The sequence below is a fragment of the Nicotiana tabacum genome, chromosome 1 (assembly GCF_000715075.1).
Source record: "Nicotiana tabacum cultivar K326 chromosome 1, ASM71507v2, whole genome shotgun sequence".
In the NCBI taxonomy this organism is placed as follows: domain Eukaryota; kingdom Viridiplantae; phylum Streptophyta; class Magnoliopsida; order Solanales; family Solanaceae; genus Nicotiana; species Nicotiana tabacum.
The window spans coordinates 219,734,169-219,802,844 of NC_134080.1; the positions used below are offsets into that span (position 1 = coordinate 219,734,169).

A 68,676-nucleotide genomic window follows, 5' to 3' on the forward strand; every position below is an offset into this window, starting at 1 on the left:
CTGGAAAGTTTGGTCTAATTTCATCAAGTCGCGATTGGGTTTTTGACACGAAACATGAGTTAATTGTTTAACGAGTGAAATGGGTATTGAATTGAGAAAATGAGCTCCGAATTGAGTTTCGATTGAAGGTCTATGTTCGTATTATTATTTGACTCATAGGACCAAGAATCATCGAATTCCGAGTTCGTATGATGGAGTTAGAGCCTTTTTAGTGAAAACAAAAGTTGCTGCAATTTTCTAGGCAATTTCTGCAATTTTCTCACGTGTGAACAGTAATCGCACCTGCGTGAACAGTATCCGTGTACAGTACCATGTACAGTAAACATGAACAGTATCCATGCACAGTACATATGAACAGTACCCCATATACAGTACTCATGAACAGTACCGTGAACAATACCCATGAACAGTAAAATGCGTGAACAGTAACCACGGAAATTCTCGACAGAATGTTGAGTTCTGTTTTCCATTTTTACCAAATTGGAGCCCGGGGAGAGGCGATTTTCGGGAGATTTTAAGAGAAAACAATGGGGTAAGTGCTCTTAACTTAATTTTGGTTAGATTACCCGAATCTATTACTAGTTTTGCCATTTAATTGGTGATTTTAGTTGGAAAAATCTTGAAAACCCTCTTGGTTTAATTTGAAGATTTGAGGGTCGAGTTGATGTCGGATTTTAGTAAAATTGGTATCGTTGGACTCGTGATTGGATGAGGTTTCATATTCCGTAATTTTTGTCTGGTTCCGAGATGTGGGCCCCACGGGCAAATTTTGAGTGCAATTTCGGATATTTTATGGAAAATGTAGAATTTCATATGGAATTAATTCCTATAATTTTTATTAACTAAATCGAATTATTGTGGCTATATTCGAGGCATTCGGAGGTCGATTTGAGAGACAAAAGCATCGCGAGCTAGAGGATTAGCCGGTTCGAGGTGAGTAATAATTGTAAATGATGTCCTGAGGGTTTGAAACCCCGGATTTGCACATCATGGTGCTATATTGAGGTGAGACACGCGTTGGATGATCAACGCGGGGTCTTTTACTACCATGGATTGTGACTTGATCCATCCCGATTGATGATTTTACCGTATATTTGATTAAAACTTATTTGTTATCATCATGATTTGGGCTGATTGCCATACTTGGGCTTCGTGCCAATTATTTGAATTCTTTGGGAATTTTTATCACTATTTCCTCACTGTTTTGACTTATATTTAAACTCAGTCCTGTTGATAATTATTGTTTTACAAACTCAGCCGCCTTTATGCAGATTTGAAAACTCAAATGATATTTCTAAATGGTATTTTGGGCTGAGACCTACTGTTTTACAAATGCCCGAGGGGCTTATGATGATTTCCGGACTGAGTGAAGCCGAGGTCCATGTGTGAGGATATGCTGAGTGATATGAGGCTGAGGGCCTGAGTTACTATTTATGCCACGCGGTGGCTTGAGTGATGTGAGGATATGCTGAGTGATGATGCCATGAGGTGGCTTGATATAGCGCTTGGGCCATAAGGGGCCCCTTCGGAGTCTGCACACCCACAGTGAGCGCGGGTACCCATTGTTCTGAGTGATTGATACTATGCCCGAAGGGCTGATATGAGTGATTGTGAGGTAGCCCGAGGGGGCTGATACTATTCTGAGAGTGAGCCCGAGGGGCTGTTACTGTTCTGATATTGAGCCCGAGGGGCTGGCACTTTTCTGATATTGAGCCCGAGGGCTGGTTCTGTTGATATTATGCCCGAGGGGCGGTTTGTTGTACATGTTTTGCCCAAGGGGCTGTTTACATTTCTGTCATTTTTGTTACTTACTTGTAAACTACTTGCTTTACTTGTTGGAAAAAAGGGGATTTTCACTTGATTTCTCACTACTTTACTGTTTAAAGTGATTTTACTGCTTCAGTATGGAATACATTGTGTTTTTGCGTGATTTCTTGCCTTCAGTCTTTATTTATTATTATTACTCACTGAGTCGGAGTACTCACATTACTCCCTGTATCTTGTGTGCAGATTCAGGTATGTTTTGGCTGATCGGAGGCAGAATCATCAGGGTTTAGCAAGATAGCTGCCGGCGTTCGCAACACTGCTTTTCTCTCTCCTCATTTCATTAGTCTGTATTTGTACACTCCAGGCTTTCAGTTGTATTTATACCCTAGTAGATGCTCGTGACTTGTGACACCCCGGTTAGGGCTGTGTCGGGTTGTGCTTCCGTTAATTATATCATTAAATCATATTTAAATTGTTTATTAATGTTTAACTATTTTTGAAAAGGCGATATGGGTTTGTTGGCTGGCCTTGTCTTCACGAGATGCGTCATCACAACCGGAGCGGGGTTTGGGTTGTGATAATATTGCATATATGAATAATATACTGGTCTTATTAAAGGAAACATATCATTGTATCAACAAGTAATGTCGCTCAGATGTCACTGCAGTGTATAATAGTTTTGTGTCTATGCTTCATATAATAATCTAATGCATCTGATTTTTTTCCTTCATGTCTATCCTAACCTGTAGACTAAAAGTGGTTGGCCAAAATTTGCATTTGTCTAGTTCTAATATCACATAAGGTCGCCAAATTTTAGTGGAGAATTGCGTCTTCATTTTTAATAGAGGTATCTAATGCTTTGTAAAGTGGTTTGGACCATATGCGATTCTAAATCTATTTCATTGGATGTGGAGCTTTCGTATAATGTTTGTACTTGCTCGAACTTGCTTCTTTCTAAGATACATAATTCTCGTATCCCATTGTTTGACTACTAAGTTAGACATCTATTGGTTTTTATGCTACTTGTCATGCTCCTTTGAATTTGTATACAATCCTTGTTCCCCTATTCCTTTTGGACCTTTCTACTTCTTTAAAAGTCTTTCAGAATATGGATATGCTAAGAATATATCTTTCCTTATACTCAAGAATCTGAACTAAATGTAGATGATGTAGAGACTTTTTCTTTTTTGAAATTTTTGAAGACAGGATTAAAAAAAGATGTATACTTAGAATTGTCTTGAATGCTACCTCACAAGTAACCTTAAGAAGATGTATACTTAAAATTCACTTCCCAAGAACAAAGATAAGTAATTTGCAATGTGTTAAATCTACTTACACTTTTTAGGAATGAACACACATCTCCATCACAATAGCATTACCCTAATCTGGTGAAAATCCTTATACACTTACACAGCATGCATCAGAAATATGTCTACTTAAATACAAGTTAAAACGTTGTGCATAAATTTGTTACAAGAAGGGTCTAGAGACTACAACTCATTTACTCAAAGTTATATTGCCTGTCCACTTGTTCATAAACATCCCAAGTGCAGCTCATTCCTTTGGGGAACTCAACCAAGTCGCCTGCGCCTATCTCAACGACCTCATCACACCCGTCAGGGTAAACCTTCACTTTTCCCTTCGGCAAGTAACATGTCCCTTTGGCAGAGTATGTCCATGGGAATTTTCTAGGAGGACAGCCCCACCTAAGAATGCCTATAATTAGGTACCGCATAGAGTTGGGAGTAAACAAATATGTAAAACAACAGTTAGATTAAGCACATATTTAAGATTCTGGATGAAATGATGTGCTACTAGGAGACAATTCCAGGATCGAAGGAGCAACAGAAGATAGACCACCTCTTTAAACATGGTGCATCAGAGTGAATCAGCTAGTGAAGGTTAAATAAGGATCCCCATTTTAACATGGTGCAATCTGTTTCTAAGCATTGTAAAGTACCATCTACCTCCAAAAGTTTACCCCTTTTTATCCTAGGTGCAGAAACATGTTCTACACTATAGATGCATCTACCTCTATCTTGAAAGTGTTGAGCAATAAACAAAAGCATACTTTACTAAACAACCAAAATAGTACTACCAAAATATTTGAATAACATAATCTCTCCTGTTTTAACTGTTTTCACTTTCCAATTATGAAAGCTAAGCATAACTAAACAAGAAAGTTCACTCACAAAATTTCTCCTTCACCCATCTCCCCCCTCCCCCCCCCCACCCTCACCCCCCACCCCCCCAAAAAAGAAGCAATCTCCCTCTATCTCTCATTCTGAGTTGCATGGTAAGAAGAAATTCATTCTTGCACGAATGTATATACCCACTACAAAACTAGCTGAAAAAACTACTATACTGATTAAAAGTTTTGGTTGTCCATTAAAATATGCAAGTGATATCTGTTTGTATACACATGAAAAAGAGTAGAATAAATTTTGTTTTCAACTTCAAAGCTATTCCCATGGAAAATAGACAATTGGGTAGTCAAAAAATATTATGCCACCACATTCAACCTCGTTTCAAACCAGATAATATTTGAACTCAGTTCCCAAAGCTAAGGAACCTGAGCAGAAAAAAAAATTCAACTTTCAAATCCATTTGAAAAATCACTTGTATTAAGATGCCAACCACAGAGCTAACTCAAGACAAAAGAAAATATATGTTAAACCCATACATACCGTACACTGTAAACCTGATCTTCCCTTCTTTCTAAATCACTCTCCTAATAGTCTATGAAAAGCCAATATTCAAGTAGACATAAGTCAAAATACCACTAAGATGAAAACTAATTTCAAGGATGAACTAGGTTCTACATTTAACCCATCCCCATTTTCCTAGATAAACCTATGTTACTAGTATTACGATCAGATCAAACATAACATTATTTAAATGGAAAGGACAATATTAATTTAAATACTAACTGCATTGGTCATTAATAAGTAAGTGAAATCCTAGCCGAGCGAGTAAACTGAAAGGTAAAAGACATTATTTGCCTATACAGGTACTCCAACTGGATGTTACTTCTGATAGAATAACTTGTTTACTTGGATTATAGGCCAGTGGGAATGTTGGGTATGAGAAATTTTTTAAATGGACTCTAAAAATATTCTTGAGAACTGGATTGACTAATATTCATAGGCAGAGGTGATTAATGTGTTTTTGTTTGCTTATGTTTGTTTCTTTCTGCATTTGCATTGCTATACTAATAAATTTTGGTTGTATATATGTGTGTGTGTATATATATATATATATATATGTGTGTGTGTATGTGTATATATATATATTAAACTGTTCTATGCACCGGATTATGACACCTGATAAGCAATGGATGGAACTTGTTCATGATCGATTAGATGATGCTTACATACTTGGGGTAGAGAAATTTTTGAATTATGCTTTTACAAGATTGGAAGAAACGCATGAAATACGTTGTCCATGCATCAAATGTTGTAATGCAATTTCAGGAACACGTGAGCTGGTTAGATCACATTTAATAGAACATGGGATAATCCCAAATTATACTTTTTGGTATCACCATGGGGAAAGGTTAGGTGAGGCGCAGTCAGATTCTGAATTTGTAGATGATAATGACATTGAATATGGTGATCGTGAGGATGAAATACATGACATTTTAAGAGATCTTTATCCCAAATTTGATGGAGACAATATGAACAATGATGGTGATGAGTTTCTCATGGAGGAACCAAATCCTGAAGCAAAAAGATTCTATAGGGTCTTAAAGGATTTTGAGCAACCCTTGTACCAAAGTTCAAAAAATTCTAAACTTTCTACTTTGGTTAAATTGCTTCATATTAAAACTGTTGGTAATTGAAGTAACGAGTCATTTACAATGTTGTTGAAGATGTTGAAGGAAGATTTATTGTCTGACGGATCTAATTTTCCAGATTCATATTATGAGGCAAAGAAGATTATTCGGGACCTTGGGCTTTCTTACAAAAAGATTGATACATGTAAGAATGATTATATGTTATATTGGAAGGATGATAAGTTTCTTGAATCTTGCAAAGTTTGTGGCGTATCTAGATGGAACGAGGATAAACATAGTGGAGAAACCAAATTTAAAAGTGGGAAAAAGATACCAAACAAGATTTTACGTTATTTTCCTCTAAAGCCAAGACTTCAAAGATTGTTTATGTCCTCAAAGAAATCTTATTTAATGACATGGCATCATGACAAAAGAGTTGATGATGGAATAATGAGGCACCCAGCTGATTCAATAGCATGGAAAAAATTTGATGAACTTCACCAATATTTTGCAGCTGAGCCTCGTAATGTTCGACTTGGACTTGCTAGTGATGGTTTTCAACCATTTAGAAATTCCAAAATTACATATAGTATTTGGCCTGTGGTACTTATTCCTATTTTATTTTGTCAATGATTATTCCTGGTCCTGAGAGTCCTGGAGATGCTATCGATGTTTATCTTCAACCTTTGATAGAGGAATTAAAAGAATTGTGGGAATCTGGAGTGGAAACCTTTGATGCATCAACTAGACAAAATTTTATGTTACATGCATTGTTATGGACCATTAATGACTTTCCAGCATATGTGCATTTATCTGGATGGAGTACAAAGGGTAAAATGGCTTGTCCATGTTGTAATAAAGAAACTGTTTCAATTAGGTTAGAAAATTGTAAAAAATAATGTTATATGGGTCATAGACGCTTTCTTCCTCTTAATCACAAATGGAGGAATGATAAAGAGTCATTTGATGGCACTAAAGAGCGAAAATTACCACCAAAAATGTTATCCAGTGATGATATACTTGATCAAGTGGCTGATTTAGATGGTTTACAATTAACAAAGGATCCAAAGAAAAAGGTTAAAATATCACATGAGAGTAGGGGTGATAATTGGAATAAGAAGAGTATTTTCTTTTATCTTCCTTATTGGAGAACTCTATTGTTGCGGCATAACTTAGATGTGATACATATTGAGAAGAACATATGTGATAATATTCTGGGGACAATCTTCAATGTTAAAGGGAAAACCAAAGACACCATAAACACTCGGTTGGATTTGCAAGCAATAAACATAAGAAAAGAATTGCATCCAGTAAAAAATGGGGATAAGTATGACTTACCAACAGCATGTTTTACACTATCTCCTAAAGAGAAGTATAAGTTTTTCAATTTTCTGAAGAACTTAAAGGTCCCGGATGGATTTTCATCAAATATTTCTCAGTGTGTCAACCTTAAAGATCGCAAAATTTCAGGTTTAAGAAGTCATGATTGCCATGTCCTTCTACAATATTTACTCCCACTTGCAATACGTGGTATGCTTAGCAAATCTGTACGGGAACCACTTATTGAGTTGTCATTATTTTTCAATGTGCTTGGAGGAAAACGTTTAAGAATGAATGAATTAGAGCAGATAGATGGCCAGATCCCTAAAACTGAGTGCAAGTTAGAAAAGGTGTTCCCTCCTATATTTTTTGATGTCATGGAGCACTTGCCTATTCATTTAGCTAATGAAGTTAAGATTGCTGGACCTATTCAATGTCGATGGATGTACCCAATGGAGCGATATATATACTTTTTGAAGCCTTTTATTCGTAATAGGGCATGCGCAGAAGGTTCTATTGCAGAGGGATATTTAGCAGCTCAATGTATGACCTTATGTTCAAGGTATTTGCACACAATGGAAACAAAGTTTAATCGTCTTGAATGGAATTATGATGGTGGTGTTACAGAATCTGATGGAGGTTTAGCAATTTTTTATCAATCTGGAAGAGCTTTAAGAGGTGGGAAAATAGACAAACTTGATTCAAATGATCTGGAGCAAGCACATTTTTATATTTTGAAAAACAACGATGAAGTTCAACCATTTCTTGAGTAAGTAACGACTTGTTATAACAATTTAATACCTTCTCTATTTTTTAATTTAAGCTGACATATTTTTACACTACAATTTTTTGTAGAGAGTTTTCACAAACTCCAGTTGATACCTCTCAAGAAAATTCTGATAGACAATTTATAAGTTAGTTAAAAGAAAAGGTGAGTACCAGCTAATAATAATATTTTTCAAACTATGTAATTATTATTTTCTAAACTATATATTTGATTTGATAGGTCGCAAGATTGCAAAAATACGATGACAGTAAGAAAATGGCAGATTTGTTGTCATTGTCACGTGGTCCCACGCCATATGTGATAAGTTTTCGTGGCTATATTATCAATGGATATAGGTTTCACGTGCTGGACTATGATAAAGGTTTGAGAACTCAAAATTGCGGGGTAGTTGTAGTTGGAGAGACCGATGAAGAGAATAAAAATATCAATTTCTATGGTGAACTAACAGAGATTCTAGAATTACAATTTGTTCCGGGAAGAAGGGTGGTTTTATTTCGATGTACATGGTTTGATGTGTATGACCAAGAAAAAAGAGTTAAAATAGATGAATATGACTTTGTAAGTGTTAACCGCCAACAATTTCTGAAAACAAATGAGCCTTTTGTATTAGCCAATCAAGCATCGCAAGTTTTTTATGCTGAGGATCTTTCTAATAAAGGCTGGCATGTTGTACAAAAAGTACAACTTCATGATTCTTTTGACATTCTGCAAAAGAATATTGATGATTTAGAGGAGTTAGATAATTCTTCACAACTAAAAAGGAAAAGAACTCAAGAAGGTTTGGAGTTCTATCACACCTGCTTTTAATTTGTTAACTCCTTTATTATAATAAAAGTTCCATACTAAAACCCATTTGATTTACAGGTTAAGTTGCAGGAAAGGAAAAAGGTTTCTAAAACTCCACCAGTGGATTTCTTCTTAGTTGATTGTATGTTCATATATAATGGATTGACTCACTAAACATTTGTTATCTTTAAGTTTTCATGTGTTATGTTTCTGTCAATTTTATTCATTACTGTTGTCTATTGCCATCTAACTTTTTAGTTTGTTTCATACAACTTCACATGTTCATATATGATGAAATTGACATGAATATCTATTAATCAACTATTTTTATTTCTATCAGGCTGACATGAATCCATCAAAATCTCAGAAGTTTGAAATGGTATCAACTTCGAAGACTTTTAAGCATGCATACGTTCCACCTGGTGCCTTAGCAAGGGGACGAGGGAAAAGCTTCAGAGCTTTTGGTTCTGTAAGAGTAAACGCTGAACAAAGAAGCGAAATAAGTATATTATTGTCTTAAGTTGTAATTTTTTGTTATTGTCATTGTATTGGATTTTTTTGACTTAATTGTGACTTACAGGTCCATATGAATCTGAAAAGGCCAAACAAGTAAGAGCAAACGCTGAACAGAGAACTTTGATGGGCAAAAATAAAAACTATAATGCAGTAGCTTCTAATCAGAATAAGCTAGCTCAGAAGGATAGTCTTGGGCCTCTTGGTTTTGATCCAATGTTGGAATATGATGCTTCCTTTTCTGATGAAGAAGCGATGCAAGGCACTCAGAGAAGCAAAATAAGTATATTATTTTCCTAAGTTGTAATCTTTGTTGTTGTTGTTATTGTATTGATTTTTTTTACTTAATTGTGATTTACAGGTCCATATGAATATGAAAAGGCCAAAAAAGTAAGAGTAAGCGTTGAACAGAGAACTTCGATTAGCAAAAATAAAAACTATAATGTAGTAGCTTCTAATCAGAATAAGCTAGCTCAGAAGGATAGTCTTGGGCCTCCTGGTTTTGATCCAATATTGGAATGTGATGCTTCCCTCCCTGATGAAGAAGCGATGCAAGGCACTCAGAGAAGCAAAATAAGTATATTATTTTCTTAAGTTGTAATCTTTGTTGTTGTTATTGTACTGATTATTTTTTACTTAATTGTGATTTACAGGACCATATGAATATGAAAAGGCCAAAAAGTAAGAGTAAGCGTTGAACAGAGAACTTCGATTAGCAAAAATAAAAACTATAATGCAGTAGCTTCTAATCAGAATAAGCAAGCTCAGAAGGATAGTCTTTGGCCTCCTGGTTTTGATCCAATATTGGAATGTGATTCTTCCTTCCCTGATGAAGAAGCGACGTGGCACAAAAAGAAGCGAAATAAGTATATTATTGTCTTAAGTTGTAATTTTTTGTTGTTGTTATTGTACTGAATTTTTTTATATGTTTGACTTAATTGATATTACAGGGCCACATGAATCTGAAAAGGCCAAAAAAGTGAGGAAAAAACAAATGTAAAAAAGTTGCAGGACTCAAAGCTGGAGAAAAGTTGAGAGTCACTTTTTACCACAATCGAGTTGTTGAGAAGAATCATGCCTTATTTACGAGACACTTAGGTGTATTAGTTCGTGACCGTAATATGTGCCCATTATGCATACAGTCATGGACGGAAATCGAAGAATATAAGCTGGAGCACATGTGGCAAGTTGTTATTGTAAGAATTTAAAGTATTACTATCTTGATTTGCCTTCTCTATTTTTTCTTCACAAATGAAAAGGAAATACTGTGAGCTTACATCATCCATTGAATGGCTGGTTTTACCATATTGAAAGTTCAATTGCAATTTTACAGTCAAGACAGAGATTGGCACTTGTTACTGTTGTAGGCATGTATATATTGATGACTTTTCTCTTCTTCTTTTTTTGTGACTAAAACCATGACTCTTCTTGAAGTTATTTTCATTTATATTATGAGTTTAATTCTAAGCGAATGAAATGCTTCACAAAACTGGAAACTAAAAAATTTAAGTGATTTGTGACTTTATACTAGTCTGTAATTCGTGAATGAATAATACAACACAGAGGTTACAAATATGTTAAGATTTTTGTACTAGTCTGCAGTTTCAGAATGTAGTGAACTTGTCGAAACTTTTTTTTATTTCTGAAAAAGAACTACTCCAGCGTAAATAATTAGAGGTGTCAATTCCAAATGTAAATAAAATTCATCATGTTTTAGCCTATGCAGGAGTAAAAGTAGATATTGTAAAAGACCAATATCTACTTAGTTCTTGGATCAGGTATTATCTTTGTAAAATTGTGTGTATTATTTATCATTATCAAATAGGGAGAAGTACTATATGTGAAGCACTTAAAAAGTTTGGTTGCTCCATATATCATGATTTGTTAATGCTTTAGCAAATGACTAAGTAACACTGTGCTTTTACTTTTCCTTTATTCTATCCTACAACATATTGGGTACTAGTTTTATGTTTGCGCTTCTCGCCGTAATTTTGATACACAGATTATGTATTCGAACCATGTTTGTTAGTCAACAGCTAAAGAAGTGCCTGTGCTTTTTTGTCGAGCAAATCTTCAGGAAATGTCACAATCTTTAATTTATCAGTACCTTATTCTTATTCATGTTACTATGTTGAGTTCACTATGAAGAGGTGTATTGGTTATTATATTTTAACTTAATCTAATAATGTAGTGGTGTCAAAAAAAAAATTTGCACTATATTTGGAGATTTTGATGTAATAGTTGCCAAGTCCTAGAATAAAGTACTTTCAGAACATTTTAGATAAAATCAACCCTCTCACTTTCTTAGATTCTCTAGGTGCACTTATAACTGATTTACTATTTGGTCCTCATTTTAATCTTGGCATATACCTATTCTTCTGTTATTAATATTCACTCATGCATATTTGCTGCTTCAAATTTGGCTGACCTCTCATTTTGATTGTTGCAGGTATATTTGTGCATAAGTATCTTTCTTTTGCCTGTCAAATAGAACCAAATATCAACTGATGCTCGCTTCACTTTTTTCTTTAAGGAATATGCCCTCTTTATAAATTAGAACTCGTATAATCATTATGAGCTTTATAATCTCCTGTGATACACATAGTTGGTTAAAATTTTATTTTTCTAATTTATTTGAAAGTTTTTTGAGTTTCATTATTAATGATAATTGTGAAATAATATAGGAAAAATTTGATAGTCATAACATAAATGATCAACGAGATCATGTCTTGAAACATATGAGAAAGTTATGGAACAATTGGAGAGGATCGATGCACAAGAACATAAAGTCTAAGCCATTCCGCGATGCTTTAAGAGATGTGCCAGAGGGGCTAGACAAGAGTGATTTGGAATGGCTGGTCAAAGAGCATTTTTAACTGAAAAATTTAAGGTAAGGTTTCATAACTCTTTATTAAAATCTTCTTATATTAAGTGGCTAATCATAATTTTGGTGGCGTATTGTCAATTTAGGAAACAAGTATAAGAGACTCGATCAATAGATCTAACTTGACAATGCCTCATCGTACGGGTAGTAAGCCTATTCGAGAGATCATTTATGAATTGGTGAGTAAATATTGCAATTTTATTGAGAAACTTTATCTTTGTTAAAAAAATTCTGTGACTTTTTAGTTAAATATGAAGGGAGGCAAAGATGGAAACCCCCCAGATATGGCAACTATCTTTTTTGAGACTCGTAAGAAGGACGACAAGCTTGTCGAACCTGAAACCAATGAAAAATATGTAAGTTTATTGTCAAATTTATTTTACATCATTTTATTTTATGTGTTGTATTATTTCCAATAGTCTTGTAGTTTATAGGCTAAAATCCAAGAACTGGTGCAATCTGAATCGTCTCTTACAAACACTGAGGTCGTAGAAAGGTCACAAGAGTCATGTAGTTGGATTTGGTGGTGAAATTACTGCTAAGGAGTTAAAAGGTGGTAACTCCTCCAAGGCTGCATTGTTGGAAAAGCTGAGTGCTACTGAAAAAGAAAATGAATCACTAAAAGGGCGCATAGAAGGGCTAGAGAGTAAATGCGATGTTCTAGAGAGTAAATATGCACAACTTGCAAGTGCAGTGTTTAACCAGGCTTCATCCTCATCTTCAAGTGAACAATAGATTGAAGCATTTAACAGGTTAGTAGATTAAAAATCCTATTAATCACCTTTCAAAAAATACTTTATCTAAAACTTAAAAATAATACAATTTTACATTAATCACCTCTTCTTGTACTTTTCCTTGCCTGTGAAAAAGATAGAGCTCAAACAAAAAAAAACTTGGTGGAGGGCCATTTAATACTGAGTTGATTTTAATCCCATTGTTGTATGTATTACTTGGAACCTTCCTCAATGGAGGTTTTTGATATTGACCTATAGATATAAAGGAAGATGATTTATGGGAATGTTGTCTATGATTCACCCTTAGTTTCTTTTATCAAGAACCAACATATTCATACCGAATAGTTTATAAATGTACTTGAGAGTTGAGATAATCAGTACCGATTAGAATGATGAGAATATTCTACCACTCTTGTGCTGATATTTTTTGCACTATGTAAAAATATTTTTACAAATCCTGCTAACTTATTTAACTACAACCCCAAATGGATAAGCTGCTAGCAGTTTGATCCCATGTTATGCCCAATTGTCAAGCATTTGATTTCTTCTGAACTATGGTCTTGAGAATTTTAATATTCCATTTATGCATAAGTAAAAGAAGATAAGTCTATCGTTATCTGTTTGAGAAAAAACAGTTTTGAAAAATAAAACTGCAAGTGCAATGAAAATGAGCTTTCTGTCTTAATACCATTTATTTTTTAATTATGTTTCATCTCCTTCCTTTGATTGCCTGGCATGAGATAGAGTTAGCAAATAACACTAGTATTTCAATTTTCAACAGCTTTAATGGTGACTTTGTTCTTAATAAATGTAACATCTGGTTTTTAACAGTAGTTGAAGGTGACTTCCCCCAAGTTAGCTATTTCATCTTACCAGTGCTAGTTCATATTATGTAGAAGAAGGAATAAAATAAATTGAATTACTTAGAGTAATATGTTTTTACGCTACAGCTTCTTTCAAAGAATGATACCAAATAGCATTCTTTGAAACCAAATAGCATACATATAGTTTTGGGTTGATATTTTTTGGACTCCAGGTAATGCGAAGAGCTTATAATTATCAAAAGTGAATTTTCTCACATAATTAATTGGAAAGGTGATCTATTATACTGTGTGCTTCTACACATCTGGCATGTTCTAGAAGTTGCATATCGATGTGTGCCAGATGCCATTAATATTATACTCTATGATGAAAGTGTTACAATGCTCATGTGAATGTTTTTCCATTACATTAAGGTTTATGAATTTAAATAAAAATATAGTCATCAAGACAAGTAAATTTATAAGCAAGAATGAAGTTCCATACCCAATATCACCTAGAGTTGTCATAATCTAGCTCAATGAACAGAGAATTGATGAAATAATATACCTCAAAGCAGAACCAAAAGGTGAGTTGTAAAGGGAAGTTTGGTATATGAACAATCATCGGTTCTTCATAGAGACTTGATTTGAAGTCATAAACGACTCTTTCTCAAAAGTTTCTATATGCATTTTGTATCTCAATCGCTTTTCCTCCTTATGTGTAGAATCGCATGAAGCTCTATATAGAATGTGCTTGCCAGAATAAGACAATTTGCTATGTAGGTTTTAGTATGACTAGGATGTGTGATTTAGAACTTCATCAGTCTTCTGATCATTGTCCGTGAACGTAGGAAATATAATGCGACGTTTTTCTGCTCAATATTGCCTACTGTTATGTCAACTGATAATTGTATTATTTCACTAGGGCGATCAGTGTAGTCTTTGATGAATCTAGTCTTCTTCTTTAATTTTTTATTCTTTGTTACAAAGTGACATAAACTTTTTACTTCAACAAATCAAAAGCTTGGAAGTCTGAAGAACCTATTGTTGAAGAAAGCGCACATCAAGCTTAAGAACAAGAGAATTTTGTTATGTTAGGGATGGTTTGAAGGCACTATCTTATGTACATATGCTGCAATTTTATTTTCTCTTTTTAGGAATTGTTAAAAATGATGTCATACTATTTGGATTGCTTTCTGATAATGTGATGGTGTTATACTATTTGAATTTCTTTCTGGTAATGTGATGCTTAGATCTTTGTATTAACAGAATATCAATCATTTGGTTCATTTTCAAATGTGTGTGGTGTGTGTATGAAAGCATATGTACTATTAGTGAAACATATATTTTTGTCATTGTATTTATCAAAATTTTCCAGTAGCGAAGGGAATGTGGTCATAGTAACTATTGAATAACAGGTTTCTCAAATATTTTATTAGGCATTAGCGATTAAATGTAATTATACAATTAACGAAGGGACTTTCGGTCGCTAAAAGCACTTGTAAGGACCAAATTAGTTGTTGGCATTGAATACTTTTAACGACAGGATAACACATTAACGAGGAAAAAATCCTGTCGCTAAAAACGATATATAACGACCGGAAATCATGTCGTCGCTAAAGGGTCTATAACGACCGGATTGAAAATCGGTCGTTAACTTTTAACGTCGGAGCTTTTAACGACCGGTGACGACCGGATTTTTATCGGTCGTTATTGACTTATAGCTACTGGATCTGGACTTTTAACGACCAAATTTCCCCTTGCTAAAGGCCTATTTTCTTGTAGTGATAGGATTAGGCCATTGGGTCTTTGGCTGGACAACATGGGCATATGCCCAACATTTTTTGAGAGAATATTTCCCTCAAAAAATGATTCAGAAAAGAGCATTAAAAATTAAATTGTTGAACAATAAATTTGGATAATTAAGAAAACGAATCAATCACTTAGTCTGATATATGAAAGCATTTTAGTTGTTTATTTGTTAATTATATATGTTACAAAATAGTAGAATTCCAACTTAGAATGGCCAATGAGTTACCCTATTTGAATTCAAACTCATGATATCATAGTTCAATATGTGGGTTTTTTCCAAAGAAATACGACCTCTCTGAGATATATATACAATTTAAAACTCATGATACCATAGTTCAACATGCCAGAAAGATACAAAGTTAGACTAATTTGAAAATATTGGGCAATTTACTATGTACATATTATTTCATCTGATCTTTGATTTCTAGTCTTATTTTATTAGTAGACAATAATATTAATTAGTTACGGATACTTGGTGCATGTGCATAAATCGATCTTATCTTCCTGATTAAGAGCTTCTCCTGCATTCAAAGGTGGAGCTAATATTTAAATTTTACGAGTTCTCAATATTAGGATAGCGACCGTTAGTAACTATTTTTATATATATTTAATAATTTTTTAATACATATATAAGGTTTGGACTCATCTACTTAGTTTGCCGATTCTGTACGTAACCTTCTAGCTCCGTCCTGCCTGCGTCCCCATGCATGTGTTAGATATTAGGACTCGTGTGCGTCAAGCAGCAAAAGTCTCATTATATATCCACAAGTTCTTTAAGTCCCAATATCCAATTTCTTGACTATAATTTTCGTACATTTATAAACTTTGACATGCAGAATAACCTTGTAACCCAAGGTATTGTAGTTAAAAGACTTTTTAAATGCAAGTTCATTTTATATTCTTTTTTAAATATACTCATGAGTGTCAACATTTGTCGACTTTCGTATTATTAAAGATCGTTTATGTATTTTTTTTTTTTTTTTGAATCACTTGTACTATGTAATTTGTCGAATTTCCTTGCATTTTTAGAAGCTATAAAAATAAACATCAAATAAAATATATTCAAATTTTAGTAAAAAAATTCAAGGCCTCTTTTTAAGTTTTGATTTTCGGTCACATATTCAATTGAGCCGCTCTTGCTTATTTCCAAACCAAACGAGCCCTAACTGTCTAATAGCATGTTAGGCCAAGCTTTGAGAGATATTTTTTCACAAAAAGACTTTTTGGTGAGAATCAGTTTGTGTTTGGCTAATTAATTAGAAAATCACTTCTGAACAACAATTCGTGTTTGGCCAAACTTTAAAAAAATACTTTTAAGTGTATTTTCTCAAAAGTGCTTTTCAAAAAAATGTTTTTGGAGAGTAACTATTTTTTTCTACTTCTCCACAACTGTTTATGCTTCTACTCAAAAATACTTCTTCTTTTTTTCTAAATGTATGGCCAAACACTCAACTTTGAAAAAAAATACTTTTTTTATTTTAAAAATATTTTTAACTTTGGAGAAGCATGGTACAATGACAAATGTGAGCAATATATAACAACAAAAGCAGCGGAAGATCCAGTAGTAGTGTATTAGGTATAGTTTGCGGTGCAATAAATTCAAGTTGACCAAACAATGCAAGCTAATAAATGAGCCATATGTTACTCAACTTTCTTGCTTTTCACATGTTTTTTAACTTGAACAAAAAAGAGATTTTTTCCTTCATATGTCATATATGAAACCTTATTACTAAAAATGTGTATAATTTCATATTTATCCGTCATGTTCACAGTTATTCTACAAAATATATATCATTCATTAAATACCAATTATGAATGGTATATATTTAAGGTTCTTCTTGAAACTATGTTCTCACCAGCACTTCTCCTTTTAAAGTTGTTTCCCTTGAAGTTTGGGAAGATGATGTCCATGAATAAAAGAATATTGTTTCTGGGAATCCAATTGCAGACCGATGCAGTTGCTTAAATCTCTTCTCCTTGAAATCATATCCTACAACCTACACAGTAGTTGAACAAGTTTATTAAGACTTTGCCACTCCTTTCCTTGCACAGGAACTCACTTAGCATCTCCATTAAAAATACAAATCGAGAGACGGATAAGCAAAAAATTAAAGAATTGCTGATCATTGCCAATTATTAGGAGCTGATTCCTTCCTAATTAGGCACGCTACAAATTTGGAACTAAATATTCTTCCAGATATTCCTATTTAGGCACGCTACAATTATGGAAGTAAATATTCTTCCAGATATTTTCCACCATTGACAGCTATTAAAAAGCTTGAAGCTTTAAATTCAAATTTGGGTTTTCAAAAATTATTATTTGTTTGGATTGGGTGTTGTTGAAAATAATCGGGAATATGGTTTGGAGTTTATATCTCAATTTTGAGGGGTTTTGGTGAAGATTATACTTGGTTTTGACTGAATTTTAGATTGAAACTCGAAGAAGAAGAAGAAGAAGAAGAAGAAGAAGAAGAAGAAGAAGAAGAAGAAGAAGAAGAAGAAGAAGACATATTGCAGAAAGTGTAGATAAATTATAGATTATTTGTATTCTGATTGTAGATGCTTTATTTTCTGTTTTCACAAATAAAAAACGGCTAAAACTTCTACAAATCTTCTCAAAAAACGCAATTATGTCAAAAATCACAATTATGCTACAATTGAATGGGAATTGGATATAAAAATTCAATGTACCCAGTTTGTAGATATTTTGTAAATAAATTGTAGATGATTTGTATTCTAATTGTAGATGCTTTGTTTTCTGTTTTCACAAATCAAAAACGACTAAAACTTCTACAAAATCTTCTGCAAAAAACGCAATTATACCGAAAATACCAATTAAGCTACAATTGAATGGGAATTGGGATATTAAAATTCAATGTACCCAGTTTGTAGATATTTGTAGATAAATTGTAGATTATTTGTATTCTGATTGTAGATGTTTGTTTTCTGTTTTCACAAATCAAAAATGACTAAAACTTCTACAAATCTTCTGCAAAAAATGCAATTATGTCGAAAATACCAATTAAGCTACAATTGAATGAGAAATTATACCAACGTCGAAAATACCAATTAAGCTACAAGCTACAATCGAACCTCAATCCCACACACTAGCAGGTTAGATTTATGCTTTCGTGTCAACAGGCAGAATATATTTGAATGCTAGCGGCAGGTGAATGCATATTAATTTAATTGAATATATTTGCACGATCCAAATATGCTTGACAATCTGTATTAAGTAGATAGCAAAATTTAATTGAATTCAGCTTTTGTTAACTGACAAAATTAAAGTTTTTCACACGCTTTAATTTGACTAGTTCCAACAAGTTGCTCGCCATTTATTCCTAAAACCATGTTAAGTGCAAAAATTTACTCGCCGTTGGTTTTAAATGATTATGATTTTATGCATATTTTTAAACAATCTGTATCATAAAAAAATTTATGAGCTGGACTCAATTAGGTGACATATTTTAATATGTTAACAAAAACTGCTTAAGGTAAGGATGCTAGCTTTTTAGGTTAAAATACACTATGGTATAGAATTGGTAATTTGGTATACTAAGTATAGTCAAACCTTAAATATTGAGGGTAATAAAGTTTCCTATATGGCATAGAAATATAAAAATTCCAACAAAAAATAGCCAACAAGACCTTTTAAAAGATGGCCAAAATAAGGTCAGTTATACAATACTTAAGTATTGTTAAGGTGAAGGAGACAATATATTCCATAGGACTTGCCGAAGTATGTGTAATGTGGCTTTTATTTTGGCCATCCTTTTAAAAGGTCTTGTTGGCTATTTTTTGTTCAAGTTAAAAAACATGTGAAAAGCAAGAAAGTTGAGTAACATGTGGCTCATTTATTAGCTTGCATTGTTTGGTCAACTTGAATTTATTGCACCGCAAACTATACCTAATACACTACTACCGGATATATATATTGTCTCTCCTTCACCTTAACACACTTAACACTAGGAATGTTCGTAAAAATCCAAAAAACTGAACCAAACCGAAAATTAAACCAAATCGATCAAAAAACCTGATACTTTTTGGTTTGGTTTGGTTTTAAATTTTAAAAACCGATCAAATTTGTTTTGAGTTTGGTCTTAATCAGAAAAAACCGAACCAAACTGACTATAGGAATAGCTATTTCAAATTTATTATTACACCTATATATATGTATATTTTTATACAAAGTTTCAAAAATTTTATGGTAAATGTTAATAGTTTGCACTTTTAGTATAGTTCTTTACCTTTACATTCTAGTTTGATTGGTAGTTTTCTTTTGTTAAGTGTAAGAATCCATTTCGTGTTAAAAATAATATACTTTTAGTTGAGTCCTTAAATTATTCATCACTATTGATTCAATTATCATCAATATATTTTGGTAAATAATAGATTTCTCAAAGGGCAATTGATTTGATAGTGTTACGTTGAAAATGTGGTCGTCGGAATATGTGTTTGGTAGTATATGTCTTATATTTAAGAAAAAACCGACAAATAACCGAAAAACCGACAAAACTCGACATCAACCAAATCGAAAAAAAACCGACTTAATTGGTTTGGTTTGGTTCTTAATATTGAAAAAACCGACTTACTTGGTCTGGTTTCTTTTTAGGAAAAAACCGATCCAAACCGAACCATGAACACCCATACTTAATACTATACATATAACATCTATAACAAATTAAAGATTCATATCTAAGCTAAGGGAAATAAAAATGTTTGATTATAATAGCAAAAATGTACACATAGCCATGTTCCCATGGTTTGCATTTGGTCATTTCACCACATTTCTTCACCTTGCAAATGAACTAGCTAAAAGAGGGCATAAAATCTCCTTTTTATTGCCCAAAAAAGCTCAAATCCAATTACAAAACATCAATCTTCATCCAAATCTAATCACATTTCACTCTCTTACTATTCCTCATGTTGAAGACCTTCCTCTAGGCACAGAAACCGCGTCAGACGTGCCCATATTCCTAACATGTCATCTTGCCACGACCTTAAATCAAATGCGCGATCAAATCAAATCTCTACTCGCAAAACTAAAACCCCACAGTATTTTACAATTTTGCTTATTGGATCAGTGGCGAAGGCAGGATCTTCACGAAGAGGGTTCAAAAAAAAAATTTATATCTAGTAGGAGTTAAACTCATGACCTTAAGTAGATTTTGAACCCCCTTGACCACTAAACTACACTTTTGGATTGTGTTAAGGGGGTTCAAAACTTAATATATAGGGGTAAAAAATAAATTTTGTCTTATATATACAGTGTATTTTTTCGGCGAAGGGAGTTCGGGTGAACCCCCTTGCGCCCCTAAATCCGCCCCTGTATTGGATACCTGATTTTGCCCATGAAATTGGCTATAAAACGATATGTCACAATGTCGTTTGTGCTGCATTTATAGCAATTGTGTTAGTCCCCGCGAGGAAATCATGTCCTTGGGTGCACCACCTACTGCTGAAGAAATGATGAAACCGCCAAAAGGGTATCCTTCTTCAGCAATAGTGCTCCACGAGCTCGAATCTCGTGGTCTTTCCTTTATGTTTCAAGAATATGGCCGTGGTGTAACGTTTTATGATCGTGTCACACAGCGTTGAAAAAATTATATTGGGAAAAATTGCAGTTATATATGCAAGTGACATGTTGAGACACGTGGACTGGTTAAATAGTCAAAGAATTATAATTAGTCAAGAGGCACAGACAGCAGTAAAAACGAGCAAAGGCAAAGGAAGAGGCACGGGAGGACATTTGAATGATTCAGCGCCCGTACCTATTTAAATCATTTATCAAAAGGAATGGATCTGACCATAATAAAGAGCGCAGATACGGAATTCGACAGGCATTAAATACTAGATACGTTAGAGAATTTGTATAGATTACAATAATTGTGTAACGTAGCATTCAATGTCTTTAATTATTCATAATAGCCTCGTTATGATTTGGAGGAAACGCATGTCTTCAAGATATCTATAAAAGGGAGGTATTTGGTCACTTGTAAACACAAGACACAATCGGAATATACTTTGATTCACTTGTTTTTCTCCTGATTACACTCTGTTTACTCTAAATTACTTTCTTCTACATATTCTTTTGATTATCAGTAACTCGCGTGAAGTGTTAATATATTTAGGTCTTGGGTTGGTTTCGTCGGGGCTTTATCGAGGTGATACAGCGTTGTTCCACCGTCGCCGGACGGTATATATTTGGATATCTTCGTCGGATCCCTTCATTTCCGATAAAATTCAGAATATCTCTGCTCTTATATTTGGCAATCTCTCATTTTACAATTTGCGAAGCTCAGGTTGTTGCTTCATCTTTTTAACCTTTCTGATTTTGAGTGTGTTTCTTTTTCTTTTGTTGTTTGTGAATTAAGAAATTTAAACTTGTTAGGCATTGGGGGATTCTTTAATCTTCTCAGATTTGCTGCATATATTGGTCTTATCTGAGATTTTGCCAAAGAATTATAACCCTTAGCAGCTAGACACACGCCGACATTAGCAGCTGGGTTTTGGGTTCCTCTTTTAGCTGTACTGACAAAGGTTTTATTAGCATAGATCTAGGAAGTTAGCTCTCTAGAACATTCGCCATTGCCGAAATATTCGAAGCTCTCAACGGCCGGCAACTACTTCAATGTCTGCAAGTATACACATATATACACTTCTTGCATTTTACTTTTCTCAGATTTGAATTTGAACTGACTTACGTTGAATAAGAGGAGAAGGTTAACATTAGCTAACAGGTCTTATAGTAGCTAAACCCAAGTTCTTTTTCCCCTGAAAATCGCTCTTGTTCTGTGATTCTTAGGCTTCCATTTCTTGTTTCTGTTCAAGATTTTTCTGGGTTTTGCTTATCATTACAGTTCGCTTCTGTAAAAGGGATCTGGTTTTCTGGAACCCATAACAGCCACCCGTCGCTATACGTTTTGAAAAAAGCAATCTTTGTTCTCTGTTTTCGTTGAAATTGAAAGAGAGCAACCTTTCTGCAGTGGTGCATCTGTTTCAATTGAAAAAGAGCAATTGTTTTGCTCTGTTTCTTTGCTTACCAGTGGTAGCGGTGATAGCTCCTTCTGGTTTTTGGGTCGTGGTATTTTTTGTGTTTTCAGGAATTCTCGGAGTATTGGAGACAAGGTGGGCGCACGAGCACTGGAAAAGGAGAGCAACATAGGCGAGTGTCAGCAAGGGTGGTAGGAAGTGGGCGGGAGCGTACAACTACATCGAGCACAGCAAATCAGCCACAGGTTTTGTTATCGGGAGTTGGTACCTCCTGTTTTACTGTTTCCCTTTTGGTGTTAGCTAAATTACTGTTACTTTACTTCGCAATAGTTAAACCTTTCAACTAGGATACTAGTTACCACGTGTTTCCTTCTAGTTTGATTTGTGTACGTTGTGCACTAGCGAGTCTTCTCTAGATTGTTGTAGGTGTAGTGGCTGCAGTCTGGGATGATAGAATAAGGGCATGTCCTCGGGTGGGGCAGAGTGTGGGGCGGGGTTCAGGGGGTGGGTCGGGAGGCAGGGGAGGTAGAGGGGCAAGGGAGCCTATAGGTTGAGAATCGGGTCATGGAACATAGATTCACTAATGAGTAAATCCATAGAGCTGGCGAAAATCCTGCAGAAGAGGAAGATTAATATAGCGTGTGTCCAGGAGACTAGGTGGGTCGGATCGAGGGCGAAAAACGTGGATGGGTATAAGTTGTGGTACTCTGGTGTCCTGAGTGGTAAGAATGGAGTGGTTATCCTGGTAGATAGCCATCTTAGGGAGTCCGTGGTTGTATAAGAACAAAGGTGATGTCCAGAGCTGTAACAACTATAGGGGCATCAAATTACTAAGTCATACCATGAAAGTTTGGGAGAGAGTGGTAGAAATGAGAGTGCGAAGGACGGTGTCTATTTCAGACAACCAGTTCGGGTTCATGCCGGGACGATCTACCACAGAAGCTATCCACCTTATTAGGAGGACGGTGGAACAGTACAGAGATAAGAAGAAGGATCTCCACATGGTGTTTATTGATCTGGAGAAAGCGTACGATAAGGTTCCTAGGAAGGTCTTATGGAGCTGCTTAGAGGATAAAGGGGTCCCGAGTAACTATATTAGGGTGATTAAAGACATGTATGATGGAGCTAAGACTCGGGTTAGGACAGTAGGAGGCGACTCTGAACACTTTCCAGTTATTACGGGGTTGCACCAAGGGTCTGCGCTCAGCCCATTCCTATTTGCCCTGGTGATGGATGCACTGACCCATCATATTCAAGGGGAGGTTCCATGGTGCATGCTATTTGCTGATGACATTATTCTAATTGACGAGACAAGAGGCGGCGTCAACGAGAGGCTAGAGATTTGGAGACATGCTCTTGAGTCTAAAGGTTTCAAGTTGAGTAGGACAAAGACGGAATACCTCGAGTGCAAATTTGGAGTTGAGCCGATGGAAGCGGGAGTTGAAGTGAGGCTTGACTCTCAAGTCATTCCCAAGAGAGGTAGTTTCAAGTACCTTGGATCGGTTATTCAGGGGATCGGGGAGATTGACGAGGATGTCACACACCGTATAGGGGTGGGGTGGATGAAGTGGAGGTTAGCGTCGGGAGTCTTGTGTGACAAGAAAGTGCCACCGTTACTAAAAGGTAAGTTTTATAGAGCAGTGGTTAGGCCTGCCATGTTGTATGGAACTGAATGTTGGCCGGTAAAGAACTCACACATCCAGAAGATGAAAGTAGCAGAGATGAGGATGTTGAGGTGGATGTGCGGGCATACAAGGATGGATAAGATTGGGAATGAAGATATTCGAGAGAAGGTGGGTGTGGCCCCCATGGAGGACAAGATGCGGGAAGTAAGACTCAGATGGTTCGGGCACATTCAGAGGAGGAGCACTGATGCACCGGTGAGGAGGTGTGAGCGACTGGCTGTAGTGGGCACGCGGAGAGGTAGAGGAAGACATAAGAAGTATTGGGGAGAGGTGATCAGACAAGACATGGCGCGATTTAGGATTACTGAGGACATGGCCTTGATAGGGAATTATGGAGGTCGAGCATTAAGATTGTAGGTTAGGGGAGAGTGTGAATATTTCTACAGCACAATAGAGTGAGACTATCCAGTTAGGAGTTAGACTAGGAATGTCATTGGTCGTCTATTGATGCAGGGCTTTACCTTCTAGTTGTACTATACCAGCCATCTATTTCGTATTTCGTATTTCATATTCTGTATTTCATATTTCATATCTCTTATATATTGTTGTTATTTTTATTACGCATTTTTATGGTACTAATATATCATCTCCTATTGCTTTTTTGAGCCGAGGGTCTCCTGGAAACAGCCTCTCTACCCTTCGGGGTAGAGGTAAGGTCTGCGTACATATTACCCTCCCCAGACCCCACTTGTGGGATTTTACTGGGTCGTTGTTGTTGTTGTAGTCTACATCATCACATTTTTTTAAATTATAACTTTGACTGAAATTCTATTTTTTGGTTAAACAAAAATGTGATGTTATATCAATTAGGACATGTAGAGAATTAGAAGGACCTTTATGTGACGATTTGTCTAGCCAATATAATATCTCTAATTGATTCTTTCAATTTTTGAATTGCTATCCATGATTTCCTGCACAAATATATTATTTGCATCATTAAAACCAGATCTAATAAAGATTCTCCTTGTGCTTCTTCATTAATAACTGTAATCAGCCGACCAATAAAGATGGAGTCATGATTTGAAGCTTATGAGTACAAAATTTTAAAACTATTTAGCTTGATCGAACTCATAAAAGAAGAGTTAGCTCCGCCCCTGACCGCTAATGCCTAATAGACTAGACAAGAATCTTAATCTAAAGTTAAATCGATCAAGCTTAAATTTTGAGCTTATTTATATTCCCAGGGAGTGAAATCTGGCTCGTGGTGAAATCCTGGAAGTCATGTAGTAGACTAGACGATTTGAATTTGTTTTTGTTTTTTCTTAAACATTTTTTTAATTGTTTATGTCTATAATATGGGTATTGACAAGGAGATTTTATTCTTTATCTTTTATGACGTGGCATGCACATGCTGGAAAAATGATTACATGGCAATGGCATTGCACCAAAATTTGACTTTTTTGTGTGTGTGTGTGTGTTCAAAACCATAACTCTTATCCTCTTCACCATTAACACAGCTCTAAAATTCTTGAAATGTTGCAGACACAATCCTTCATCTCATCCAACTACTTCTTCCCTCTCTCTTTCCCTCCTAACCCCATCACTTCAATTCACAATTTTCCCCACAAACCCAATGCCACGCGCCGTTCAGTCTCAGCCACTAAATCCCACGCGCCGCCGTCACAGTCATGGCTTGCTGAGGCCCCTGATGAAACCGTTACCGTTACAACTGACGCGCCACCGGAGGAGGGACCCATTGAGCTTCCATCTTCAATAACGGATATATTTGCTACTTCTGATGACCCTTCTCCTCTTCAAACTGCCACCAGTCTTCTCCTCACCGGTGCTATTTCCGTTTTCCTCTTTCGCTCCCTCCGCCGCCGCGCTAAACGTGCTAAAGAACTGGTAAAGCTCACGTCTTTACACTCGCCATTGCGTGAATTTTGCATATTTTCACTAACTCAAAAAAAAAATATTTGTGTGACCGTATTTGACTAGACACGGAGTTGAAAGAAATAAAAAAATTTGAAACTTGTAGTTTAGAACATGCTGTAGATATTTGTATGGGTCTATAGTCATGTTGTTTGGTTAATGTAGAGTCCACACTATTTCCATAGCTCTGGACCTTAGTTGCGGGTTATTGTTATTGCATGTCATCTATTTTATGGTTTTTAGGATGCTGTCATTATTTCTATGGTTATGTTGACGATACTGATGAATTGTCTTTTCTTGTTTTATTTCCATCTTCCTGAGCCGAGAGTCTATCGGAAACAGCCTCTCTCTGTCCTATCGGGTAGGGGTAAGGTCTGCACACACACTACCCTCCCAGAACCTACTTTATGGGATTTTACTGGGTCGTCGCTGTTGTTGTTGTTGTTCTATAGTCATGTTGCTAAAAGGTAAAATAAAAAGTTTATAGTTAAATTTGTCAGAGTACTAAATATAAAAAAGTATATTCTTTTTGAGATGGACTAAAAACTAAACTGTGTCACATGAAATGGGAAGAAAGAGTAATATTTATGTGTTTGGTGCTGGATAAAGATATTACAAGTCCCATATTTTATTGTTAAAAATATTCAAAATGTTTGACAAATTAACAAAAATTATTGAATTCTCAAGAAGTAATAGTATCATATAAAATGGAGCAGCACAAGGTTATTAGTCAATGAATTGATTGTACATGTAGTGGCGTAGCCAGAAATCTCGCCAAGGGTGTTCAAACTTTAAAGAAGCCAATAATTTTTTTTTCAATGAATGGGTGCACAAATTTTTTTTAAATCAAACTAAGCTACATTTAGCTTAACAATAAAAACACTTGTAATCAAAACTAACATAAAAAAGATAAGAACAGAAATTTACTGATAAAAGCAAGCATAAAACCAAAGGAAAGAGTGAGTCGAGATGATTTGTAGTATGTAGAGAGCTTTTGTTGAAGAAATTTTTGCAAAGCTTGACTTTTAAATTATAAAATTTATTTAAGAAACAACGTTTAATTTTAAAACTACTTTTAAGATTAGTGTTTTGTTTTACACAAAATTTAAATTTTAAGAGTTGTTTATTAGAAAAAAATTCAGTTTAAAAAGGGGTGAGATAGACCACATACGGTGGTATCCATTTGGTTTGGCAAACAAAATGGGAAAATATATATATATATATTTAGATAGAGATTTGAACTCGTGAATACCCTAGACTACTCGAGTGCCTCACTCAACTATATTAAGGGTGTTCAAAAAGTAATATTTTAACTATTTGAAGTAATATGTGATCTTTCGGCGAAGGGTGTTCGCGTGACCACCCATGCCATAGTGCAGCTACGCCACTGTACATGCTTTCATCTTCATGTTTTTCCTCTGTTTATTTTTAGTTTCATTGATATGATTGTGGAAGTATGAGTAATTATGTCACTCCTTAGCTTCAGTTCTTGTTCAGTTGATTGGATATGCTTAAGTATTTGACATGATAACATGTAATATGAGAAGGATGCATAATCTACTTGTAGGACTTTAATCCCAGTTATGACTTAAGGTATTAGGTGAGAATATATGTTTGTTTTGTGAAGCTTTAATGTAGTAATATGGGGCTTTCTTTTTGGTGGTATTAGAAACTTAGGTCAACAGGGGCGAAGAAAACGTTGAAGGAGGAGGCAATGGAGAGTTTGAAAGCTATGACGCCAACACCAGTTGACGCCAAAGCTCCACCTTCACCTGTTCAAGCACTGTTGGGAGGTTTAACAGCGGGTGTTATTGCACTTCTCCTTTACAAGTTCACTACCACCATTGAAGCTTCTCTCAATCGCCAGGCGCTTTCAGATAGTTTCTCGGTTTGCCTCTCATTTGCCTTTTGAGTTTGCTGTTTCTTTGCTCCCATTTTACCATTGTTACCCCCACTATGCATAGTAAGTTGAGTAAAGATTCAGACAACTCATTCAGAATAGGAAAAAAGGGGAGCGGCAGAAAATCTATACCGTACTTCTATTGGTTACCGTTTGATACTCATTCTTTTGTTGTGTTTGCAACAGGTTCGCCAGATTACAATAACGATTAGGTAGTTTCTAATATCTTTCCTTTATACTAATGCATGCATTACTGGTGAAAGATTATAAAACCTTCTTATTTGCAACTGTTTGCAGAACTATTATTAATGGAATATGCTACCTCGCAACATTTGTCTTTGCCATCAACTCTGTCGGTTTGTTCCTTTATTCGGGTCAACTTGCCTTGAACTCTATCATGGGAGATTCTGCTAGTGAAGAAACTAATAATAAAGGTGAAGCACAATTGAGTTCGAAGGATCCAACATCAGCACGTCCTGTAGATAGCACTGAAGCGAACAGAGACGACGGCAATAAAACATCTGAGGATACAAAATAGTGCAAGAATATGATTTAGAAATGAAGACCAGGTTTAGTACACCACTTTTCCATTATTTTGCAATTTGTACATTACGATTCCATTAATTTTTGCAATTTCCAGTTAGAAAAAAACATAATAATAGGATGAGACAAATTTCTGTGAGTAGATTTGACTATTAGTTTGTGGACATATTACAAAAGTAGAATTACTTGATGCTTTTTCTTGCTGCATGGCAGGAGAAAATAGGAAAACAACATTCTTTTCTTTTATCATCAGAACTAATCGCTTTCGTATATATACCTCCAACGGGGACCAACCATTTTGTGGGAGTTGTGAGCTCTGGGTTACAGTAGGGTTGCTTGATGGAGTAAGAAAATTGACCTGATGTTTTGAAGTTAAGGCAAACAGGCACGTGATTTGAGGCTGAAACGTAAAATTACTGGCCTTGTTGAGGGATTTCTTGTTCAATTTATATGCTTTCCTTCTGTAACACTAAATGATACTATGGGCCCCTAAGGTTTAAACATGCTGCCACCACAGAAACAATAGCCATTGCCAAGATATTCCTACTTGCAGTGGAATACATGCTCCTGTGCGTGCAGGGGCGGCAAATCTGTTCAAAATATAGGCGGCCTTTTTCTTGAAGTACGACGTAAATAAATTGGATTATATGCAATTGTAGTGTCAAAAGTTTCTGATCTCCTATCCAGAGCACATATATAAGGCAGAAATGTCATTCTGATGGACAAAAATTCCTTCTTGCAGCCAGACAGAACAGAAGCAGATACTAGCCAGTTTATGTGCAAGATTCCTGTAGTTGCACAAGGCAGTTCGGATCAGGCTATATAAAGGCCAGCAGTGCAAATCCGGAGGTGTTGGATTGGTTAAGGCCAGAAGACCATATATGTTCGTTCATCTGTCTTCTTTTTGGCGAAGTCAAATGATTTAACGACTACATCCGTCCTCAACCAGTTCATGAAGTATAGTGCGATATGTAAATGCCAAACAGAAGTTGTAGGAGCCACTTGAAAATATTTGTTTCCAAGAAATAGGATCATTAAACAGCAGATAGTGAAGTTGGTGATGATCTTGTATGTTGTACACTTTGTATATTCTTCTAGTTGTGATACTGAAATTTTCTTGTTGCTTTACCATAGTCTAGGGCAGTGGTTACCATTGGACTGTTCTGATTTGGTTCCCTTGTCTCTGAATGTAGTCTGCAGCTTGAATAAAAGTTATCACCTCTTGAATAATTTCCTTCAACTAGTGTTGGAGTTATGTGAAAGCCAAGGCATTTGATTTTGTGTCCAGGGAATGTAGTACTGCAACTAGGGTTAAGCATAATTTGGTAAAAACCGAATTATCGTATCGAAATCGAAAATTTTGCTATTTGGTATGGTATTTGGTTTAAGTTTTTAAAAAAATTGGGGTATTAGGTATGGTATTTGGTATTTAAAAATAAAATACCGAAATATCGACATTGTACCGAAATATATATTAAATTACACAATACATATATTATTGATTCTAGCATAAATATTAAAGTTCTTAATTTAACTTCCTGTTATTTTTGTAGTTTTCTTTAACCTTTACCACCTTTTTTTTTACCACTATACTTGTCTTTCCCCTTTTTTCGGGTTCCTACTAACCTTTCTCCCGTCTAGGTTTAGCATTTGGGTTTCCATCTTTTTCTCATTATATTATAATATTTTTGTTTTCATATTTGTGAGTACCTTACTTAAGAATATTATATTCTATGGCTTTATGCAATTTAATATTTGAGCCTACCGAAGTTGTCAGACCGAATAAACCAAAAACGAACGGAGAAAAGCTGAACCATAACGAATTTAATTAGGTATGGTATTGGTATAGTATTTTAAGAAACCGAATACCGAACCAAAATGACTAAGTAGTGTTCTGTACCAACTGACGAACACCCCTAACTACAACCATAATCAATGAAGTAGAAAAAATTACTATTTGGACCAAAGATCCATAGCAGCAAAGTATAGCCTCCACTCACTACCTTATTGTTGTTGATCACTGACAAAACTCCTCGGTCCTTGGCTTCAACCTGCAGATTTTTCAGTATGACGTTGGTATTCTACATTACATTTTGATTACCAAAAACATGTTCCGGTAAAGAGTCTATCGAATAACTTTTTAAGTCAAGAAATTTACAATTAAGAACAGGAATAATGGCAGTAAAGGAACAAAGGCATATTAAAACTCATGTAGCAAGAAGAATACAGTAGTATCGGCTGATGATGATACAAAAGATAAGAATCAGAGTTCAGGTTACAAGGCAGATCTATATTTTTTACAAGTCTAATTACTGACTGGAGCTACTAGTAAAAGTCCCTTGTGCTATTCGTGCTTTCAACAACATAAGGGAAGGAGGAATCCACAAGAATAAGTTTCTATCCAGCCTCTCTAGGGCTTCTTTTTGCCTAGGCATCCTAACTTAGTAATATGCCTACACTGACAATGTTTATAACTTTTGGCGACAATGATTTGCTTATACAGATGCATCGTCATGATCCATGGAAGTGGTGGTGGCTCCAGCATCAACATGCTCCTCTTCCTTGGGTTGCTCCTCTGGTGCTTCGGCTAGCTTTGATGTTGAATCAGCTTGAGGCTTAAGAGTTGTTTCAGCAGGAGGCTGCTCTGGTTCTTCATCTGGCTTCGACATTGAAGCAGCCGGAGGCTTAAGAGTTGTTTCAGCAGGAGGCTGCTCTGGTTCTTCATCTGGCTTCGACGTTGAAGCAGCTGGAGGCTTAAGAGGTGTTTCAGCAGGAGACTTCTCTGGTTCTTCATCTGGCTTCGACGTTGAAGCAGCCGGAGGCTTAAGAGGTGTTTCAACAGGAGACTTCTCTGGTGCTTCATCTGGCTTCGACGTTGAAGGAGCCAGAGGCTTAAGAGTAGTTTCTGCAGGAGGCTGCTCTGGTGCTTCATCTGGCTTCGTTGTTGAAGCAGCCGCAGGCTTAAGAGTTGTTTCAGTAGGAGGCTCCTCTGGTGCTTCATCTGACTTCGACGTTGAAGCAGCCGGAGGCTTAAGAGTTGTTTCAGCAGGAGACTTTTCTGCTGTTTCAGCTGGTGCTTCGTTCATTCTTTCTGTTTCAGCTGGTGCTTCGTTCATTCTTTCTGCCAGCGGCATCTCTCTTTTTTCTTCCCGAGGCACCTCAGTTGTTCCTGCTACAGGCTTCTCTTTCATTTCTTCCATATGCTGGGGTGTTGTTTCTGCCAAAGTATTTCCTATTAGAGAATCAGTACTGGATTTCTGCAGCTGCATAGGAACAACATTGGGTACTGCATTGGTGGTGTCCTCCGGAGCAGGCTGCTTTTGTGTTGGTTCCGCTGGCTTTATCCTTGATTCAGTTTGTGCTTTCTGAGTTGTTTCAGATGGAGGGTAGACCTTTGTAGTGTTGCCCCTTGTGATGTCGTTACCTATTTTCTGCTGCTTCAGAGATTCAGCATTAAGTTGCTGCAACCTATAGTCAGTTTCAGGCCGACGACAAACCTTTCTCAGAGGAACAATCTCCTGGATAGGAAAAGACTAAGTCAATTAGATGTCTCAAATTCTATAAAACTACTAACACCCATGGATGAAAACTAGATGTCTCAAATATAAATGACCAACATTAAAGGTAGATAGTGTACCCCACTGCGCAGCACAAGGTCTATAAAAAACCGACTTACATGCGACAAGCATCAGATATTACACCTAAACATTGTGAAGTCTCTTTTTAACTTCAAATTTAACATGGTCCTCTAAGTAGAAGGCTCAGATATATTCCAAAATAACCAGGAATAGATAACAATGCAAAAACTTTCAGCTGCAGCAACTGTCGATAGTTGATACCACCATGTCTGAAAATGGCTCCCTGACTATTCAAAAACCACTTGGCTGCATTAGAATATAGTTGGCCTAAAAGTCATTATTCTATTTCTTCTAATGGATGGGCTATATGGCCACACCCCAGTCCTCTCCCCCTCCCTCCCTTTGCCTAGTTCCAAGTTTATCTTTGTTCTCCCTCATAAACTAGGCTTAGCCTAGGATAAAAACTATTAGAACGTCCCGTACAACACTTATGTTCAGTCTACTTGTAGCACCACATAATATCTGATCCATCATAATCACTGGTCTTTTCCTTAACCCGTTCCTGGTATTTTATTTCCTCAATATTTTATTTGATCAATTTCGTTCCGTCTGTCTGACACTGAACCGATATTCCAGCTGACGTCTCTCAGAGGCAAGTGTTACTAACCATGCAAAGAAACAAGAGGTGATCTCTCTTCAGTTGCTGATTTCAGCCAAAGGACAACTGTAGAAACTAACGTATCATAACAGATCAACACAAGGCTAAAAACAGGAGGCTTGGCATCCGTTGGGCAAGCCCTAAGAAATTCAGGAATATATTAGAGTGCTGGGAACCTGCATGTCCAGAAGCATCCTTAAAGAAGATTTGGAAAGATATTCCTCTTAGCATAGCTTGGACGATATGGAAAGAAAGAAATAATAGGTGTTTTGAAGGCAAGAAGGAGCAGCTGCAATATGTGAAATACAATTGTTTACATTATTTGTACTATTGGAAAGATGGAAATGTTCTTATGAATTTTCATGATATGCTGGACATGCTAAACCGCTTAGGACTTTAATGTTTTTAAGCCAGCAGTATCTCTGTATTTTTACAGTATCAGCTTGATACTGTTTTTAATAAAATCTTCACCTTATCAAAAAAAAAAAAAAAGGCTAAAACAGGAGGCATGATAAAAAGATAGGAATAATAACCAATCTGTAAACAGCAGTTGTCAAATTTAAAAGGAAGATGCAGTTTTTAACGAGCGATCTGACTATTTGTGCGTATTTGCTGCTAAAGCTGTTTCTTCCTTATGAACAATTGTTTTTTTGTTAGTAACAAGCAACAAACAATTTTACCAGTAAAGAAGCACAAAGTAGTCAGAAATCTGAAATAAAATCAGGAAAGCTTATGCCAGAATCTATATATTATTAAAAGGAGAGGAAAAAACCCTCTCCTTAAGCCAAGTGTCATCATCAGAATATGCCACATGGTACTTTAGGACAAGCCTCCAAAAAAATAGGAGCTATAAAATTATTTGAAAAATAACTTCTTCACAATTAATAGAGTTAGTTAATATTCATTTTCTGGATAGAATTTGTTAATTTTGAATCTATGTTTTTTAGTAATGATCTAGAAAGATGAATATTTTCCTTAAAACATGGAAGATATGCATCTGAATATAGTTATTCCAACTTTTACGTACGTATTAAGATATTTCGTTGTTTTTTTATTTTTGAAAATTTGTGACTTCATTGCAAATCGAAAAAAAAGATTTATTTTGGTAAGAAAGTATCATGAAGAACTTCTCCGATTTCTTTTTCTTTTTTTTCCCCTTTTTTCCAAGGACTCTTCTCCTCTAATCTTTTAAAAATTTAACCAAGTAATGGTCTTCAATATTTTTGTTAAATTCTTTTTATTTTTCACGTTCAAATTAGACAGTGTGCATATGCTACGTTTTACCTGTGTCTAATTTGGAACATGGGAAGCAATCATAAAATAGTAGCGGAGCCAGAATTTTTATTAAGGGTCAAAATTTTAAAAAATTAATACAGAAAGAAGTTAAGGGGTTCAATGCATAGTCTCTATATCTATAGTTATATATTTTATATATTATTAAAAGGAAACAAAAGACATGTAGTAGTTTTAGTGCAAAATCAGTTAGGTAAATTAATAATTAGTTATTTAATTATTTTTAAACTCAAATTCAAAATCAGTTGTTTGGTTATGAGTGCTCCGAAATGTTAATTTGCACCATTTTCTCTCCAGTTAAGGTTATAGTTATCCCAACTTTTGAAATGTTTAAAATTCAATAACATACGTTTTTACCTCCTTATTTTCAAGAAAAAAGCAGGTTACATTAGTTGCACATTATACTTCCTTAACTGTTTTTAAAAGAAATTGAAAAGTCATGCCTCCCCCCTACATGTTTTCTTAATTAATAATAATAATAATAATTACACCCTATTCTTTTTTTAAAATTATTTAAAATAAATTCTTGCCGTTTTTTGGCTAAATTATATAAAGATTCTTTATAGAATAATATTAATTCAAGCTTATCAAGTGTCCTAATAAAAAAGTTCTAAATTTGTTTTGAAATATGCAAAATCTGAACTTAAGTTTAACCGTGCAGCCGTAATCTAAGGCACATTTAGGACTCTTTTTTTGAGAAATTATCATTTTTTTATATTAACTTTTAAACTAATTTTCTTAATAAACAAACGTAGTTGAACTACTTCTTTATAGAGAAAAAAATGCAGATTGTTTACATTAATTTTGTAAACTTAAAAACAACTTTTAATTATACTTTTGAATTTAAAGCGGTTACAATTTCTCAGATTTATCCTAAACCCCATCCCTTACAATTTTTATCTCTTCTTTTCAATCTATTTTCTTTTTTTTCTCAGTAACCTTATGGTTTTTTTCTCCTTCTCTTTCGCTTTCTTATTCTCAGAATCTCAGTAATGGTCGCAGCCTCGAGGAAATGACTTGATAAGATTCAAGATACATGTGAAGGTGAAAGATAATATTGGTGATACCATTTTTTATTTATTTATGAAGAAGCTAAAAGTTTATTCGATTGCGAAAAGTTTAGTGGATCACAGTGAATCATTATCAAGTGATGTTCTTCTACAACTTACATTATTGTGCAATCGTATAATATTTATTCAAGAACTATATGATCACGATAATATACTTTTTTTTAACTTTCTAATAAATGTGGAACCGTAACGGCTAATGACTGTAAGGAGGCAGATGAAATTGTTGTAGCAAAAGTGTGTTTTCATAAACATATATATTTTTTTGATGTTGTAATTTATATTTTTACTTTTCAACAATTTAATTTTAAGTTTTTTTTTTTAATTTGCAGGAAGATGACGCATCAATTAATGCTAATGGGGCTTTTAATTCTCCTTCCATTACTAAATATTATTTAATGAACATTTGTTGAAAATATTTTTGGTTGAGTATTTTTTTTATTATTTTGTATTGAAAAAGTTATGATTTCAAATTTTTATTTTTATGTTTGTGTTGCAATTTTACGAACTTAGAGTCTCATCATGTATTGATTATGAGGTTAATAATGAAGCCACAACAATTAAGGTATGACTTAGTTAACTTTAAGCTTCTTAAATTGTTTAATATTCTTGGTATTACTTTTATGTGTTATCCTGTTAGTTTTTTTTTTTCTGTGTTAATATTTTTATTAATCCATTTGATTTATTAATTTTAGAAATCTCTAGATAATTTAGTCGTGCCATTCAATGAAGATGTGTATGAGCATACAAATGTGTTTAGAGGCTAAAATGAGAAATAATATATCAACTACTTTGTAAGATCATGAGCCATCTCAAGTTTATTATTGGGAAGTTAGAAGCAAAAGTTTATTTTCATGTTGCATATGATTTTAATATAATATTTTAAAATATCGATATAATTTATAAAATAATAGTAAATCAAATCTTTGTTTATAAGTTATAAAAAGCTCAAGCAATTAAGTAAAATCCTGCTAAAAGATTATTAAATTATTACCTTTAGATGCCATCAATATTCTTAGGTCTATCTCAAGTTTGGATTGATTTTCATTATTTATATCGGTTGATATAATGTTTATTTTATAAATTTAAAGAATGAAGCAGTTTTGAGTAACAAAATAAAAGTATAAAAATAATTTAGGTTTAAACAATATAAAATATCAATTTATATTATATTAATAGAGGAATGATAGGCAAGGACATAAGTGAACAACTGAAAAATAATCGTATGATAAGGTACTTAAAACTGCAAACACAAAATATATGCAACAAGAAAAAAAAGTATACGAATAAAAAATTATAGTATATATATATATATATATATATATATATATATATATATATATATATATATATTTGAATTTTCTATGAGAAAGTCTTTGAATTATGATTCAACAAAACATACTTTACGGATAAGGTTATCTAACTGAAATCTTAATAGATGTTAAATGATAACAAATATAATTTAAATTCATGTGTACATAATATCAATAACTAAAACTAAAATTAAATATATCATATTGGAAACAAAATATAAGTAGTTCCAAATCATTATTTATTATAAGTAAAATACTAAATAAAAAAATTAACGAAAAGTATTATAGTAAAAAAATGCATATAAGAGGATGACAGGGATTACGTGAGGAATTTATGATTTCGAATAATGTGTAAAACAAATAAAGTAAATAATTATATAATGTTAAAGTTATGGTTAACAAATTTAGACAATGAACAAAGCTTATATATTGATTTTTTTTATTAGTATTAACTAATATAACCATTCGAGGTGCTAAATATGTTAGCATTCTCTCATGTAAGCTTACAATATTATTTTAGAATATGCTAAATCTTAAAATTATTTAATAAACCTGTATATTCATGATTATATTTGTCAATTATCCGCGCATTGCGCGGGTATGTATACTAGTATAGAGATAAAAGCAGAAAATTACAGAAAAAAGGATTAATTGAATACCTCAGACTGATCATGATCATAACGAACCAGAAACCGACAACGGCAACCTCTCACATCATGTCTGCGTCTTTGAGCATCAAGGACATGCGCATCAAAGTACAGAGCCTGCTCTTTGCCTTCCTGAAAATTATAAGAGCATTAGCTAAATGATGACAGTTTGGTAAGTTTAGCTTTAGCAATTGACCCATAATAAAATGCACCTGGAAGCAAAGAATCAGATCACCAGGGAGAACTGCAACACATTCTGACGATTCGCATGGAAGGGATCGCTGTCTTACGTGCTTACATACATTTACCCACTCATCCTCCTCTGCTCCAAACCCCGCAAATCGAACCAGGACTTCCTGAAATTAGAAGTTTATCACCATTAAGAGGGAAAAAAAGGATAAGGTAAAACAGACCGGAAGAAGAAGATATGCACAAGGTAAATGAAACAACTTCATGGAGATAGCCTCTAGTTTTGGAGCATGTTCCAGACAAAGACATAGTTTGCATTATGATCCTCAACATCAGACAAAAAGGCCACGCATGTTACAGAGGGGCTGGAAAACGTAACTAGAAAAGCACCCTCATGTATTTCCTGATTTCTGAAAAATAAGAGGGCTAAACCTGGCTCAACAATCAATAGCAAACTCCATTGGGTAAAAAGAAAGAGCGGAAAGATAATTCTATGCATAATATACAAATTTAACCACCCGGCTAACAATAATATCTTTCATGGAACATAAGATAGGTATCTCTGAGAATTACCGGATCAGCAGTTTCCACAGATCTATGTGATAGGAAGCTTGCTACATCATACCTAAGGAAGGATAATATCATTAAGAGCGGATCTAATGAAGATGGAAATGAAGAAAATGATAAAGCCAAGCATAAATGTATAGAATGACTTAAAAGACAAACCATGCACCATCTCTTGCAGATTTAGCTTCAAACTCCATTTGAATGTTATCTGAAGCACTCCTGCCCACATTTTGTGCTGCCACTAAAAAATAAGTAGAAAATATGTAGAGTTAGGTTATGACTTGAAAGAAATATAATTAGAGGAAAAAGTAGTTCTTTTCAAGAGAGAAACAGGGGAAAAGGAGCAAAAGGAACCTGCAGATTTTTGCAGTATTATTTTTTATTACAGTACTTGAAATTTAGCCACATTTCTTATTCATCATTTTATCAACAAGGGTAGTGATTCAGCCACTATTTTCCTAAATATCATTGTTGAAGTATTTTCCTAGAGATGGACAGATTTCCAAAAAAATGTATAATCTAGTGAAACCACAAACAAAACTCCTATTTGATGAGATATGCCTCATTCATTCCAAAACAGCCAAATCTAATCACACATCTTCTGAAGATCAAAATCAATGGACTCTATGTTTCCAAGAGTCAATCTGCTCTCATTAAACAACAGAGGCACCTCGTATTCGTGGATCTAGCTACTTGTTCTAATTAATTATCACCATTTTTTGTACTCCGAAATTAGAGAGAATATTCAGCTTCTTAACAATATGACGGCGGTTCAGTGGGTATCCTCCTCCAGTTAACATTTCATTGCAAGTTCTCATGAATTCACTTTAATAAAATCCAGCTCAGGATCAAAATCACATCATCTTTTTCAGCAGTTCAATAATTCTGCCGGCCTACGGAATTCAATTCTGAAAGCACCATATTCTCAGCTAGCCTGGATCAACAACAACCTACCCAGTGTATTCCCACAAGTGGGGTAGTATGTACGCAGACCTTACCGCTATCTTATCAATTCAAGATAAGGTGGATACCAAGAAGCTTAAGAAACAGCTTAAACACCATAATGCCTTTACCATACTTTTAGCACATTACACTATCAAAAGTATCAACAAAGCTATTATTAAGTATGGCATACTTCTGCTCCCTCCAGCTCTAGTTAAGACTGATCAAATGTGCACACTGCCACATACGAGAAGGCCACAGAACAGGGTAACTAGACATATAGCAATCAGACATTTATCACATGGCAAAATATAGATTAGTAGAATGATATAATCTTCTTTTTTTTGGTTTTGTGCGTGTGATAAGGTAATATATATTTGATATTGTGGGATTAAAAAAACCCCGTGCAAGTAGTATATAAAAAAGTAGAGAACCTACACAACAGTAGAATGAGGTAATATGCAACTAGCAATAAATGATAATCGTGATAGACAAACATAAGTTGGTAAACCCATTGCAAGGATCACTAAGAAGACTCTTTGCAAAAGAACAAGAAACCATAAGAATATTGCTCAACAGTTCTACCTGATGGAGCAGGTAGAGGTTGAGGCGCTTGGGGCATTGATTTCACTGTAAGTAACAAAAGTCAGACAAGTTAAGGTCTTAAGGAAGAACAGTGAAAACCAAATATATAAGACTCTTGTTAATCATAAATAAAGCAGAGAGAAATTTGCGACTGTTTTGAAACACGGTAGTAAATTTCAAATTCTACCTTGAGGAGAAGATATGGGTTGAGAAGCTTGGGGCATAATCCTTACTGCAGCTGGATCACTCTGAGGCACAGGTGACGCACTCAATTTTGCAGGAGTTCTTACCATAGCTGAATCACTTTGAGGCACTGACGGGGTACTAAATTTACCAGGAACCTTAGCTGTTTTTGCTCTAATAGCATATCGTCTATTTTGGAACCAGTTCCAAACCTATGACAATACTTTCATAATTTCAGGTAAAAAATAAATAGTGAATGGTTATGAAAACATTTTACATTCAATCATCAGAGGTTTAAAAAAGGAAAAGCCTCTTACTTGTTTCATTTGAACCATAATTTTTCCAGATCTCTCCGCTGAAGAACTAAATAGAGTAGGTACATTACTATCCAACCTTCATGAGCATATAAAATCAAAGGAACAACTCTAAATATATGGCTCATTAACAACCTACCTAAACTTCTCAGCAAGAGCTACGAGAACTTCACGAGCTGGCATTGTAGCATTATGTGCTTGCAATATAGCTTCCATCTCAGCGACCTGCAATGTTTGACAAATTACTAAGGCTTTAAACACGATTCTATATCTCGCTGTGAAGTTACCAGATGCAACTACTGTACAAGTACAATTAAGCTGTCAGGCACATGCTATATTGCTCAGACTCGGGTGGGGTATACGAGGCGGGTGCGGATCTAGAGGTCAGACTCGCCATCATATAAACTTTAGGATTCGGGGGTATGGATCTGAGTGCGGATACGGATGTTGGGGTACGGACAATGAATTTATATATAAAGTATATATTTTGACTAGTTAAAGTTATTGAATTAAAACTAATAAAATATTATTCTTTATAAACACCTAATAATTTATTCATAAGATATCTCGCGTAATAGAAAAGCATTCTCATAATTTATATAACTATAAGCTCATATATATATATATATATATATATATATATATATATATATATATATATGTAAAACCAAATATCAAACCATATTTCTCGGTCATAGAATGTAGTCAAAGTACCAAAAGTAAGTTGACCAAATCCGGAATAGATCCAACACCCACACTCATGTCATGTTGACATGGGTGCCACAGGGATTTTGAAGAGTCCGTCTGTCGGCACAACATAGGTCGCATGTGTGGAGAAATGTTTTGGTATAACAGTTGAAAAAGGGAAGGATGTATGATAAGTGGGAAAGCTTCTATGGCGTACATTTCTCCACGGTTACTTCAAAATTAACAAAAGCAGCTCATGAATTGATGAAAAACATCTCATGTTGACAAGTGAAATCTTTCATCAAATGGAACTACTTAAATGAGTTAATACCCTAAAATCCCCCTAAGTATCATGTTTTTGTCACTTTCATGCTTAAACTATTCGGTGTCTCCAAAACCCCCCGAACTATATTGCCCTTCATGCCAAAAACCCCTCGTTTCATTCTTAGTAGTGCGTCTAGTACACGCTCCTAATTATCTAAAACATATGCCATGTAATACTACACGTGGCTATTTAACCATGCCTAGAACCCCATAAACTACCACTCTTTTGTCAGTTACCTACTTTTTTTTTTTTGATTTGCACCGGGTGTCCGAGTTTCTAAGAGCCCCGACTAATCCCGGGGGTGCACAGGCCCTCGGCAAGGAGTTTCCCGCAAGTGCACCACGGTTAATTCAGGTTATACCCAGTCCGATCGCCCTCAGAAATTGTTTGCACCCAGTGGGTTTCGAACTTGAGACCTTGAAAGGGAGCAAACCCCAAGGCTCAAGTTACCTACTTAAACTATCTAGTGCCTCAAAACCCCCTGAACCATATTCCCCTAAGTATATTAAAACCCCATGTTGAATTCTTAGAGGTGCGTCTGTCTAACTATATTAACTTATAGTTTGTACTGATTCTTTATATAGTTTACTTATGATGTATTACTCTCGGATGACTGATTAATTATAGGACTTTTGGCCAAAATAGTATCTAATGTAATGGGTTAATTTTAGGTTTAACTGTGGTTGTGCTTTATACTAGACCCAATTGAATAACTCCTTATTACATTCACTTTGCAGCACAATAAAAACTAAATAAAGGCATATAGTATTGCATTTATGAAAAATCATCTTATATTACATAAACAAGATTACACATAGTAACATTTCGCAAATAACAAACTAATCGGCCAACAAATATATTCTCTAATTCCAAATTACACAAATAAGGTTTAAGAGAAACAACTTTATTCTCTACAACAAGGTGTTGGTTTAATAAGAAGATTTAAATTGGTGTTCTTTCAACAATATGTGTAAGAAGAAGACTAAAAAAGAACAAATAAATAAATTATTTCAGAGGAAACAAGAGAGGGAGAATTTTTTCCATAGGGAACCCATATGGAAAACCGAAGAATAAAGGTGAAAAAAATGAAGAAGCAGGTGAAAAATAAAAAAGAAAGGTGAAAAAATAAAAAAGAAAGATGAAAAATAAGGAAGAATGGTGAAAAATGAGAAGTAAGGTGGATATAAAGGAAATAAAAACAAAATTGAAAAAGGGTTAGGCTAATTAGCCATTACTTTCTATCAGGTGGGCCATTTTGATGGCTTTTTTCAGCTGCCACACGCTCCCAAGCGATTGTGTACACACGTTATACCAGGTAAGCAACGAGGGAGTTTAAATATGAAGGGCAATATAGTTCAAGGGGGTTTTTGGGACACCGAATAGTTTAAGTAGGAAACTGACAAAAACGTGATAGTTAGGGTATTAACTTAACTTAAATAGCAAAGAATTGAGCACTTTTTTGAAAGGATATGTATTAGTGTAAAGATAGGCAAGCAACTAGGGGCATAAATAAGCATCTGGACTTTCCCGCAGCTTTATTTCTAGACAACTCCATATTCCATATGCTTATTGGACGATTACCTCCATTTCTCCAGTATAAACACTTCATCAGGAGAAAGTATGAGTAAGACCTCCTTTCAGTAAGTAATGTCATCTATCTTACTCATGATGTTATTATTCCATAATTCATATCTCAATTTGCACAAGTTTTCAACCTAGTGCTTCGCTTGTAAGGAATATGCAATACTACGAAATCATGAAAACTTTTGGAAACACCAAATAGTTGTAGGAGTTGATATTCTCAAATTTACTTTAGAGACAGTTCTAACTGAGAAGGAATAGAGAATAAAGTACAGGATCAAGTCAAGCTTCAAGCAAGAGGAAAGCTCTAATGTAATTTCGAGCACTGGACATTCTGAAGTAGAATTAGGTAGGTTAGATTTCTTCTATTGGTTGCATCCACCAGCTGTTGTGTTTTGTTTATGAGCAGATTTTGGAATTTAATGAATAAAACTTTACTCATGATTGCTACTCCCTCTATTCCAATTTATGAGGCATACTTTTCTGTTTAGGTTGTCCCAAAAAGAACGACGCATTTCTACACTTAGAAAAAATTTAAATTTAAAATTCTCATTGTAATTTTAGTGAGATGATTTATAGTCACACAAACGTTTTTGGATTGTTTTAGACCACAAGCTTCAAAAGTCTGTCTTTCTTACTTAAACTACGTGTCTAGTAAAACAACGCCGCAAAAAATGAGATGGCGGGATTAGTAATCATGGAGCTTAGTTTAATTTGGTTGCTCTCCGCATACACTACCCTCCCTCGACTCCACTTGTAGGTATTATGTTGTTGCTCCGCGCACCTTAGTACCTTCACTTTAGTGAGGAAACGATAGAGAAGGCCGAAGGCCGAGGGCGAGGCCAGAACATTCCTGACACCTAATGGACATGAATTGTCAGGCTCCAGCTCAACCCCCTTCCCAGCGCAACCCTACATTTTCTACATATTCTAATGATTTGACTGCAATATCTTCATGAGAATCCTTGATCCTTAGATTGAATGATGCTCATGCTGAAATTTAAGTTAAGGGCTTGCTTTCTTCCCTCTTCTGTGAAACCTTACTACGTTATCAATGTCAGACACAACACTCTTTTTCTCATGACTCTCTTCAAAGTCTAAAGTGCAGCATCATATGACCACACACATATGCAGGTGGCAGTCGGACTGGCAACATATAGAGGCATCTTTAGCACACAGTTTCATACTTAGTGATTAATTTATTGTCTTAACAAATATTTCCTAGTCTTTTAAATATTTTTAAAGACATTTTAAACCCCTTACAGGGACTCATACTTCATGCAGATACACTACTTCAGGAAAATTCCGAAAATAACTCAACAAAAAGCATGTCCTAGAGGTCAATGAAGTAGAGGAGAACCATGAGGTCTCAAGTTCAAATTTCTTCCCGTCTACCTAAGTCTTGGACAGGATTACCCGATGCATGTGTTGATGGGAGGTAGTAACATCATCACCGTAACCCAACCAACACGCTTCGGCCTATCTATTCCTGATTTTGAATAATTTAGCTTCATAGTATCACACTTAGCGTGTTCTTACGTCACTCCCTACTTTTATCTTTTGTGACTAATTTTACGTGTATTACCTAATTTTAATATTTTTCATTAATTTTTATGCGTTTTTATATTTTTTTTATGTTACTTTTTAATAGGTAGTGAGTGGAGTGCGCACAAGCTGACCCAGACACCACAATGACCACATCATGAAGACACAACCAAAATTTGTTATTGAGAGAGAATTGAAAATGTGGAATTTTGCCAAGGTGGAGATTTGTTGAAGTTTGGCAAAATGCCAAAGTCCCACATTGGTTGGGAGTTAAGTTTGGGGGGATTTTTCCCCTATAAAAGAAGGCCTAATGTTTAGGATTGAAACACACCTCTCATTTGCCTTCTCATCTGTTTAAGGCATTTGTATCTTCTCTCTTTAGTATTATTTCACTTGTATTTTTGGAGTGGAATAAAATATTTGGTTGTGTCCGAGGAGTAGGCAAAATTAGCCGAACCTCGTAAATTCTGGTGTTCCCTTTATTATTGCTTTATTGTCTTATTTATTATTTGGTGGTTGTCATAATTTTTGGTATAGTAGTTGTGACTTATTCACACTCTATACATTTGGCTTCCGCAACAATTGGTATCAGAGCCAAGGTACTGTCTAAGTATGCTCTGTGGTTGCAGCATAGTCTGATCTTCCACATCAGAAAAGATTTATCTTGGTAACTGAGTCAAGGTTCTGTCTGAGTATGCTCTGTGGTTGCAGCTTAGTCTGATCTTCCACACCAGAAAGGAAATAATCTTGATTTGTGTCGTCAGCTATTAAATAATATTTGTGTCAAAGATGGGAGACAATAAACAAGAAGAATCTACATCAAGTGTCAACAATACGTCATCATTGGCATCTTCGCTTATGACAAGAATTGTGTCAAATGCGAAATTTGCGGTCGAAATATTTGACGGGTCCGGACATTTTGGGATGTGGCAAGGCGAGGTTCTAGATGTCCTTTTTCAACAAGGGCTAGATCTGGCCATTGAAGAAAAGAAACCAGATGTTATTGGAGAAGAAGATTGGAGAATTATCAACCGTGTTGCTTGCGGTACCATTCGATCCTACCTTGCTAGAGAACAGAAATATCCATACACAAAGGAAACTTCTGCAAGTAAATTATGGAAAGCACTGGAGGATAAATTTTTGAAGAAAAACAGTCAAAATAAATTGTACATGAAGAAGAGACTGTTTCACTTCACCTATGTTCCTGGTACCACGATGAATGAACATATCACCAGTTTCAATAAGTTGGTTACAGATTTGCAAAATATGGATACAACTTATGATGATGGTGACTTGGCCTTGATGTTGTTGGCGTCACTTCCTGATGAGTACGAGCACCTTGAAACTACTCTACTCCATGGAAATGACGAAGTTTCTCTCAGAGAAGTTTGTTCGGCTTTGTACAGCTATGAACAAAGAAAGCGAGAAAAACAGAAGGGCGGAGAAGGAGAAGCACTATTTGTGAGGGGTCGTCCTCAAAATCAAACGAGGACAAAGAAGGGAAGATCCAAGTCAAGATCCAGACCCAGCAAAGATGAATGTGCCTTTTGTCGAGAAAAAGGGCACTGGAAGAAAGACTGTCCGAAGTTGAAGAATAAGGCCAAACATAACAATGGAAAGGCCATTATGGATTCAAATGTAGCTGATTGTGATGATTCAGACTTCTCATTAGTTACAACAGAGTCATCAACATCATCAGACATATGGTTGATGGACTCGGCTTGTAGCTATCATATGTGTCCCAACAGGGACTGGTTCATGGAATTTCAAGAAGGAGAATATGGAGTCATCCACACAGCGGATAACAGCCCTCTTACCTCATATGGCATTGGTTCAATACGATTAAGGAACCATGATGGAATGATCAGAACATTGATAGATGTTCGATATGTACCGGATTTGAAGAAGAATCTCATCTCTGTGGGAGCCCTAGAATCAAAAGGGTTCAAAATCATTGCAGAAAATGGAGTGATGAGAGTATGCTCCGGTGCACTAGTGGTAATGAAGGCTAATCGGAAGAATAATAATATGTACCGCTATCGTGGCAGTACAGTTATTGGGACAGCGACAGTAACATCCAGTGACGACAAAGAGGCAGAAGCAACCAAGCTATGGCACATGCGCTTGGGACATGCTGGAGGAAAATCCTTGAAAACTCTATCAGATCAAGGATTGTTAAAAGGAGTAAAGGCTTGCAACTTGGAGTTTTGTGAGCATTGTGTCAAAGGGAAACAGACAAGGGTTAAATTTGGTACAGCGATCCATAATACTAAAGGCATTTTGGATTATGTACACTCTGATGTTTGGGGTCCTTCCAAAACACCTTCATTGGGTGGGAAGCACTATTTTGTAACCTTTGTTGATGATTTTTCTCGAAGAGTGTGGGTGTATACAATGAAAAACAAAGATGAAGTGCTGGGAATTTTTCTCAAATGGAAGACGATGGTGGAGAATCAAACAGGCAGGAGGATCAAGGGTATTCGCACAGACAATGGAGGTGAATACAAAAATGATCATTTCAATAAGGTCTGTGAAAATGATGGCATCGTCCGACACTTCACTGTTAGACATACACCACAACAGAATGGAGTGGCAGAACGTATGAACCGGACCTTGCTGGAGAAGGTACGGTGTATGTTGTCCAATGCTGGCTTGGGCAAAGAATTTTGGGCTGAGGCAATTACATATGCATGTCACCTCATTAATCGTCTACCATCTGCTGCTATTGATGGCAAAACACCATTTGAAAAATGGTACGGAAAACCTGCTGTAGATTATAACTCTTTGCACGTGTTTGGCTCAACTGCATATTATCATGTGACGGAGTCAAAATTGGATCCAAGGGCAAAGAAGGCTATTTTTATGGGAATTACTTCTGGAGTCAAAGGATATCGCTTATGGTGCCCTATGACAAAGAAAGTAATATTCAGCAGAGATGTTACCTTTGATGAATTTGCTATGGTAAATAAGGTAACAGAAGATACCAAACAAAATGAAGGTGCTTCTAAGCAGGTGGAGTTTGAGGGAAAATTTATTTTTCCTACACAAGAAGCAGAGGAGGAAACAAATGAAGATTACCCTCTGGAAGGAGAGCCAGTAGAGGAGATTTCAACTCAGGAATCTCAACAACAACTTGAATCAATAGCAACCAACAGGCCAAAAAGAACAATAACGAAACCTGTTCGTCTCATAGAGACGGTTGCTTGTGCAACCTCAATTGTAGCTGATGATGTTCCTACTACTTATAAAGACGCTGTCCAAAGTTCAGAAGAAGATAAGTGGAGGATTGCCATGAATGATGAAATACAGTCCCTTCATCAGAATCATACATGGAGATTGGCCAATCTCCCGAAGGGAAAGAAAGCAATTGGGTGCAAATGGGTATTTGCAAAGAAGGAAGGATTTCCTAACCAAGTAGATGTTCGCTACAAAGCAAGATTGGTGGCCAAAGGATATGCTCAAAAGGAGGGAATTGATTACAATGAAGTGTTTTCTCCAGTTGTAAAACATCCTCCATTAGAATTATGTTGGCTTTGGTAGCACAATTGGATTTGGAACTAGTTCAGATGGATGTAAAAACTGCGTTTTTACATGGAAACTTGGAGGAGGAAATCTACATGACTCAGCCAGAAGGATTCAAAGTTGCTGGAAAAGAAAATATGGTGTGCAAACTTGAAAAATCGTTGTACGGATTGAAACAATCTTCTAGACAATGGTACAAGCGATTTGACGAGTTTATGTTGCGGCAAGGGTACAAGAGAAGCAAATACGATCATTGTGTGTATTTGCACAAGCTTAAAGATGGTTCCTTTGTATATCTTCTCCTATATGTTGATGATATGTTGATAGCTTCCAAGAATTCGGAAGAAATTGATAAGTTGAAGATTCAACTGAAGAAGGAGTTCGAGATGAAGGATTTGGGTGAGGCAAAGAAAATTCTTGGCATGGAGATAATTAGAGATAGACGTTCAAAGAAACTTTGTTTATCTCAAAAGGAATATTTGAAGAGAGTACTTCAACGTTTTGGCATAGATGACAAGACTAAGCCAGTTAGTACTCCACTTGCTTCCCATTTTAAGCTAAGTACTACTATGTCGCCAATGGATGAAGCTGAACGAGAGTATATGTCAAAGGTACCATACGCAAATGCTGTTGGTAGCTTGATGTATGCAATGGTTTGCACAAGGCCTGACATTTCACAAGCTGTTGGAGTTATTAGCAGATATATGCACAATCCAGGAAGGAGCATTGGCAAGCTGTGAAGTGGATTCTACGGTATATTCATAATACTGTAGATGTCGGGTTAGTTTTTGAGCAGGAAGACAATCAGTTTGTAGTTGGATATTGTGACTCAGATTTTGCGGGTGATATGGACAAACGAAGATCAACTACTGGTTATGTGTTTACTTTTGCAAAGGCACCAGTTAGTTGGAAGTCTACTTTGCAGTCAACAGTTGCTTTGTCTACAACAGAGGCAGAGTACATGGCTATTACAGATGCTGTGAAAGAGGCAATTTGGCTTCAAGGATTGCTAAAGGAGCTTGGTGTTGAACAAAAAGGTATCACAATTTTTTGTGATAGTCAAAGTGCTATTCAATTAGCGAAGAACCAAGTTTATCATGCAAGGACGAAGCACATTGATGTTCGGTATCATTTCGTACGAGAAATCATAGAAGAAGGTGGAGTCACGGTGAAGAAAATTCATACTACAGAGAATCCTGCTGATATGCTGACAAAGGTGGTGACTGCGGTCAAGTTTCAACATTGTTTGGATTTGATCAACATTGTTGAACACTGAAGATTGAAGATGAAGACACAACCAAAATTTGTTATTGAGAGAGAATTGAAAATGTGGAATTTTGCCAAGGTGGAGATTTGTTGAAGTTTGGCAAAATGCCAAAGTCCCACATTGGTTGGGAGTTAAGTTTGGGGGGATTTTTCCCCTATAAAAGAAGGCCTAATGTTTAGGATTGAAACACACCTCTCATTTGCCTTCTCATCTGTTTAAGGCATTTGTATCTTCTCTCTTTAGTATTATTTCACTTGTATTTTTGGAGTGGAATAAAATATTTGGTTGTGTCCGAGGAGTAGGCAAAATTAGCCGAACCTCGTAAATTCTGGTGTTCCCTTTATTATTGCTTTATTGTCTTATTTATTATTTGGTGGTTGTCATAATTTTTGGTATAGTAGTTGTGACTTATTCACACTCTATACATTTGGCTTCCGCAACAATGCCCTCACAAGTCTGCAACTACAAATTGCATAATGAAAGACAAATACGAAACAGGCAAAGAACAATCAGGAGAAAAATCTATAAATAAACTCTACATAAAACATAAAAGCAGTATAATGAACAAATTGAAGCTCACAAAATATGTAATATAGAGAAAACAATTGGTATTAACCTCAGTGGCGTTGAAACGGAAAGTAGGACCTCCGTTACTCGGCGGTCTTCCCATCTGTTAACGGCGTTAATGGAAAACAAAGCAATAGAAAATCTCAGAAAGCAATTGAAGCCTGCCGCCGGCGGGAGGAAACGACGGGTAGTATTTGAGAAACGATTAAACGGCCGTGAGAGGGAAAGAGAAGAAATTGGGATTGGATTTGTTTTCACGTTAATATAAGTATTTTCTTTTTCCTTTTTCCTTTTATTTTCTTTTTTCCACGTTACTTTTTCCTTTTATCTTTGTTTTTCTTGATAAATCAATTTATTCTGTTTTTATTCCTTTTAGAATTTAAATAGTACTAGAAACTTATTTTGTAATTTTATTTTCTATTACAATTAAAATCTCAAAGCTAGGTAAATTCTCGAGTAAAAACTTACCCATATTGGTGTTGGGTACGACTAAATTTTTATCAAATATCATTAGTCCGCTAAGAATTACTCCCTCACTTCCTTTTATGTGTCGATTTGCAGCAATTTTGAGAAGTAAAAAAGACTTTAAAATCTTATGTTCTTAATCTAAAAGAGTGTGTAACATAATAAAAATAAACTCTGAATCTTGTGATTTTAAACTTGCTATATCAGAAACAAACAAAAAATAAGAATGTTGTATTAAAATCCTAATAAATATAAAAATTGGTATTCTTTTCTAAATAGGCTTAAAAAAAAGACATAGTATAATTTAGAATTGAAGGAATATCTTTTTCTTCGTGGAACAAATCGTATTAAATGAATATATTGGCTTTGAAAAATACAGATTTAACAGCAGAAACTATCAAGTTGACCATATTATAATTGGTGTTTCAAAATTACCTTAATTAATTATGATTTCACTTTTGGTATTGATTCTTTTTTTCTAGTAAAATAAGAATGAATTATTTTTAAACCGTAGGAATATGAACATCAAATGTAGTGAGAAATCTGACAGCTGAGGCCAATTGTTGGCTATGTTGTAAGCTCGTGAACGCGGCCCTCTATTGAATAATTCGCCTCTCTTTATCTTTTTTTAAGTAAAGTTGTTGTCATGTGACCAGGACGTCACGGGTTCGAACCGTGAAAACAGTCTCTTGCAAAAATGTAGAGAAAGACTGCATACGATATGCCCTTATAATCCGGCCCTTCCCGAGACCCTGCGCATAGTGGGAGCTTAGTACACCGGGCTGCCCTTTTAAGTAATGAAAATGAAGTGAAAAAATACGCTACAGCAAGATGATGATTTGACACATTCACATTCACAACAAATTTCAATGCTTTTCAGTTCACAAGTCCAAAAAAGTTTCTGCAAAGTTTCCATTAATATAAGGTACTACTACTTCATAACATATTTTACAAATTCCAGGAGGAACAACTAACTACATTTAGCCTCGAGGTAGCTTTCATCATAAGGTGGCTCCTATTTGGATGTGAGATAAGCTTGTTTTTGGAATCCTCCCCTTGAAATGGCTATCTAGTCTCCATAATCTTCGAGGTTATTGACACGTTCACATTCATCTATCCATTCGCTATATCTGCACCATAGAATTCAGACTAGTTAGTTGATAATAATGGAGAAAAATGTTTTAAAAATAGTCGACAATTTAGAACATAGCAGAATGATGTTTCAACATACTTACATGTCTATAGGCTCAGTCAAAGCTGCAGAAAAGAAAAAAGAAGAAAATAACAATTGTCAGGTGAAAAAATGCAAGAGAAGCAGAGTTGAGAGCCATTGAACACCACAATTTCACAAGAGATCACACATCCTCTAAAATTATCCTAATTCACTAAAAAAAATTCACAGGACCGTACACTGCTCCGTAAGTGTACTGATTACCACTTCCAGCAAAAAACTCTACCTAATTTGATTTGATCCACCAGTGCCCCAAAAGCATTTTAGAAAGCCAAAAGCACTATATCAAACTTACCTGTCACAGTGGTACTAAAGCTTTCCTGGCAAATCCTGCATATGGCCTCACCAATCAAGTTCTTCATATCACTGAAACAAATCACAGTACTACATCATAAGAACTAGGCAAAACTACTGCAACAGGTGCAAACAGAAACGATTACAAGATACGCAACACAAACAGTAAAACAACAACGACAGTCGACAGCAGTAAAATAACAATGACCGCAGTAATGAGTAATGGTGCGGTGAAGTGAAGAAGATTGATATGTGACAATTGGCATAAAAAGAATAGCTCCAAGCAAGTTTAACTACGACAAGAAGTACTAGAAGCTCACTATATCTTATACTGACACATAAATCTTGGAAACACAACACCATTCAAAGCTCTCCACCGTCATCACCCAACTGAGCCAGGAAACAGGAAACAGAGATCTTCTTTCTCAGGATAAATATTTTCAGCCTATCAACTCTCATTGTAACCTCATTGTCCCTCCTTATCCAGATGTTAAGTTTCTAATTTCAGAAATCCTACACTCAAGTTTTTAGGTTAAACTACATGCAGGATGGTGTGAGGTACTTTCAATAAATTCCATCTGAATGGTATAGTTACCCTCCATTTGTTTTTACCTGTAAAATTAACATATCTAGTCTACGATTAAGGGACAGAAGATGGCAGCAAAGACCTTTAGCGTCGAGTAGTACAATTATAAGGCTTCAAAATGGATAGTGACCAGACATACAGCATCAAAGCAACATGTCTAAGATTAAAAAATGATGAAGGAGCACTCACATGCGACATTCTACACTGCTTCCATGATTGCAAAAAGGACAACTGAAGACACTGTCAAGTTTGTCCATTCTCTTCTTTGGTGCTGGCTTTGCTCTTGACTTCCTCTTGCCCATTTTTCAACCAAATATCACCCGACAATAGTGTATATATTTAATGATCCTAGATCAGAAGATACCAAAGTTGACTGCAAGATATGGCAGACCATGAAATACAAACAGATGAAAAAGTAAATTCAAAAATTTAATGACAACAGGATACAACATTGACAAGGCACATAGCACCAACAAAATTGGGACTTTCACCACTAAGTGCAATTAACAGTAAACAGAAACAATTATACGAGAAGACATAATTGAAAATGTTATAGTTAAGTGAAATATGTGAAGTAAAAGGTTGTCAATCTGATCAAATCAAAATTGTCTAAATTTCTAATTCAAATGTGAAAATGCAGTTCAAGTTTCTAATTCAGATCTAGTGGCTATTTTGTATGCTAACTTCCAATTTTGAATCCTAATTACTAGCATATTCTTCTATATATTACATTATATCCTTCTTCTGCTTAACACCTCCTCAGTAGGTAATGGCTCATAATCCTAAATTCTTCCATATGTAAAAGTTTCAACAAAATTTCTTTCTTTACCTCATCTTCTTCTACACGAATATGTTGAGTTTGAGAGGTTTAAACTCAAATTTTTATAGTTCAATTGCTTGCTTGATATTCTTCTCTATCTCTACTTCCTTGTTTGTTTCCTAATATATCAAAAATGCCATATTTCTGGGGAAAAAAACTGAAACCAACACCCTTATTAGTGCTAAATTAACAAAATTGAGTTTGCCGACTCTTAAAAAACATATATCAAACAAGGGAGAAATTGAACGACAACAGGTACAGGTAATTGAATTAATAGAAGAATTCAAATACTAAAAACCAAAGAATCAGTTCATCGTAGCCCGATAGAACAATTAAAAGACCCTAAAAACGATCGAACAAGAAAATATATACTCAGGAAAAATTACACAACAAAAACCAAAACCTAGAGCAATCCAAAACCCTAGATAAAGAAGAATGGAAAAGAGAGAGAACAGAACGATAAAGGTGTGAACAATACCTGCAAAATCGTAATTGCGCTTCGTTCACAGTTTTTCCAGAGTAAAAGAGTGGGAAATTTTTGTGGTGCAGGGTATTTATAGGCAGCGGAAAGAAGAAGATTCTAGTAATTAGGCCAATTTTTTCAGAAAGCCCATTATATGAACATGGGCTAAACTTGTAGTCTGATATCCATATAGAAGTTAAAGCCCAAATATGAAATTTCTATTTTTAGCCACTCCCAAAAATAATTGCAGATAAATTAGGGGCATTTGCATTTATACCCGCTTAGGTCATATTTTAACTTGTGTCTGCTTTGCAAAAAAAATTGCAAACGTACTCACTTTTTCGCGTAATTTCAGCATACGCGTCTGAAGTAGCGAAGGCAATCACGCAAAACTTCAGCATTCTACTAGACGGGCCTGAAGTAGCAAGTGTACTGAACCAAGTGTATGTGCTGAAGTTTTTATTTGTATTGTTGAACTTAAGCATAGTAGCTGAAGTTGTGTTCTCTATTTGCTGAAGTTTTTGTTAGTAATTGCTGAACTTAAGCATATTAGCTGAAGTTTTGTTCTCTATTTGCTGAAGTTTTTATTCGTAATTGCACTAAATAAACTGAAGTTATTTTGTCCTGAATTCATTAGTTTTGTCATTAAGCTTTTTCAAAAACTTCAGCAGAAGATGCTGAAATTATTTAGTTCATTTATAAAAACTTCAGCACTAAATAAGCTGAAGTTTTTTTGTCCTAGATAAGCTTTTTCAAAAACTTCAACAGAAGATGCTGAAGTTATTTAATTCATTTGTAAATGTTTCAGCACTAAATAAGCTGAAGTTTTTTGTCTTTGATTCATTAGTTTTGTCATAAAGCTTTTTCAAAAACTTCAGCAGAAGATGCTGAAGTTATTTAGTTCATTTGTAAAAACTTCAGCATAAGCTTTCTAACATACTAGATAAATAATCACCTTATTCTTTCATAGTGTATTACTACTATAAACTAATCAGATTGCCAACAGTATCTAAATCATAAATTTTGAAAACAATAAACGTGAAATGAATAGAATTACATAGAAATATTCACAAATTATTGTTTACTAACTTACGTAATTATTTATAATTTATTTTTAAATAATCTGATAAACATACTTATGGCAATCATCCCATGAACTGAAGTTTCATAGCAGCACCAACGGCAGCAGAAGAAAGAAGAAGAAGAAGAAGAAGAAGAAGAAAACGAATGAGGAGAAGGAGGGGGAGAAAGGGAGCTAAAATTGTTTAAAAAATGGGTACAAGTTAAAACTTTTTAAAAAAAAAATGGATATAGGTTAAATGGGGGCGACCAAATAGGGCGCCGCGTGCAATTTTTACGATAAATTATATTATAATTTTTGTATGTATGTGTATTTTATATACACATACATATGTATTTTATATATATATATATATATATATATATATATATATGTGTGTGTGTGTGTATCATATATATAATATACATCTTTTATATACTTTTTGGCTAGTTAATGCAATTATTTTTGGCAAAGCGATCAATTTTGTATTTAGTCCTAGATATTTTGACATGGCCATTTAGTAGTATCTGCCCAGTTAGTTTTTTAAATTAATACCAGAGGGATTTGATTAATTTATATATCTAAATTCGAGGATAATTGTATCTAAATAATATAAAAGTAATTAGTTTTCATTTTAAAGAGCCAAATTTTTTTTTTTGAAAAGTCATTATGGTCAATTTAAATAAATATATCAACATGACTTATAAAAGTGTAATAATCCTTCACCAAAATTTAGTTTAACATGTCGGATTATGATAAATTGTTTAAGGTATCTTAACGTGCGAAAAAAATTGGTAATTTAATCATACAAATTTAGCGAATGAACCATTTTTAGCGATGATACCTTATAAGTGTTAATTTTGATTATAAAGCTAGATATGCTCAAGTAAATTGCAGTATTGTTTATATACATGAAAAATAAATTGAATATACAAAAAAATGCAACTCAACAAATGGTTGATAAAATTCGTAACGAATGAAATTTGAATACCTTGAATCCTGTTTTGGTATCGTTTAAACCCCAACTTGAGAGGGATGGAGGTCATTTTTGAAATTCGCATTGACTAAAACTAGGGAAGATTCCCCAGAAGAGGAGGATCGATATAGCGTATGTCCATGAGACTAGATGGGTGGGTACTAGGGCACGTGAAGTTAACGGGTATAAATTATGGTACTTAATGGGTGTTGGGGGTACTAGGGGCAAGAACGGGTTAGGTATCTTAGTAGACAGGGATTTTAGGGAGCTTGTGCTTGATGTTAAGAGAGGCTGAACGATAGATTGATGGCTATTAATCTAGTGATTGGTGGGCTCACTTTAAGCATGGTTAGTGCATACGCATCGCATGCAGGCTTGGGAGAGGAGGTCAAGAGGCAATTCTTGGAGGATTTAGATGAGGTGGTGTGTGGTATTCCGCACTCCGACAAAATTTTCATAGGAGGTAATTTTAATGGTCATATTGGGGAGACGGCTAGGGATTATGATGATATGCATGGCGGGTTCGATTTTGGAGTTAGGAATGAAGGTGGTACTTCGTTGTTGGATTTTGCTAGAGCCTTTGATTTGGTGCTAGCTAACTCGTGTTTTCATAAGAGGGAGGATCATTTGGTCATATTCGGGAGCACGGTGGCCAAGATTTAGATTGATTGCTTACTTTGCAGGAAGAGGGATAGAGGCATATGCACTAATTGCAAGGTTATTTCGAGTGAGTGGCTTTCGACCCAACATGAGCTCTTGGTTATGGACTTGGAGATTAAGAGGGAGAAGGAGAAGAGAGCGGTGTTTGGTCAACCTAAGATCAAGTGGGGAGCCTTGACTGAGCACAAAGTTGGGGAATTGGGAGAGAAGTTGTTAGATATGGGGGTTTGGAGGAGTTGTGGAGACGCGAGTAGTATATGGACCTCGATAGCAAATTACATTAGTGAAGCTGCTAGAGCAGTGTTAGGGTCACAAAGGGTTTCTCCAGGGGCCACAAAGGCGACTACTGGTAGAATGGAGAGGTCCAAGGTAAAGTAGAAGCTAAGAAAATGGCATATATGCAGCTAGTGGAGAACGCTGACGATGAGGATAGAAGGATGCTTAAAGAGTTTATAAGAAGGCTAAGAAAGAGGCAAAGTTAGCGGTCACGACGGCTAAAACCGCAGCATTTGAACTCTTGTATGCTGAACTTGGGGGTAGAGGCGGTGACAAGAGACCGTTCAAGTTAGCCAAGGTTCAAGAAAGGGCGGCTCGGGACCTGGACCAAGTGAGGTGCATCAAAGACGAGGATGACAAGATATTGGTGGAAGAGGCGTGTATTAGGCGCATGTGGCAGTCATACTTCCATAAACTCTTGAACGAGGACGGGGACAGGAACATTGTTCTTGTGGAGTTGGAGAACTCAGAGAACTAACGTGATTTTAGGTTTTATAGGCGTATTAAGGTTAAGTAGAGGCATGGCGACTGGGCCAGACGAGATCCTAGTAGAATTATGGAAGGCTGCGGGACGGGTAGGGTTGGAGTGTCTTACTAGACCATTTAATATCATTTTTAGGACTAAGAAGATGCCCAGAGAATGGAGGCGGAGTTTTATGATCCGTTGTACAATAACAAGGGTGATATCCAAAATTATAACAACTACAAGGGTATTAAGTTACTGAGTCACACTATGAAAGTATGGGAGAGGATGGTGGAGAGGAGGGTGAGGAGAAGTGTGTCTATTTTGGAGAATCAGTTCGGTTTCATGTCGGAGCATGAGACCACACCATTCATCTTGTGAGGAGGTTGGTGGAGCAGTACTGGGAGAGGAAGAGGAAACTGTATATGGTGTTTATCGATTTAGTAAAAACTTATGATAAAGTCCCAAGGGAGGTTCTATGCATATACCTGGAGGTTAGTGCTGTTCCAGTAGCGTAAATTAGGGTGATTGAGGATATGTACGATAGAGCAAATACTGAGGTGAGGAATGTGGGAGGAGACTCGGACTATTTTTCAGTTATAATGGGGTTGCATTAGGATTTAGCTCTTAGCCCATTTTTATTTGCCCTGGCGATGGACGTGCTGACGCCACATTCAGGGGGAGGTGTCATGGTGTATGTTGTTTGCAGATGACATAGTGCTAATCGATGAGATGTGTTGCAGGGTTAACGGTCGGCTAGAGTTGTGGAGGCAGACCCTGGAGTCTAGAGGTTTCAAGTTGAGTGAGACAAAAACTGAATACTTGGAGTGCAAGTGTATGGGGACACATGAAACAGAAGTGGGTGTGAAGCTTGATACACAAGTCATCCTGAAGAGAGATAATTTCAAATATCTTGGGTTTGTTATTCAGGGGAACGAGAGAGATTGAGGATGACGTTACTCATCGTATTGGAGCGGGGTAGATGAAGTGGAGGCTTATGTCTGGTGTTTTGTGCGATTAGAATGTGCCTCCAAGCCACCAAGGCTTAAGGGCAAGTTTTACAAAGTGGTAGTAAGGTCGACTATGTTGTTTGGAGCCAAGTGTTGGCCAGTCAAGAAATCTCATGTCTAGAAGATGAAAGTATTAGAGATGAGGACGTTAAGAGGGATGTGTGGGCATACCAGGAAAAACCGGATTAGAATGAAGTTATTAAGGACAAGGTAGGTGTGGCCCTTGTGAAAAATAAGTTGCGAAAATCGAGATTGAGATGGTTCGACATGTGAAGAGGAGAGAGATCGATGCCCCCGGTGAGGAGATGCGAGAGGTTGACCATAGCGGGACAGATAAGAGGTAGAGAGAGAATTAGGAAGTACTGGGGAGAGTTGATTAGGCAAGATATGACATTACTTTAGCTTACCAAAGACATGACCCTCGATAGGGAGGTGTGGAGGTCGATGATTAGAGTTGTGGTTGACAGGTAGTCGAGAGTCTCTTCTAGTCGTCGTCGTAGTAGTAGTACTAGTCTGATATTCTCTTATTCCGAGTTCCTTATTGTTAGACGATGTGGCATTATTGCCGGTAATTTTCGCATTTTGCTTGTAGCTTCGTATTCCTTGTTCCTTTGTTATTACAAGTTGTGCTACTTGTTTTTGTTATCTTATTTCCTTGTCATTGTTAATGTTTGTTAATTGTGTCTTTTTCACTATTCTTGTGCCGAAAGTCTATCGGAAACAACCTCTCGCCCTTCATAAGGTAGGGGTAAGGTCTGCATACACATTACCCTCCCAGACCCCACTATATGTGATTGTACTATTTCTTTTTTTTGTTTGTTTGTTGTTGTTGTAGTATTGACTAAAACAATTTAGGAAGCAACAAAATAAGAAAAATATTTGAAACATGGCTTTCTCACCTTATTTTGTTTTGTTTTGTTAGTGCCATTTAATAAGCCAAAAAAGTAATATTTGAAACATGACTTTCTCACCCTTATTGTTTTATTTATTTAGTCTTTGGATTTGTAAGTGACAACGTGCTTTAGCTGATATGAGTTTGTTTCATTCACGTGCAAATTCATTGTTGTATTTTATAAATAAAGTTGAGGATAATAAATTGTTATCTAATAATTGAGGTGTTAATGATATGGGTGATTAATGAGTTTTTCTTATTTTATTTTCCTTTCGCCGTCCATCGCATGAGCTTAAAGATAAGCAAAATCTTATAGACATTGCTTTAAGATTAATCCATATATTCAATTGAGACTGTTTATCGTTTTATCGTTGTCGTTTTGCTTTCAACTTGTTTACTTGAATTAAACATTACAAAATTAAAAATAAAATAAAAAAGCATAAGACATTTCATAAGGTGGATTTAATCAGATAACCTCGATGCAAAGGCGGATATAACACTAAATGCAACGAGTTTTACCTACTCTAATATTTTTTATAAGGATCATAATTCCATATATATATATATATATATTTGAAAAATATAAAATTTTAATATTATAATGAGTTCAATTCAATAAAAGTTAAAACCATCAAGTTAAAATAATATATACGACCTTATTGTGCAGGGTAAAATTGGTTAATGTCAGTTGGTCGAATGATAAAATGACACGTAGAATCAAAGACAAGCAAAAGATAAGTCAACGGATAACTCACACTGGGTGCGAAGTACATAGCTGGTACCGAGTGGATACCGAAGAAAGCATAGCCAATAATAGAGATCCGAAAGCATGGCATCGGATAAGCATTTAATGAGCAGCCATTACGAAGAATATTTACATTCAAAGTCCCACGTTACATGACCATCAATGACATTTTCATTCTCATTCAAGAGTAGCTTGATTTTAGATCTGTCTTCCTAAATAAAGCTATAAATAGCAGGATTGACAACCATTTTAAGACATAAAACATTTTGCACACAAAGTTTTGCTCTACTATTTTATGCTCAATCTAAACAATTTTATTATTGCTTCTGCTTTTGCTCTAGGAAAGACAGAGTTCAGAATCAGGCTTGTTATTTTCTTTAATTTCAGTCGTCGATCTTATTTTTATGCTTATTTCTTTATCACTTCTGGATCAAATCGATTCGCTTGTCTATAAAACACACTATAAATTTAACTGTACAGTTTTACGGGTACACACTTATTTTGTTTGGTTGCTATAACTCGCTTAGTTTGTTTGGTTGCTATAACTCGAGAAATGAAGTAACTACTTATCTTTTTTTTTAAATTATAATTCAATATTCAGTATTCATATTAAAACTCACATTAATTCGACTTTACATCGCGTAAAGTTCATTAATAAGGAACCACTTCCTCTGAAATTTTTTTCATTCTCAAAGTTCAAGTTCATTGTACCACAACCGTAAATAACTATCACAAATACAGAAAAGGAAATAAAGGAAACAAAAATTACTCGTATTGGTGCTATTATTAAATCCAATAATATATTCTTAATATCTATATCTATATCTATATCTATATATATATTAAAGCAAGAAAGTTACCATATATAATTGACATTATGGTTAAGCCAAGTGACAAGCTAATAAATATCAATAGTATATGGTAACTTTATTCTATATTTGACTATTTTAGTATATACGAAATTTGAATTAAAAGATAATTTTGAATTTATAGATAAAGTTCTAAAATTTGAATTTAAATTAAAAATAAAATTTATCCTTTTTATCATGTTATCATACTTAATTCGGTTAGTGATCATATGCAATCATGTTACGAACTTTTGTTATTTTTTCTAATTATTTAAAATACTACTTCGCCTCTAGCCAAAAAAAAACTACTACTCAATATAACTATAAAACACTTTCACATTTAAAATCCTATAAGTATAGTTCTTTGAAACACTGTAGCTAGATTTGAATAAAACGAAATTCTTTTAAAATAAATGTAATATATAGGGTACACGTCTATGTTTATCTAAATAACAAAAAAGAGTTTACAAGACCAGATAAAAGTTTACTTGCATATATAACAAAGTAAACATACATGTTGGAGAAAGAAACATCACAAAATCAATCAATATTAAAAAAAAAGTTGTTTCTTTTTTCTTCTTGAAGAATATTTGTTTGAAGAGTCAATTTGCATGAATGGACATCAAACAAATCACAAAAAACTTTGGCTATATAATTGCTATCATTAATTTCAATTTAGCACATTCAAGGAATTGAAGGGTATAAGCTGAAACCCCTTTATTTAGTTGTAGTCAAGCCAATATTGCAAAAGTATAATATTTTTTTCATTGAAGAATATTAGTTTTGAATCATTAGATTATGTGAAAGGTTTTTCTTTTCAAACTCAACAAGAGAGAAATTGGTTTCTAATTGATAGTTTCTATAGCGACTTTTAAGTGTAACAAAGAGAATATATAGAAAAAAATTGGTATGACGTGAAATATTTTTTTAAAAATGTAAACAAATTATTTCAAAAAAACTCTTTAATTTATTTAATTCAAAGATAATAAAAAGATAAGATATTTTTGAACATTAGTAGAGAGTTTTAAAATTATTATAATAGAAGTTTTATCATGGATAAACTCAAAAAACCGAAATCTTATGGAATATTTAAATAATATTCGGTCATATTTATTGTTTACTTTTTATAACTAATATAAATAGATGATATACTGACAATACACGATTATACACATATTATATATGGATTATATATAAATTACACATCATTCAATTTTTTAATTTAAGTGGTCGGGTGTGCACCTATTTAGGCTGACTAGATAAAGCCAAAAGAAAAATATGAAATAACTTCAACCAAAGACTAAAAATATAATTAAAGTTCGTATGTAGACAATTTTTATTAAAACTCATCCTTTTATAGTGAAATAAATTAATTTTTTGTAACAAAAGAAATAGTGACATAAAAAGTAAGATACAAGAAAATAAACATTGAAAAAAATGTTAGAAAGATCTAAAAACGAGAAATAAAAGATGACAACAAATTTCTTCTTATGTTTCATCTTTGTTCAGTATAAAAAATTTGAAAGTTAATCTCATCGATTTTAATTTTTTTTTCAACTCAAATACATAGATTATAATATAAGGATATCTCAGATTTTTTTTTTTAATTTACATTATATGTCATTTTTAAAAAATCACTATTACTAATAAACTAATATGATATTCGAATTTGAATTGGAATGCAATTTGATTAGTTTGCATTGAGGTTAAGCCAATTATGATGTCAAAAATAAACTACTTGACAATTTTAAGACAATATATGCAATATTTTATAATAATAATAATAATCAACTAATTTAACATTTAATGATTCAAAGAACAATTTTTTTTGTATATATAGGGTATTAAAAATTCAAATTCTGGGGCTAGAAATATCGATAAACTTAAAGTGGAGTCATACTGAAATAAATCCGGCCAAAGAATCATTTAAATTTTTAGATAGCCGATTAAAGTGAATTTTAAATTAAGGATAATATCTTCACTTGCATCATTATAAAGATAATCATTATTATAATATATATAAAGTTTTAGAAATTGAAATTTCAAAATAGAAATATTTTTTGAAAGATAAAATCATACCAAATAAGAGTTCAAGTCGTAGTATAAAAGTCACGTCATAATCAAAGAATCGTTTATATCGTGTCACGTCGTAATCAAAGAATCGTTTATATCGTGTCAACCTTTGTGTTTTGCCATAAATATGAGTTATTATTTCACTTTGTGACTATTTTTAGGTTCCAATGACACCTATGAGAATAATGCAAAAATAAAATTATTACTACGAGAATTGAGAAAATGTTAGTCTTTTTTCATGTAGTATTTTTTAATTAATATCTGATGATTATCTATAATTATTTATAAGGTTTAAATGTTAAAGTTATTTATATATAATTCAAATAACTCAAATATTTAACATGGTTAATGTCAAATATCAAAATAGAGTAAAAAAATTCACTAGCTAAAGAATTTTTTTATATTTTTAGATAGCCAACTAAAATAATTTTTGAATTAAGAATAATATTTTCAATTACATTATTATAAAATAATTATTATTGAAAAATAATGTTTTAGAAACTGAAATTTTAAGAAAGAAATATTTTTTAAGAGATAGCAACACACTAAACAAGAGTTCAAGTAGTAGTAAAAGAGTCAAGTCTTATCCAAAGAGTCACTCATTGTCTCAACATTTAATTGTTTTACCATAATATGAGTTGTTATTTTGCTTTTTGACTATTTTTATGATTCAATGACACTGACAAGAATGATCCCAAAAAGAAAAATAGAAGAAATGATTAATTTTTTTCATGTAGTTAACATCCAACGATCATCTATATTTACTGAGAAAGTGTAAATTTTAAGATTATTTACATACAATTCAAATAACTTAAATATTTGACATGATTAGTATCCGCACGTCGGCGCGCGGTGCGGGTACTAATAATAGTTTACAAATTAAACGAAAAGTACAGTATTAATTAACTATAGGGAAGTAATAGTTTATTATTCCAAAGAGTACATTTCAAGAGCACCATTCATAGTAAAAAAAAAATTTCCTTATCACACAGAGAGCATTTTCAACAACACAAATTGGTGAATTACCGTTGAAATCTCCTTTCTTTTTATCCTTTTTCTTATCTATTTTACTCTCTTCAATTTTCAGAAATTTTATCTATGATATCCGTCTGTTATCTCTTCGTCGTATGATCAAATCTCACTCTGGTTAGTTTTTTCAATATGAAGTTTCAGTTTTTATTTGTTCGTGTATATTTCTCTCTTGTTATACAGTCAAAATGCATGCATTAGGCTCTAAAATGAAGCATTTTTTGTGGATTTTGCTTGGATTTTACTATGATCTCGATTTTCATGTCTTACTTAAAATTGGGGGTTTTCATTTTGAGCTTTATGTTTTTTTTTTTTATATATATATTTGCAGGGATCAGTTACGGTTAATTTATCTCAACATTCATCTGCTTTGTAATTACTTGAAGGCAACATCCGGGGAAAAAACCGATTTTGGATGGTAAAAAGGTGCGGTTTTGAGTTTCTATATTTGGCATGTTTTTTGTGTATAACCTGCATGTTTACTTCTGTAATAATGATGATATATGTATTGATGAAGAAATAGCAAACAAGGGAAATATGCTGATATTTGTATTTAACACTAATTACATTCTAATTACGTAATAATTGATCCTAATATATCGAAGATAAAGGAAGGAGATTGCCAAAGAAGATCCACACCTTTAATGGCAATCCAAGGAGTTCTTCAAGAATCGAAAAGGTCTCCATAGAATCTAAGATAAGCATATCCAAAACCAGTTAAAAATCTCGCACTACTCCAATTTATACTACTAGCTAAACAATGACCTTAGGCCCAAGTTCAACTATTCAAAATTAATAGCAGTCCTAACATAACTAAAGGGGTCGCGAGGCCAGTGAGGCGTGTGGGACCATGCTTGAGTAATTCCGAAAGCTCAAATTGTGATAAAGTCTTGGTCAACTTGTGGTCAACGATGGTCAAGCCCGTGGTCAATACCAGTCAAACTTGGTCAACTCTTGATCGGGCCTTCATAAAGCCTTCCAGTCTTCTTAATTACTAAAGTTCGGAGCCATGCTGTTGTCATGTGTGTCCTCATAATAAGCTTTCTTTTCTGATTTCAGCAAAGAGAAAATCAAATGGAGACACCTTAGAAACAATTATTCAGAAAGGTAAAAACTTTATTCTCATAATTTATTTATCTACGACCGTCGCTTATAAGAAGGTTAAAAATGTAGGTTTAAAATCGTTCACGTGGTTTATAGGTAGAGTTGTTTGGGAATATATTAAGCAAGTTTTAATTTGGTAATCTTGTTCTCTTGGCTGTCCCTTTATTAGAAGTTCCTTGAGTTACTTGTACTATTAGGTTCAGAAGTCTGAGCATGCATGGTAAAGAATTTGATGCTTTTCTTATAACTTCATTTTTAAGAAATCTGTTTGGGGCCAACCCTTAGGACCAACTGCGACCTTTGAAACCCGAGGATATTGGTCCATCCCTTTACTATCCACTTAAATACCGGGCTTAGTTCACATGCTACATGTCTTGAACCTGTGACCTAAGTCACAAGTCCCTCAACCTTTGCCACTTGAACTAAGTCTTGGGGGCTTTAATAATTTAATTATGGAAAAATATTTGACAGCATATTATGATTCTATGAAGGACACAATACAAATAGGAATTTCATGAGTGCGCCAAAAGGAAACTAGAAATGAGAGGCTATAAATATACATAGTCATTCTCTATTCCTTCAAAAGCTCTCCTATTTCTCTCTTTCTACACGGCCAACATGATTTCTAATGGTGCTACATCCCATGCTCATTGGCTTCTCTTCTTGCTTCTAACGTCAGAGAGCCTCCTTTACTCTGCCTAGATAGCCTCCTTTACTGTGCCTAGCATCACCCATTGCAGCCCAAATGAGCGCAAAATCTCACACCACAAGCAATTTACCCCTTGACAAGTAAAAGGAGGAGGTCCACATCTTGACATATGTAATGCTCATTTTCTCAAATTCTCAGCTGTCAGGATTGTTCCATTGCTGCTACCTGCTAGCCAAGTAAAAAGGACACCTTTTTTGGTGATGCGGGGATCCGAACTGATAAATGTTGAAAATCCAGTTCCTCCCTCGGCAAGAGCTGATGACAATATGACTACACTGAAAAATCTCTATCTCTTTCCACCCTTCACCCACCTCCAACTTCCATGAGTCATGACTAGCGCATGATATAGTTGGTTTGTAAAGCATTTCAGCCAGAACTTGAAATTCAGCTACTTCCCAGTCATGAAGTATTTTATGCTATGATGTGGTGCAGTGGATGAGACTGTTTCTCCCTTAACCAGAGGTCTCGAGTTCGAGCCCTGGGTATGGAAAAATCCTTGGTAGGGAGCGCTTCCCCTCGAATGGGGCCCTACGCGGCGCGAATCCGGATATAGTCGGGCTCCAATGCAGGTACCGGACACCGGGTGGAAAACCAAAAAAAAAGTATTTTATGCTATGTGGTTGAAGATGTTTACTATGGAATTACACCCCTGTATTGATGGCTTAGTTTTGTCACAAACATGGCGTGTATGATTTTTGTTAATGGTTGAGAAATCCGTTTGTTCAGCTTGTAAACTCAGTGGCTAATTCCGGCTTTTTGCTGCCCTTCTCCACGCAAAATACTGGACTAGGTCCAACACTAGGTTTCAAGCTCGTCATGTACTTGCCACACATCCAACCCGTACTACCTTTTTCGTTGAACCAATGCCCTGGGGCCTGGTTGTATTGGTATTTCAGCTTTAGTTTTTTTAGATGTTGTAGATTTGTTTCTGTATCAGTGTCATTATTTCTGTCGTATCTTCTGACAGTAATTTCTAGATTCAAAACTCTTCCGGATATTTGAACAAAGAAGTCAAGGTTTGCTTGACGCCTTTTCACTTTCATTTCATTAACTTACTTTGTTTGATTTTGTCTGGATGTTGTTATAAGATTGGGATATAGATTCTCAATTGGGATGCTTTTAGTCTTTACTCTACTGCGCATGGAAATGCTGATTCTCATTTCTGATTTGAACGTTTGATAGTTGGGTTATTTTTACCGCTGCCCGCTGAAGCTACTTTTGAGCTATAAAGATCCATTCATTGGAGGCTACTCCTATTTAGCTTATGAATCTTCTCTCAGCTAGATCACATAGAAAGTTGATCTTAAACATGATTAGGTATACCCGTACCTGATCGATATACTCTTAATGCCGTTGCTAATTGCTCAACTTATTTTATTTTGTCGAATTTATGTTCAAGTTCTCTTCTTCTTCTCCATGGCATAATCATCAGAACCGATCAAGTGGATTGAATGAACTTACTGGTGCCTATGAAGCTTGTCATATGAAGCTCGTTTTGGTTTCCAAATGAGCAGTTATGCTCGTCAGTGATGTAATACTGCCTGTCAACTGAATCCAGGTCAAATTTGATAGTTGAGGGGGTTCAATCTTTAGAATTATGGTTGAGTTTTGCTATTCAAAATATGTGCAGTGTTATGTATAAATGTGAAATCTTCAGTTGTTATTTTATCCTACACCTATTTTGGTAGATGGTGTGACTAGTGGAAATCTTTGAGTGCATAGCTTCAAATGGGTGAGTCTAAAAGTGTGATTGTGGTAGAGAATTGCCCAAGACTTCATTGTATTGAAACCTCATATGTTGCTTGAGCAACTTTTCCTGATACGAACAAGTGTGACTTGTTAGAGTGGCATGTTTGACTCCCAAGGGAGAGGAAACAGACAAATTGATTTTGAATCCTTTAGGCAACTTGTGCTTACTGAATTGCAAAAAGGTCCTGCAGCCACTTGACTTTCAAATGAGTTGAATTTTTTGGCCATAATGCTTTATTATTGTCATGATTTTGTTTTGACAATGAACCAGAACCCATTCTCCATCAAACTCTGTAGCCGTAATCCTCTCCGTTTTGCATGTTCTTTTGGATCTTTACTTGCCCATACTAAAGCGTTCAAGATGTGATCAGGTTCGCGATGTGCATCACTTCCATCACCCATACCCTATATTATAACGGATTCGAAATTGCAATCAACAGTTACCCCTGAAACAATTAGGTCCGCCATCATAATAATATACCTTTCGCGAAGTCAACTTGGAAATAGTAGTTTGAGGAAAATTTGAGTGCAGGAAGAGTAGCTTGCCGTCTTTGCTTCATTAAATTCTCGTTTCTATTCCATACAGTCTGGTTTGCTTTTTACCAAATATAACTGCTCTATTTTAAGCAGCAAGTCATGCATAGCTCTGTTTTTTCTTATCAATATCTAGGTGATGTTTTGTGAGATAAGTTCAGATTTTTGACTCAAAGATCATGAATGTTAAAACTTTTGAACGGAAACTACTAAACTTTTAGGTTTTATTGAACTGTACTTATTGAAATGAATATAGACAAAGATATTATAATAAAGTATCAGTTGACCTGAACATTATCTTCATTGAAATAAGTATCAGCTCGTACTCACTTAAGTTTGTGCAGTCTCTTACAATGGATTTACGTGAAAGTTGTATTCTGATGCCTGTTTCTTCTCCAAGCAGGCATTCTCCACTAAATTTTACTGGATAAAATTGCGCAAAGGAATATGTCCTATAGTAATCAAATAACTGATTTGGAAGCAGACCAGCGAAGTCAAGATGTCCATCCGGAGCCTTGTGCTTTTTACCGGAGCTTAACAACTTTTCCGCAGCCTAATGTCCACGCAATATTACCAGCCCCTGGAAATGCTGGTAATTTCTATTTGCACCATCCACAAGACTGTCAAGAGGGTGCATTAATTTATGGGATGTCGCAGTACAATGGGGTTCAATATCAACATCCTGCCTCCAATTTCGCCCCAGCCATTGCTTCATCGACAAATCATTATAACCATTACGTAGCTGCTCCATCTGCTTCTAGAGATCTCCAGGTTGCAGTAAACCATGGGCAACATGAGTGGCTTCCATTTTCAAGCACTCAAGGCACCTTTGGAATTAATGTAGACAGTTATGGAAGGAACAATATTTATGGCGACAGTGTCAGAGGCTTGTTTAAGAGAAAGAATGCTGAAGGGATTCCCGTGAATTTTCAGTATCAGCATGCCTTGGTAGGCTCCAGTTCTTCTCTTGCCCCAATGGGTGCTGCATCGTTTATACCACCTGAGTACAGAGGAAATGACTCATCATCATTCATCGAAGATGGAGCACTGAGAAGTGTGAGGGACATATCTGGTGCTAGTGGTCCAGATAATGTATTAGGACACAACAACAATGATCTGCTTCAAGGAAACTATGTCGGCCAAGCCTGTCAATTTCCTGGAAATTATTGGTCAGGCTTGCAGTTCAACAGCACCGCTAGAGAGACTGAATCTTGGGCCTGGAATCGTAGTGCTCGTCTACCTTATCTGCCTGGTACTTCCTACTCATTTTTTATTAATGACTTTTATGGATCTGTTCCAGCCTATATTTTTGTTCAGTTGCTAAGGGATCCTGAGATGAGCTTCTGTTTCTTTCTTTAATGAGAAATTCTTGCTTTTAACTTTCCATTTTATGTTATCTTTGCCTAATTTGTGGATAAATTGTTTCGTAGGATAGAAGAGTTCTTAACATCTTCAATTGCATAAAATGAGAAACACTGACATGAGAGTTCAGTTATAGAGGGCGGGGCGAACTATTCATATTTAGGGCACAAATTTGGAGAGATTAGTGGATGGCTTCGATATACCTAATTTACGAACAATAAAAGCCGTGTTTTTTTGACAAGGAGAAAATAAGGAAAACTCCCTCCATCTCTCTCCTGAATTGATATAACTTTTTAGGAATTTCCACAGCAAATTTCTCCTGTTTC

At 35.1% G+C, this 68,676-nt stretch overlaps 7 protein-coding genes across 16 annotated transcripts in view; 5 read left to right on the forward strand and 2 right to left on the reverse strand.

Moving 5' to 3' along the window:
* The first annotated feature begins 5,083 nt into the window (after positions 1 to 5,083).
* On the forward strand, positions 5,084 to 6,175 carry LOC107776773 (uncharacterized). The gene is made up of 2 exons (XM_016596695.2): positions 5,084 to 5,600; positions 5,682 to 6,175. The coding sequence occupies exons 1-2, from the start codon at positions 5,084 to 5,086 to the stop codon at positions 6,173 to 6,175; spliced, it is 1,011 nt and encodes a 336-aa protein (XP_016452181.2).
* A 1,729-nt stretch (positions 6,176 to 7,904) lies between these two features.
* Positions 7,905 to 9,542, forward strand: LOC142164812 (uncharacterized). The gene is made up of 4 exons (XM_075223524.1): positions 7,905 to 8,207; positions 8,776 to 8,938; positions 9,016 to 9,231; positions 9,310 to 9,542. The coding sequence occupies exons 1-4, from the start codon at positions 7,905 to 7,907 to the stop codon at positions 9,540 to 9,542; spliced, it is 915 nt and encodes a 304-aa protein (XP_075079625.1).
* A 13,152-nt stretch (positions 9,543 to 22,694) lies between these two features.
* Positions 22,695 to 29,401, forward strand: LOC107818158 (uncharacterized). 7 transcript variants are annotated; one of them, XR_012711708.1, is made up of 6 exons: positions 22,695 to 25,701; positions 27,398 to 27,616; positions 27,815 to 27,840; positions 27,926 to 28,197; positions 28,385 to 28,560; positions 28,918 to 29,401. XR_012711708.1 is itself a non-coding variant. In XM_016644097.2 (5 exons), exons 1-4 carry the CDS (start codon positions 25,330 to 25,332, stop codon positions 28,164 to 28,166), a joined length of 858 nt encoding a protein of 285 aa, XP_016499583.1. In that variant the 5' UTR covers positions 22,695 to 25,329; the 3' UTR covers positions 28,167 to 28,197; positions 28,914 to 29,401. The 7 variants fall into 7 exon arrangements, 2 of the variants coding, with proteins under 2 accessions (XP_016499583.1, XP_075113438.1); XR_012711707.1 differs by lacking the exon at positions 28,385 to 28,560 and having other exon boundaries at positions 22,695 to 26,100; positions 28,914 to 29,401; XM_016644097.2 differs by lacking the exon at positions 28,385 to 28,560 and having other exon boundaries at positions 28,914 to 29,401.
* A 982-nt stretch (positions 29,402 to 30,383) lies between these two features.
* Positions 30,384 to 49,333, reverse strand: LOC107794857 (uncharacterized). Of its 2 annotated transcripts, none has more exons than XM_075257343.1 (10): positions 49,051 to 49,333; positions 39,647 to 39,732; positions 39,511 to 39,556; positions 39,198 to 39,405; positions 39,011 to 39,055; positions 37,643 to 37,724; positions 37,490 to 37,541; positions 36,940 to 37,083; positions 36,740 to 36,859; positions 30,384 to 31,689 (listed from the first exon to the last, which is right to left on the reverse strand). In XM_075257343.1, the coding sequence occupies exons 1-10, from the start codon at positions 49,102 to 49,104 to the stop codon at positions 30,667 to 30,669; spliced, it is 1,860 nt and encodes a 619-aa protein (XP_075113444.1). In that variant the 5' UTR covers positions 49,105 to 49,333; the 3' UTR covers positions 30,384 to 30,666. The 2 variants fall into 2 exon arrangements, with proteins under 2 accessions (XP_075113444.1, XP_075113445.1); XM_075257344.1 differs by having other exon boundaries at positions 30,384 to 31,686; positions 49,051 to 49,267.
* A 986-nt stretch (positions 49,334 to 50,319) lies between these two features.
* LOC107794856 (transcription elongation factor 1 homolog) lies at positions 50,320 to 52,971 on the reverse strand. Of its 2 annotated transcripts, none has more exons than XM_016617400.2 (5): positions 52,876 to 52,971; positions 51,767 to 51,950; positions 50,993 to 51,063; positions 50,702 to 50,723; positions 50,320 to 50,596 (listed from the first exon to the last, which is right to left on the reverse strand). In XM_016617400.2, exons 2-5 carry the CDS (start codon positions 51,877 to 51,879, stop codon positions 50,536 to 50,538), a joined length of 267 nt encoding a protein of 88 aa, XP_016472886.1. In that variant the 5' UTR covers positions 51,880 to 51,950; positions 52,876 to 52,971; the 3' UTR covers positions 50,320 to 50,535. The 2 variants fall into 2 exon arrangements, with proteins under 2 accessions (XP_016472886.1, XP_016472887.1); XM_016617401.2 differs by having other exon boundaries at positions 51,767 to 51,925; positions 52,876 to 52,956.
* A 2,231-nt stretch (positions 52,972 to 55,202) lies between these two features.
* LOC142164814 (uncharacterized) lies at positions 55,203 to 56,310 on the forward strand. The gene is made up of 3 exons (XM_075223527.1): positions 55,203 to 55,498; positions 55,580 to 55,925; positions 56,017 to 56,310. Exons 1-3 carry the CDS (start codon positions 55,203 to 55,205, stop codon positions 56,308 to 56,310), a joined length of 936 nt encoding a protein of 311 aa, XP_075079628.1.
* A 6,476-nt stretch (positions 56,311 to 62,786) lies between these two features.
* Positions 62,787 to 68,676, forward strand: part of LOC107794855 (putative E3 ubiquitin-protein ligase ZFP1) — an 8,674-nt gene continuing 2,784 nt past the window's right edge. The window contains exons 1-4 of one of the 2 annotated variants that reach the window (XM_016617398.2): positions 62,818 to 63,009; positions 63,224 to 63,318; positions 63,952 to 63,999; positions 67,392 to 68,240. In XM_016617398.2, coding sequence (XP_016472884.1) covers positions 67,436 to 68,240 — 805 coding nt within the window. In that variant the 5' untranslated portion in view covers positions 62,818 to 63,009; positions 63,224 to 63,318; positions 63,952 to 63,999; positions 67,392 to 67,435. Of the gene's footprint in view, positions 63,010 to 63,223; positions 63,319 to 63,951; positions 64,000 to 67,391; positions 68,241 to 68,676 lie in introns of both variants that reach the window. The other variant, XM_016617396.2, reaches the window with a different exon arrangement.

Coding starts and splice junctions, on each gene's coding strand:
- LOC107776773 (XM_016596695.2), top strand. CDS start 5,084: ATGACACCTGATAAGCAATGGATGGAACTTGTTCATGATCGATTAGAT. Junction 5,601..5,681: donor GCTTCATATTAAAACTGTTG/GTAATTGAAGTA, acceptor CTAATTTTCCAG/ATTCATATTATGAGGCAAAG.
- LOC142164812 (XM_075223524.1), top strand. CDS start 7,905: ATGGCAGATTTGTTGTCATTGTCACGTGGTCCCACGCCATATGTGATA. Junction 8,208..8,775: donor AAATAGATGAATATGACTTT/GTAAGTGTTAAC, acceptor TATTTCTATCAG/GCTGACATGAATCCATCAAA. Junction 9,232..9,309: donor CACTCAGAGAAGCAAAATAA/GTATATTATTTT, acceptor TGTGATTTACAG/GTCCATATGAATATGAAAAG.
- LOC107818158 (XM_016644097.2), top strand. CDS start 25,330: ATGTTGCAGACACAATCCTTCATCTCATCCAACTACTTCTTCCCTCTC. Junction 25,702..27,397: donor CTAAACGTGCTAAAGAACTG/GTAAAGCTCACG, acceptor TGGTGGTATTAG/AAACTTAGGTCAACAGGGGC. Junction 27,841..27,925: donor CAGATTACAATAACGATTAG/GTAGTTTCTAAT, acceptor AACTGTTTGCAG/AACTATTATTAATGGAATAT.
- LOC107794857 (XM_075257343.1), bottom strand. CDS start 49,104: ATGGGAAGACCGCCGAGTAACGGAGGTCCTACTTTCCGTTTCAACGCC. Junction 39,056..39,197: donor ACCCATATCTTCTCCTCAAG/GTAGAATTTGAA, acceptor TGTTACTTACAG/TGAAATCAATGCCCCAAGCG. Junction 37,542..37,642: donor TCTGCAAGAGATGGTGCATG/GTTTGTCTTTTA, acceptor ATCCTTCCTTAG/GTATGATGTAGCAAGCTTCC.
- LOC107794856 (XM_016617400.2), bottom strand. CDS start 51,879: ATGGGCAAGAGGAAGTCAAGAGCAAAGCCAGCACCAAAGAAGAGAATG. Junction 51,064..51,766: donor AGCAGTGTAGAATGTCGCAT/GTGAGTGCTCCT, acceptor GATTTGTTTCAG/TGATATGAAGAACTTGATTG. Junction 50,597..50,701: donor TTGACTGAGCCTATAGACAT/GTAAGTATGTTG, acceptor TCTATGGTGCAG/ATATAGCGAATGGATAGATG.
- LOC142164814 (XM_075223527.1), top strand. CDS start 55,203: ATGGCTATTAATCTAGTGATTGGTGGGCTCACTTTAAGCATGGTTAGT. Junction 55,499..55,579: donor GATTTGGTGCTAGCTAACTC/GTGTTTTCATAA, acceptor CTTACTTTGCAG/GAAGAGGGATAGAGGCATAT. Junction 55,926..56,016: donor GTAGAATGGAGAGGTCCAAG/GTAAAGTAGAAG, acceptor GTTTATAAGAAG/GCTAAGAAAGAGGCAAAGTT.